Source organism: Salvia miltiorrhiza, chromosome 8 (assembly GCF_028751815.1).
Source record: "Salvia miltiorrhiza cultivar Shanhuang (shh) chromosome 8, IMPLAD_Smil_shh, whole genome shotgun sequence".
In the NCBI taxonomy this organism is placed as follows: Eukaryota; Viridiplantae; Streptophyta; class Magnoliopsida; order Lamiales; family Lamiaceae; genus Salvia; species Salvia miltiorrhiza.
The window spans coordinates 25,831,694-25,903,782 of record NC_080394.1 but is presented as its reverse complement, the minus strand read 5'-3'; the positions used below and the strand labels follow the sequence as shown (position 1 = coordinate 25,903,782).

Here is a 72,089-nt window from a genome sequence, read left to right as displayed (position 1 = left end):
AATTAATTAGAATTTTCTCAATTATAAAATATTTTAGAATTGCAGAGATCTTCTACGTATTATTTATTTGTAGATGTGAAAGTTGTGTCACACTAATTTCCCTAAAAATTTGCAGCAACGTTAGAGGCCTTCAATTTCGTAAGTGGTGCCTATAAGCTAGTCAGACAATATTGGTATTCATCTTATAATTCTTTACAAAATGTCAAATATTTGAATTCAGGGCACAACTTTACGATTTTTGGCAAACTTCTCGATCACTGTTTACTAATTAAGGCTTTATGGGAAAATAGGAGATGAGTTTGTGAACGAATTATCAGTCAGAAGTCAGAACATCATGTTGAGGTCATGTACTAAATTCAATTAATAAGGAGATCATTTAATTAGCGGATTTAGTTCACCACATGTAATTCAGGTAATTAATTTAATTAAGAGTTATTGGTTAGTTCACCACATGTAATTTAGATAATTAATTTAATTAACAGTTATTGGTATCTAAATATAAGAAAAGTGTATTTTAGTTTTTAATAGCAACTTTGAAAGTTATTAATAAATACACCAACTTAAACATAATTGTGATTTTTCCACAATATTAATTTTAGTCCAAATTAAAAGGGTTAGTTACATATTGCAATTTGAACTTAAGTATTTTCTACAATTTTTTTTGCATATTGTTTTTTTTTGTTACACTTGTTACCTTAATAAGCTAAGTTTGGGATTATAATGGGCATAAGGACCGCTAATTTTTAGGGTTTGATTCACAAAAAATCTCTAAAGTATGTTATGGTGAAAGAAAGGTCAAGATTTTTTATTTAATGGTGCAATTACACCAAAGAATTTTATACCCGTTAACATATATTTTTGCACTATCAATTTTTCTGAAACAAAGCATTTTATCGTCTGACATCTCATCATTTGATTGATGGTGTTATTGGAAAGGCTATGACAACATATATTTCCAATAATACATATCCATATTTTCGAATATCAACTAAAAATTGATTGGAAACTTGTATTCGCATGTGAAGTTTTGGATCGATATCAAATCCTTTTTGACAACAATATCAGAAAATATGATCATCTTATGCAAAATCTTGTTTTGGACTCTTCCAATATTACCTTCAATTTAATAACTATATGTCAGTCGACATGGATGCAAAAATTGAAAATGCAAATGTGGCCGTCAAATTTTTTAGTGTGTATCATTTTTCAGAATTTTGACTTTTTTGGGGTCAAAACATACTCTATAAGATATTAATTTATAAATAAGTATAACAACTTATGGGTGTTTATGCATCACATCCCTACTGTTTTTCAAAGATATATTCTCTGGAAGTCACTTATATATGTTCTGATCACACTTGCATTGACTATTATATTTTCTTTCTGCATAATTTTGTCCTATACATTCATTAATTATACATTCATTAATTTGGCTGTGTCGAACATAAAATTTCTTCCCAGTCCCCACTCCGTCACCTTTGACATTTATTTGTATTCATTTGTTTAGAATAATGAGAATACTGTATCGCAATTATTAGAGTAGAGTCCGAGGATTTTTTAGGACAGTAATTTAGGTTGATTTGAAAATTAGGACAATAACGTTCGAACTTGTAAAAATAGGACACTAATTAATAAGTGTTGCACCCGCAGGACATTTCTCGGCCAATTATCGAATTTTCGGACTTTCCCACATGGACCAAGCACATGACATCCTATCTGGAGCCGTAAAAATGACGTGCTTGCCACATAATCAACCCCTCCGTGCGGGTTGTCATGTGCTTGGTCCGTGCCAAAAAGTCCCAAAATTCAATAATTGACCCATATATAAATGTCATGCGGGTGCAACGCTTATTAATTAGTGTCCTATTTTTACAAGTCCGAAAGTTATTGTCCTAATTTCCAAATCAACCTAAGTTATTGTCCTAAAAAACCCTCCGACTCTGTTTGGTAGCCATGTTGGAATAACCTAAGATAGATAAAGAGAAAATTACCGTAAAATACATAAAGTTTGGACGAATTCTGATTTTGCACACAATCTTTGAAATTTGAAATAAAATAGATCAAGTTTTCATTTTTCTGATTTCTCCCCAAATTAAAATTCCCTAAATTTAAAATTCGTAATTCAATATGAAAATAAAGATGTCTCTCGAAATTAAACATTAATCCTCGATAAAATGAAAATAAAGTTTTAATTTTGCTCACAACTTTTTAAATTTGAAATAAAATACACTAAATTATAAACTTTTACAATTTATCATTTTCTTGTGAATTAATGTTTGATTGCGAAAGAAAACTTTATTTTCATATTAATTCAATTGTTGAATTGCAGAGTTCATTATATGTACAAGTTATGAGCTTCTTGTAGTAGCAACTTTTTTTGTTTTTAATTTTAGGGGAAAGTTTAAATCAGGGAAAAAATCAGAAAAAATTAAAACTTGATGCAATTTATTTCAAATTTCAAAGATTGTGTGCAAAACTAGAATTTGTCCAAATTTTGTGTATTTTATGACAATTTTTCCATAGATAAAATTCAAATTATGTATCATATATACATAAAGTAATTTTATTTGTAATACCAAAATGCAATGCGTACCTATTTTCTATAATCAAGTCAAATCCTGACTATCTAACTAATAATTAGACACTGATGAAATCTTCACATTTTCTATCAAAAAATAACAAGGCAATTGAGATGAGATTATTCGTAAGGATATTGAATATAGATATTAAATATTGGCGATCTCCGATATGGATAATAGCTCTTCTCTTCTGCAATCACAAGATGAAACCATATTCGTTATTATAATACTTAAAAGTATAAGAAAACTATGAAAATGACATTAGTTTTGCTTTAGAGAGCTTTCAAGAAATGAATACGTTTGTTTTGTAGCGGCTGCTTTCAAGAAATGAATACGTTTGTTTTGTAGCGGCTGCTAATTTATTATTGGTCCCAGACAAGTACTTCCTCCATCCCACGAATCTTGACACGTTTGGTTTTGACACGAGAATTAAGGAGTTATAGATTAGTGTTTTAAGTGTGTAGTTAATAAAGTATAAAAATGATAAAGTAGGAGAGAGAAGGTAATAAAAGTGATAAAGTAGGAGAGAGAAGGTAATAAAAGTGATAAAGTAGGAAAGAGAAGTTAATAATTATTATCTTATTTGAAAATGTGTCAAGATTCATGGGACGACCCAAAAAAGAATACGTGTCAAGATTCGTGGGACGGAGGGAGTACATTAATAACTAATAATACAGGTGATGGGCCGAATCCCATGATCTAACTGATGATGATAAGATCCGCAAAGATAAAAGCCCAATTAATTAAATTAATTGATCTATTTTCATAATATTAGTTCTTTTCATCCAATCAAATTAGTAGCCTATTCATTTTTGAGATAAAGTTTTCTTTTACTTCAATTACATTACTCACTGTTTGTAGAAATGATGTGTGTAATAGTAAATAAGTGCAAAATAGAAGGAATGCAGATAAATTATATTCTTCTAAGAAATTTTAACGCATTTTCATAAACTAGTACATCCTCCCCATGCGATGCACGGCCCACAATATACATACAATTTTTTTTAAAAAAAAATCAATTAAATGAAAATATCAAAATATCTTTATGTATGAGTTAGATTATTTAGTAACAAAAATATAATTTCCGTTAATATAGATATTGTTTAATTTGGAGTAGTGTATAATAAACTATTATCAAGTGAATGAATATAATATTAAATTTAATGAGTATCGTATAGTAATAATTAAATTTATAGATTGTAAAGTAAATAATTTCAATATCATTTTTGAACAAATAATACTAACCCATCAATATAAAATAAAAGTTTAGTTAATAATCTTAAAATAAAATAATTGGTTTGGGAATATGATACCCATAAATAAATCTATAATAATAAATCAAAAATCCAACTTTCAATTTCACATCAATTAAAAATTGAGTGGCAATTTTGTGATTATAATAAAATTGAAGGTTTATTTGTAACTATATTTTTTTCCTTTTTTATTCTTTATCTTCTTATTTTTATGTTTATTTCTAAAATTGTGAAATTTGACTAATTATAAAATATTTGATATGCATATCAAATTAAAGATTGTGATAAGAACTTTAACTTGATATGCATTATGTAAATTCTAAAAAAAAAAGATATGCATTATGTAAATATTAGATTTAAAATATAAAAGTTATATTTAAATTATATGAATATCTAAATTATTACTAATTATAATTAATACCACACATTATAATTACAGAATATTAGGCATTATATAAAAAAATAAATAAATATTTTCATACACAAATACATATAAAAATAATAATTATAAACCATATTTAAATTTTTATAATTTTAATCAATATCCCACACTTAATTTAATTAATAGTTTTAGATCTTTAATTAAATTAAACAAAATTAATTTTGGGAATTTAAAGATTCGATTTAACTATTGGGCTCAAAGAATCAACTAATGAAATATTAAAAGCCTATCTTCAAACACTCCAAAATTAATTAAAAAAATACAAATGCAAATAAAATGAAAAAAAAAAAAAAGGTAACCCTACTCCATCCATTCCATCATTTTCGATGCAGCGCCGCTGCGTCCTGAGTCATCTTCTTCTTCCTTGCGATTTCTTCTTTCTACAACATCGTCCTTTTCTTTTTCTTCATCTTCTTTTTGCAGCGTAATCTTCTTCTTCTTTCTTTTTCTTTCTTCTTTTGCAAAATAATTTCATCATTTTGTTCTTAATTCTCATAAACAATAGTGGTGAAACTGCAATTTTCAGAATTATGTAAAGTTGAATGTGTCGATAGCTCCAAATCGTTGAAATGCAATAGCATCGGAGATGTAGCACCAGTTCTGCTTCTTCTCTTTTTCTTTCACCGGAGTTATTCAAGTTCTTTTCTCTCAGTAAGAGAAAAAGAAGATGATTACAGAAAAGTTTTTTATGTAAGGCAAATTCGTTCAATTGCTTAAGCAGATTGAAGTTATTTACTATTCAAAATTTTGATCTTTTCTTTAATTAAGAAGAAAAAGAAAAAAGCACATTCAAGATCTTGAATTAAGAAATTTCTTGTGTAAAACAAATTTGTTCAATTTCTTAAGAAATTATCGTCAATCATTTCCCTTTTTATGATAAAAATTTTCAATTAATTTTGTTTTTGTGGTTGCTGGATTATTACTGAAATTCTTGTTTCTGTTATCCTTGTTTTCTGAAATCTGCTTGAAATTTTGATAAAAAAAATTGAATTGTTGCTGAAATCTTGGAAGAAAAATACTGATTCATGAAAAATCTACCCTCGTTCAAATAATCCTAAAATTTTGGGAAGGAAACTGTCAAAAAAATTGCCAGGAATTTCTAGCCATTAGAACTGGTGCTTTATATATAATATAGATTATAGACTTGGAAGACAAGTTTGTTCTACATGGAGATTTGGAAGAAACTATATGTATGCATCGGCCATATGGATTTGGGGACAAGGTTTGTTTACTTAAGAAATCCTTATATGATTTAAAAGAAAGTTCAAGGCAATGATATATCAAATTTGATGAATATATGAATAAAAAGAATATTCTAAGTCAAACTATGATAGTTGTGTTTACATGAAGAAAGTTGGAACCTGATGTTTCCTATCTCCTAATGTATGTTGATGACATGCCAATTGCTAGCAAAAGTGATAGTGAGATTTAAAATCTGAAGTCTAAACTGTAAGGGAGGTTTGAGATGGAGGTTTTGGGGAATAACATGAGGATTTAGGGATGGATATCATTCGGGAAAGACACTAAGAGGGTGTTTGGCTGAGCTTATAAGCTTCTCCAAAGTGTTTGGCAAAATAAGCTCTCAAACAGCTTATAAGCTCTAAAAATAAGCTCCAAGAGCTTATAAGCTCCCCAAAAAATAAGTTCCTCTACCCCCAACTTATTTTTTATAATTTCATATGCAACAATCATTTTACAAATATTTTTCAACTATAATTTATTATTTTCATTATATATCATCAAAGTTCATTTTTCTTCGATTTTCTCTCTCTAAAAAAATATTTTCTCTCTCTAACAAAAAAATTCTCTCTCTAGCTTATAAGCTCAATTATCCAAACACTTTGACAACTTATAAGCTCTTGAAACATCTTATAAGCTCCAAAAGCTTATAAGCTCTTTAAAATAAGCTTAGCCAAACACCCTCTAAGTCTGATTTATAAAGATTACATTTCAAAAGTTCAGAAGAAATTCAAGATTCCTGATTTCTCTGGAACAACAACGGCCTAAGAGCATCAACAACCGTGCACCCATTCCAGCAATGGTATTGCACCCACTTGGGTGCAATGGATTTAATTTTATTTTTGATATAGTTTTATTCTAGTTTCAATTTTAAATTTACAATAATTGATAAATTAAAATTTCATTGCTATTTGTTGAAAATTATTTTTCGCTCGTTGGGAGCGCAGCCTTACTCTGTAACCCTAGCCGCCAGGGTTCGAGAGTCCGCCTTGCTTGTTCTTGCAAGCCAGTTTTGCCCTCCGTTTTGGGGCGTCTCTGTACTCTACCAGCCGATTGTTTGTCCTTGTGGTTCTTTGCGTCCGTTGGCGATGGATCCGGAGGAGATTGCGAAGCGCGTCGCTGAACTGAAGCTTTCGACTGACTCTAAAGTAAGAGCCATAACCCTCACCCGCGAGGAGGAGGAAAGGGGCAGATTGCGGATGAAGAAAATCATTGTGGGTAAAATTTTTGCAGATCGCCAGCCTTCCCGGGACCTTCTGAAAGAGAAACTCCCATCAATCCTTGGAATCCGGGGGTGGTCCGAAGTTGAGTACGTTTCCCACAATATTTTTGCTCTTTCTCTGGATCTTGAGTCTGACAGGGATCGAATTTTGGCTGAGGGGCCATGGCACTTTCTTCATGACCTTATGCTTTTGAAGGAGGCTGAATCCATGGAAACGGTTACATCCATTAAATTTGATGAAATCACAATGTGGGTCCAACTCCATAACCTCCCTATTTCGTGTATGGAAAATAGTATTGTCCGACGGGTTGGCTCCCAGGTTGGAAAGGTGATTGATGTGGATATGGGAGATAATGGCCTATGTTTGGGGAGATTTGCGCGCGTAAAAGTCACGAGACCGATTGATGCTCCCCTTGTTAGGGGAGTTCCGATCTCCACATCAGAGGCTAAGGAGGTGATGGTTGTGCTTCTATATGAGAAACTTCCGGATTTCTTCTGCTATGCTTGTGGAAAGATTGGACATTTTATGAGGAATTGTAGTCTGGGAGAGGAGGCCAAGATTAATCCTCAGTTTGGCGCCTGGCTCAGGGCTGGGAGAGCAGCGGACTTATGGCGACCTGCAAAGGAACCGAGGAACCAAGGGAATCTTAACGGTCGGGGCCGAGCTCTTGTCGCGAGAGCCAATCCTCAAGGGCAACGACCACCTCCAAGAGAAGGGGAGCCAATCACCACCAATCTGGAAAGAGAGTCGGGAGACCAGCAGGATAAGGGGGATGGGGGCGGCAATAAGGATGGGAAAGCTGAGGAGGCTAATATGGCGATGGTGGGGATTGAAGAGAGTGTTGCCCAGTCTGCGGACAATGTTTGCGATCAACCAATGAGAGAGGAGGAGCAGGATACAATCACAACTGGTGGTGGGGGAATGGGAGAGAGGATTGAAGGAGAGGGAAGGAGGGAAGTTAGTAGAGGAAGGAGTGAAATACACACACACCACCCTATCACCATCAATATTATCTCGCCAAAAAAAGCAAAAAAGAGTTCAAAAGGCAAAGGGTGGAAAAGGATGGCAAGGAGCAAGAGTGAAGATGATAGGCAGGCCACGGAGGGGGGAGCTGTGGGATGCGTGAGGAAACAGAGGCCCGATGATGGGGTGATGGAGGGGAACCCGGAGGGGAAAAGGATGAAGAACGACCAGTTTGAGAAGGAGGAAATCTTGATGACACCTTTAACGGCGGAGGCTGCGGTGCAGCCCCGCCGACAACAATGATTTGCCTCGCATGGAATGCACGAGGGCTGGGAAACCCTCGTGCATTCCACGAACTTCGGTGCCTCTTAGCCGAAGCTTCCCCGAGCCTCGTCTTCTTGTGCGAGACAAGGCTCGCGAGTTCTAGATGCACAAATTAGAAAGCTTTACTTGGTTACGATGGATTCTTTACTGTTGACGCGAGAGGTTTGAGTGGGGGACTTGTGATGATGTGGAGGGAACCGGTGGATGTTCGCATCAACTCCTTCTCCCCGGGACATATCGATTGTGTGGTGAACTGTGAGGGTGCTTCGTTCCGATTTACGGGCTTCTATGGCCACCCGGAAACGGATCAGAGGAAGATCTCTTGGACCTTATTGAAGAGACTGAGTAATAATGTTGACATGTCCTCTACACCGTGGATGGTTGCTGGCGACTTTAATGAGATTTGTTCGGACTCAGAAAAATTGGGAGGCCGGGGCAGACCACCTCGCCAAATGCAGTTATTCCGGGAAACTTTGTTGTACTGTGGGCTGCAGGAACTTGATAACCCGAATACGGATTTTACTTGGTGCAACAAAAGGAAGGGCGATATGATCTTCGAGAGGCTTGATCGTGTCGTTGCTAATGGGGCTTGTAAAGAGGTTTTTCCACAGATGGAAGTGAAAGCCATGGACTTCTTCGGCTCTGACCATAGGCCCCTGGTATGCCGGCTCGAGGTGGAGGCTGCAAAGGTTATTTCCAAAGGGAAAGGCCGTTTCCACTGCGAAGACAAATGGTTCATGGAGAGAGAATTTGTTCCTGATTTCCTTTGCGAATGGAGCTCCTTGCGGTTTGAGCAGGACTTGCCTAGGCGACTCCACAGATGCGAGTTGTTCCTTAAGAAGTGGTCGGGAAAGAGGTTTGACAACCTGCCAAAAAAGATCAAGAAGCTGCGAGAGGAAAGAACAACTCTTCTTAGGAGTGTTGGCAACAAATATTCTGAGGATAGGCTGTTGGAGCTCTCAAAGCAGATTGAGCGAGCCGTTGAGGAGGAGGCATGTCATTGGAAGCAACGAGCTCGCGTCAATTGGCTCGCGAATGGCGATAGAAATACCAAGGCTTTCCAAATGCTAGCTACGAAGAGGAAAAAGAAGGATACTATCAGGAAACTTCAAGATACTAAAGGAGATTGGCATGAAGATGAACAGGAAAAAGCCCAGGTTATCAATGACTATTTCAAATCCTTATTCACGTCTTCTAATCCTTCAAAGTCTGTTATTGAGCAGGTGGTTAACTCGATTGAAGAACGTATCTCGTGTGAGGATGCTTTGGATCTGAACAGACCCTTCACTGCTGAAGAGGTTAAGCGAGCCCTCTTTGATATGCACCCCTCGAAAGCACCAGGGCCAGACGGTTTCAACGCGAGGTTCTTTCAAAGATTTTGGCCAGCCATGGGTGATTTTGTTACTTTACAGGTCCTCAATGTTCTCAACAATGACATGGAGTTTGGAGAGTGGAACCAGACCTTGATTGGCTTAATCCCAAAAAAGGACAAACCCGAAGTGGTGGCCGACTTCCGGCCCATTAGTATGTGTAATACAATTTACAAGCTTATTTCTAAAGTTATTGTTAATCGACTGAGAGGGGTTCTTGGCAGGATTGTGGACCAGAATCAAAGCGCTTTCATCAAAGGAAGGCACATTACAGACAACATTTTGATTAGTTTCGAATGCCAACATCTGATTCGGAGCCGGAGGAAAGGAAAAGAAGGAATGGGGGCCCTTAAACTCGATATGAGCAAGGCTTACGACCGTGTGGAGTGGGATTTCTTGGAGGCCGTGTTACGCCGCCTGGGCTTCCCAGATCGAATTTGGCAGCTCATCATGAGGTGTGTGCGATCTGTTACTTTTAGTTTCCTCCTTAATCGCGGTGTTTATGGCGAGCTAAGGCCGACTAGGGGATTGAGACAAGGGGACCCTCTGTCACCCTTTCTCTTTGTTTTGTGCGCGCAAGGCCTGTCATCACTCTTCCATCAAGCGGCTAGAGCACACTCCATTCAGGGGGTCCCAATCATTCCCGGTGTCTTGAGTGTTACGCATCTCTTCTTCGCCGACGACAGTTTGATTTTCTTTCGGGCCCGGCCGGCGGAGGCGAGAGCAATCAAGGATATTCTGCATCTTTATGAGAAAGCATCTGGACAGCGGATTAGTTTTGACAAGTCGTCCGCCTCTTTCAGCCCCAACACTCGACCGGAGGCGACTGCGGAGGTGCTCCAAGTGCTTAATGTTCGAGAGGGGGATGGGATCCAAAAATACTTGGGGTTACCTGCTTTCTCTCTTCGGCAAAAAAGGCTACAGTTTGGATATATCACGGAAAAGGTGCAAAAGAAACTGTCATGCTGGAATCAGCGTGAGTTCTCGGGTGGCGGAAAGGAAGTGTTGCTCAAGGCAGTGATCCAAGCGATTCCAACATATGCCATGCAGTGTTTTCGACTACCGGAATCCATTTGTGATGATATCAACCGCCTTAGTGCAGGGTTTTGGTGGGGTGATAAGGATGATCGGAGACATATGCATTGGCGAAAATGGGAAAGACTGTGTAAACCAAAAGAATGGGGAGGAATGGGCTTTCGTGACCTCAGGAGTTTTAACAAGGCGCTTCTTGCAAAGCAGGTATGGAAAATCATGAAGAGACCAGATTCTTTGGTGGCAAAGGTCTTCAAGGCGCGCTATTTCCGTACTTGTGACATCTTGAGTGCGACGGTCAAGCCGGGGGCCTCCTTCATTTGGAGATCTTTGGCATGGAGTAGAGATATTGTTGACCAGGGGCGCCTTTGGAAAGTAGGGAATGGCAGAAACATCAAGGTGTTTGATGATGTTTGGGTTAAAAAGGCTCATGGGTGCAAACTGAATTGTAAAGATTTGACGACACCGGAGCCGATTCTGGTGGCCGAACTTATTGATGAGGAAGGAGGGTGGAATATCGCCAAACTGAATCAGATCTTCTCGCCACTGGATGTGGCATTGATTCGTAATACCCCGATTGCGGAACATGGGCAGATGGATGAGATATCATGGCGCTTTGATCTTAAAGGGGAATTCACCGTTAAGTCGGCCTACCTGCTTGCGATTGGGTACTTCGACCAGCACCCAAATAGTAGCTGCCGTGAGACGAAATGGTGGAGCCGAATGGTGTGGAATCTGTCTATTCCACCCAAGGCAAAGGTTTTCTGGTGGAGGGCGCTTTCGAATTTGATTCCTACTGAAGTTAACTTACGGGAACACCATGTGCCGGTGGAAGGGATGTGTACGAGCTGCCAAAGTCGATGGGATACTACTGCCCACAGTTTACTGTTTTGCTCTTCTCTCAGAAAGACGTGGCAGAACTCACGTTTCTGGGCAACGTTGTGTAAGGCGCAGCACTTGGAGATGGAGGATGTTGCGGTGGCGATTTGCGAAGAATTCCAAAAGGAAGAGTTTGAGGTCTGGGTGGTTATGATTTGGCAGGTGTGGGTGGCGAAGTGCAAGGCGAAGCATGATGGGAAGACGGAGGACCGATGTGTCACTGAGACCGAATGTGTGGCGCTCTGGGATGCTTTCCAGAATGCTAAACCGGCATTTGCTGTGAGCACGGTGATGGGCCTACAGCTGGGGGAGAAGGGATGGATTCGGCCGAAGCGAGGCACCTTCCGGGTTGACGTTGATGCTCTCTTTGATGAAGCGGGTTCTGCCTTCGGGGTTGGTGTTGTTGTGCGTGACCATGAGGGCAGGATTCGCGCTGCTATGGCTAAGAAAACTCAGCCAACGTCCAACTCCATGGTGGCAGAGGTCATGGCTGTGATTTTTGGGATCATCCTTTGTGTCGAATAGGCCCTTGCCCCCTTTAGCATTTTCACCGATTCAATGCTTGCGGCACGTATCATGGCTGGACCAGAAGAAGATCGAGCATTCCTTCCCCAGGACTTTCAGGACATCCTTACGGTAGCAAGAGATGGGGGCTTATTGGGAGTTTTCCACATGTATCGAACGGCTAATCTTGCCGCACATAGACTTGCGCAGGCTGCGCGTGATGTTGTTGGCAACATGGTTTGGACAAGTAATTACCCTCCTTGGTTGGAGGACATTGTACGTTCCGACGTTGAGTAATATAATTACTTGTCTTTCGCCTCAAAAAAAAAAAAAAAAAAAAACACTCCAAAATTAATTAAAAAAATACAAATGCAAATAAAATGAAAAAAAAAAAAAAAGGTAACCCTACTCCATCCATTCCATCATTTTCGATGCAGCGCCGCTGCGTCCTGAGTCATCTTCTTCTTCCTTGCGATTTCTTCTTTCTACAACATCGTCCTTTTCTTTTTCTTCATCTTCTTTTTGCAGCGTAATCTTCTTCTTCTTTCTTTTTCTTTCTTCTTTTGCAAAATAATTTCATCATTTTGTTCTTAATTCTCATAAACAATAGTGGTGAAACTGCAATTTTCAGAATTATGTAAAGTTGAATGTGTCGATAGCTCCAAATCGTTGAAATGCAATAGCATCGGAGATGTAGCACCAGTTCTGCTTCTTCTCTTTTTCTTTCACCGGAGTTATTCAAGTTCTTTTATCTCAGTAAGAGAAAAAGAAGATGATTACAGAAAAGTTTTTTATGTAAGGCAAATTCGTTCAATTGCTTAAGCAGATTGAAGTTATTTACTATTCAAAATTTTGATCTTTTCTTTAATTAAGAAGAAAAAGAAAAAAGCACATTCAAGATCTTGAATTAAGAAATTTCTTGTGTAAAACAAATTTGTTCAATTTCTTAAGAAATTATCGTCAATCATTTCCCTTTTTATGATAAAAATTTTCAATTAATTTTGTTTTTGTGGTTGCTGGATTATTACTGAAATTCTTGTTTCTGTTATCCTTGTTTTCTGAAATCTGCTTGAAATTTTGATAAAAAAAATTGAATTGTTGCTGAAATCTTGGAAGAAAAATACTGATTCATGAAAAATCTACCCTCGTTCAAATAATCCTAAAATTTTGGGAAGGAAACTGTCAAAAAAATTGCCAGGAATTTCTAGCCGTTAGAACTGGTGCTTTATATATAATATAGATTATAGACTTGGAAGACAAGTTTGTTCTACATGGAGATTTGGAAGAAACTATATGTATGCATCGGCCATATGGATTTGGGGACAAGGTTTGTTTACTTAAGAAATCCTTATATGATTTAAAAGAAAGTTCAAGGCAATGATATATCAAATTTGATGAATATATGAATAAAAAGAATATTCTAAGTCAAACTATGATAGTTGTGTTTACATGAAGAAAGTTGGAACCTGATGTTTCCTATCTCCTAATGTATGTTGATGACATGCCAATTGCTAGCAAAAGTGATAGTGAGATTTAAAATCTGAAGTCTAAACTGTAAGGGAGGTTTGAGATGGAGGTTTTGGGGAATAACATGAGGATTTAGGGATGGATATCATTCGGGAAAGACACTAAGAGGGTGTTTGGCTGAGCTTATAAGCTTCTCCAAAGTGTTTGGCAAAATAAGCTCTCAAACAGCTTATAAGCTCTAAAAATAAGCTCCAAGAGCTTATAAGCTCCCCAAAAAATAAGTTCCTCTACCCCCAACTTATTTTTTATAATTTCATATGCAACAATCATTTTACAAATATTTTTCAACTATAATTTATTATTTTCATTATATATCATCAAAGTTCATTTTTCTTCGATTTTCTCTCTCTAAAAAAATATTTTCTCTCTCTAACAAAAAAATTCTCTCTCTAGCTTATAAGCTCAATTATCCAAACACTTTGACAACTTATAAGCTCTTGAAACATCTTATAAGCTCCAAAAGCTTATAAGCTCTTTAAAATAAGCTTAGCCAAACACCCTCTAAGTCTGATTTATAAAGATTACATTTCAAAAGTTCAGAAGAAATTCAAGATTCCTGATTTCTCTGGAACAACAACGGCCTAAGAGCATCAACAACCGTGCACCCATTCCAGCAATGGTATTGCACCCACTTGGGTGCAATGGATTTAATTTTATTTTTGATATAGTTTTATTCTAGTTTCAATTTTAAATTTACAATAATTGATAAATTAAAATTTCATTGCTATTTGTTGAAATAATATAAGAAGAAGATAAGAAGATGAGGAGAATGATGAACATTTTTGCCTTTGTTGATATATATATATATATATATATATATATATATATATAGGTGCCAAGAATTAAAAAAAAAGGGGGGGGGGGGCAACGGATAGATGCTCAACGGGAAGAAAAAAACGGCTTCTGCCGATTTTTTCAATTTTAAAATTTGTTTTTTCAATTTTGTTTTTTTTTTTTGCTTGAAAAGGGGCGCGTGTTGCCACCGCCCCTCCTTTGCACTCGGTGCGGCCGCTTGCTCCACCTCCATTGCACCCGGGTGCGGCAACGCCGGCGGGTGCGATAGGCCGGGTTCGATCCCTCCATTGCACCTGCCGTTGTTGATGCTCTAAGCATGCTGATGATGCTCTTCTTTGTGAATTCGTAAGATTTTGGATCCATTATTAAATATTCCCATGATTGATATATCTTTTAGAAAAGTAGGATATATCCATGCAAAAATAATATTCCCTCCGTCCCAAACGAAATGTCTCATTTCTTTTCGGCACGGAGATTAAGAAATGTGTATAAAGTAGATAAAGTGAGTTGGTGGAAATTATTTAAATATTAAGTATAGAGAGAAAGTGTATTGCCAAAAAAGGAAACATGACATTTCGTTTGGGACAGCCCAAAAAGGAAAACAGGACATTTCATTTGGGACGGAGGGAGTATATAATAAATTTGTAATTAGATGATCGTTGAGGTTACATGTTCATCAATTATTTGGATACATGCTTCATTCATCTAACATATAGGCTATTCTTTCTTATTCATTTCATAACAATTTTAGATCCCTTTATAACATGCAAGTTACCTTCTACAGATCTAAATTCATGTCTCTTTGACTCAAGTAATCCAAGAGAGACAAGGTTTTTTTCCATACATCAGCCCTTTATTCATAGGCCAATTTCAAGACCTCACATCTTACAAATTTATCACGAAGTTTAATTTAGCTTGATGGATCTTATTCCCTTTTTGTGAGCAAACTTGGTCATTTCCTAGAACCACTGATCCAAGATTATCAACCTGCAAATCAAAAAATCATGAATTAATATAGCATATGTGAAAAGAGCAACCAAAATCTAAGATAGTACTCCAATATCAGCATGCAGTTTCATTTGTGGTGAAACTCTTTTGAAGTTGCTTCTTCTTCCAGCTATAGCAATCCTTCCTGATATGTCCAGGTTTCTTGGATAAGTGACATTTCCTAGTCTCATTTTCAGTATTTCATTTTCTTTCAAGTCACCAATTACCTTGTTGTCCTTCCACAGTTTCTTCTTCTTCCCCTTAGTGAATTTTCTCTTCACATTCAAGCTTTCATTTGTTGTTTCTTGTCTTTAATATGAAACCTTCTGAAGTTCTCGGATCCTATAACATTCACCACTTCATCAAGTGTGATTGTTATCTCTCTGCCATATATAGAGCATGACATCTTTCAAATTATCATTAGATTTTGATAAGGCATTCAAAAGCAAGATGCCATTAATATCTTCATCTTCAAGACTAACTTCAATATCATTATGGTCACCTATGACCTTATTGAGTCATCCAGGTAATCAAGAATGATTTTATCCTCTGTAATCTTATAGGAGTACAGCCTCTTCTTCATGTATAGCCTATTTTGGACCAAATCCCAGCTGCAGATTCTTTTCTTGCCACTTCTCAAAGGACTTTAATTCCAAGACAATGAACAATAGCATAGTGTGCTTTCTGCAACATCTCTGTGTGGTTTTCTTTGTGTTTCAAACTTGGCCTTCAAGAGCAGTTTTCTTCGCCGCAATCTTGGTTCTCCAGAAGGCACCAACTGTTGTGATTAGATCACACGATTGGATCAAACCAATCACCAAACCAAAATCGCAACACCAAGAAAACTAAAACATAATTTGTTAACTTAGAAGAAAACAATAAAAAAAAACTCAAGATTTACGTGGTTCGATTGAGTAATCTACGTCTACGGAAGAGTAGTAGGTGTTTCACTATATCAATAAAAGGTTTACAGATTACATCGGTGAAAACAAGATGAAAAACGCAGCTTCTCAAGCTCTAAACAATAGCTACTGCACAACAATTTCTCTCTCTTTTGTATGCTTAAACTTCTTCTCTTGTTGTGTATATTCTGAGGAATAATGAGTAATTATACAAACTACCTAAGGCTAAATATCCCCAACGGATTGAACTTCATTAACCACGTGAAAAGATAGAACAAAGAGCCGAGTAACAAAATTAGTTTATAACTAATTCTTGAAAATCCTTTCCTATTTTGCAGCTAAGTCCCCCTCTATCTTTCCCTTTGCATCAATAGCCCTTCAGCTGTTTATTATTGCTCATGCAGTCACCACACGGTCCACACACACAACATTTTATATTTATAACAAAAAAAAATACATGCATAAATAAGTGTTATTTTAGCCAGGGACGGAGCCGGGGGGGCTAGAGCCCCCTCCTAATTTTAAAAAAAAAAATTTAAAATATATATAGATATATGTTTATACCTATTATAAAATAATTTTGTTTTATAAAAGAGTATTTGGTTATTATATTCTCTCATGTATATATACTTAATTTAAGGATAATTCTGTTATTTAAAACTATATAATCTATGAAATATTGTTTGTTATTATTACTATTATACTTGTCTTTTAATAAAAAATAAGTATAATAAAAAATGCCTAATGATATTTGTATGGATACACTTTGAGAGCGCGATGACTTCGGCATGCGAGAAACCCTAGCCGTCAACATGCAACATCTGTCGACGGCCGCTGGCTCTTCGCCGGCGATGGCTCAAGATAAGGCGGGGCTGAACCTACCCCCCGTCTCCAACAACTTCTCCCCTTCTCGGCATACTTCCCATGGCTTTCAGGCTACTTCTCCACACTCTAGGGTTTCTGCGAATTTTGAGACGATCATTCATAGCGAGACCTTGGCGACGGCGTCTAACCGGCCAAGGTCTCCAAGGTTTTCGGATGAGGAAGAGACTTTGGCGATGGCATCTAACCGGCAAAAGTCTCCGACGCTCGCTGTTGAGGAAGGGACCTTGGTGACGGCATATAACCGGCCAAGGTCTCCGCGGACGGATATGGAGGGGGACTTGGCGACGGCACATAACCGGCCAAATCCCCGGATGGACTCTATAACTTTGCATGAGAATAACTTGGCGTCTGATACTTCTCGGCCAACAGCTGCTCAGGATAAACCTTGTGAAGCAGGTCGTACTTCTTACGCTAGGGCTACTGTTCCCAATTTTAAAAAGTGGCCGGAGGTTTTTGCGCATCGTTTCACGGCGCTGAGGGCGCAAGTTTCGGAACATGGATTTATTCTTAAGTTGCCTACGGAATTCTGTAAAACCCGGCAAGAGGAGTATAAGTTTTCTATGATCGGACGTCTTCTCCTCAAGAAGGGAGACAAACCTCGATCTACTTCGGATTTGAAACACGAATTACAAGCGTTATGGAAAATAACTACGGATTGGAAACTTATACCTATGAGCAAGGGTTTCTATATACTTAAGTTTCAAAACTTGGAGGACAAGAAGATTGCTCAAGTTAAATTACTTTGGGAATTGTCGCAAGGATCGCTTAGGTTGAGAGAATGGGCGAAAGGATTCAACCCGTATAAAGAAATTTCCTCACTTTGCCAAGTCTGGGTTCGTATTTATTATCTTCCTGTTGAACTTTGGCATCCTGAGGTTTTTACAACTATTGGTAATGTTGTTGGAACCGTCATTAAAATGGATGGAGCTTCTGCCTACGGAGATGTAGGACATTTTGCCAGAATTCTTGTCGAAGTTGACCTTGCGTCACCTCTTCAAGAGAGCATGGTTGTGCAAGGTGATGACGCTTCCTACTACGTGGAATTTTACTACGAGCAGTTACCTTTTTTTGCTCTCAATGTAAGATTACCGGGCATAGTAGAGATAAATGTCGACGAGTTAAGCCGGTGGGGAATAAAAGCGATACTACTGTGGCGCACACTAAAGCTCCGACTTCTGAAGTTACTCGTTCTGAAGTTGTTCCGATTGAAAAGACGGGGAGAGAGCCTCCGGATGATGGGTTTGTTCAGGCCAAGAAGGTGTCTCACTGGAGGCCGAGGGATAGCCTCGACACCTCTCATTCTAATGGATTTAAGGTCCTCGAAGAGAATGAAGGCGCAGCGAAGGAGAAGGAGGTTTATGGACTAGACTTATTGGCAAATGTGTTCTCTCAAAAAGAGGGTTTGGTTGAAGATTATGTGTCTGATAATGATGGTTCATCACCCTCTGGGGGTTCCGGACAGTAAGCAAGATGCGAGTTTTTAACTTGTGATAATGAACAACAAGACAGAGACTCTACGGGGGCTGCTCTTGGTGCTCCGGACAGCAGCAGAGGGGTTCTGACCACGACAGCAAAACAACATAAATCTCAGTCTTTTTCAGAAACGAAGGGAACGTTGGCGACGGCATCTAACCGGCCAATGATTCCTATGAGTTCTGGTGATAAAGAGGCTTTGGCGACGGCGTCTAACCGGCCAAAGTCTTCACAGCTTAAGGAAATGGAACGACCATCGACGAGAGTGGAAGATAAGCTGCAGGATGTTATCATTGCTTCCATTCCTGCGGGGCAGAACGAAGAAATGACGGAGGATCAAATTGATTTGGACAATAGACAGCTTATTACTGAAAAGGAAAATACTGGCAGTCTTGGCTCCGAACGAGGAGCTGGAGCTCATGCAGCTGATCTGGTTCGTCAAAAAAAGGATTTGGCTCTGGAGAATCATATGAAAGTTCAGCAGTTGAGTGAGGTTGCTACTCAGGAACAAGCTAAAAGGCCTCGCGGGCGGCCTCCTAAAGCTAATCTTCTGAAAAAACATTCGGTTGATGATAGCATCAAAACCCGATTGAGGAAGCCGCCGGTAACGCCAAACCCGAGCTCTGTCAGGCTTATTGATAGTAAGCTCAAGGCTGCGTTTGACGCTGGGGGACATCCGAGGGATTTTATGGTGGATCATGGTGATTCTCGCAGTGCTAGATCCATGAGTAACATAGCCTCGCAAAGTTGCGCTGACGAAGTGGAAGCGGCAAATGCCGCCTCCATATAATTTTTTCTTATGAATTTGTTTACCTGGAATGTCCGTGGTTTCACGGATGAGTCCAAACGCATCCTTTGGGAGCATTGTCACACTTTCTCTCCAATGATTGTTGGTATTATTGAGCCAAAATCGGACTTCAAAAGGCAAGTTTCTAGTTTTTGGTCTTCTATCAATCTCATTCCTGGTCATCAAAATATGCGCCAGGACAGGTGTTCTAATATTTGGGTTTTCCACCACCCTGATGTGGATTTCCGCTTGGTTTTCTCATCTGAGCAAGTGATTATCGCGGACTACTCCTGGAATTCGTTGGATTTTCGTGTTGCTGTGGTCCATGGAGCTTCGACTTATGTGGAGAGACGGCTTCTTTGGGCTAATCTTCTTCGGTTTGTTTCGGGTAGTATGGTGATTATGGGCGACTTTAATGCTGTGAAGGGAGCCCATGAAAGAGTCAGCAACCGAATGCCTGACCAAATTTCTTGCCGGGATTTTTGCTCTTTTATTGATGAGACTGGTTTTATCGAATCCTCCATTGTCGGCTTGCGTTTTACTTGGTCGGGTCGTTGTTTCATGCCGCGTCACGTGGAGTCTCTCCTTGATCGTGCTCTTTATTCAGAATCTTTCTCAGACTTTTGGTTCTCTGTTCACACGCAGAACCTGGCTAGGGTTACGTCTGATCATTCTCCGATTGTTTTGCAGTGTTGTTTACCGCCGCAAGTGAGCCGTCGGTTTTTTAGGTTTTTGAATATATGGGTGTCGCATCCCAATTTTTTGAGCATGGTGGAAAATTCTTGGTCTCAGGATATGCAGGTCTTGTGCCCTATTTATCTGGTTATGGCTAAGCTCAAACGTCTTAAGCGGGAGTTGCAAAGCTGGAACAGGAATACTTTTGGGCAGGTTGATCAGAAAGAGTTGACTGATATTCAGTTGAATATTTCTTCCCAGGGATATACTGATGAGCTTTTTGATAAGGAGGTTCAAGCCCAGGCTAAGATTAATGTTGCTCTTTCCCAGAAGAGTTGTTTCTTGCAGCAGAAAAGTCGTGTGTCTTGGTTGAACGATGGTGATAGAAACACGGCTTTTTTTCATTCTTCGCTACGCTACAAGAAAAAACCTAGCAGAATTCAGTCCTTGATGATTGAGGGAAACATGGTTTCTGATCAGGATCGTATTGGGGAGCATATTGTTGAGTATTTCACGAAGCTTTTTACGGATGATTCTAGTTCTGATGTTGACATTACTGCTATTGAGGCGGTCATTGAGCATGTGATTTCTGATGAGCACAATGTCTTTCTTTCGGCGATCCCCATTGATGAGGAGATCTCCGCGGCTGTCTTCGGCATGGATTCTAATAGCTCCCCAGGTCCTGATGGTTTTTTCGGTAAATTCTTTCAGGCTTGCTGGGATATTGTCAAGAACGACATTTGGAAGGCAGTTCGCACTTTTTTTCTTGGGTCTTATCTTCCTACGGGTTGTAATTCGAGTACGATGGTTCTTATTCCTAAGAAGAAAAATGTCACTTCGGTGTCTGACTTGCGACCCATTGTCCTCTCCAACTTTTTCTTCAAGATTATCTCTAAAGTGTTGGCGGCGAGGCTTAGCTTTGTTGCGTCGAATTACGTCTCACAGAATCAGTTTGGTTTTATTCATGGGAGATCTATTCATGACTATATTCTGCTGGGCTCGGAAGGTTACAATTGTTTGCGGCGTACGGGGCGGGGTCAGAATATGGCTTGTAAGATCGACATCAGGAAAGCTTTTGATACCCTTCGTTGGGATTTCTTGCTGAATGTTCTTAGAACTTATGGGTTTGATGGGAGATTTATTAAATGGATTGACATAATTCTTCGTTCGGCTAGGTTGTCGATCCTTTATAATGGTCAGATTCATGGTTACTTCAGCTGTACGAGAGGTGTTCGACAAGGAGATCCTCTCTCCCCTATTTTGTTCGACATTGCTGAAGACGTCTTGAGCTCTTTATTTATCAACTGCGTGGATTCTGGTCATCTTACTCCTATGGCGATGGCTCGCAATCTTTCGTTTCCCACTCACCTTCTATATGCTGATGACATTCTGGTGTTCTGTAAGGCTTCGGTTAGAAATGCCAAGACGATTAAAAAAATTCTGGATTACTATAGTTGGATGTCTGGACAGGATTGCAGCACCGAGAAATCGTTTATTTATTTCTCTTCAAAGACTTATGCTGTCACAAAGCGGGCTGTTTTGCGAGAGCTGGGATTTGTTTGTGGCAGAGCTCGTTTCACTTATCTTGGAGTGCCTATCTTTCATGGTCGTGGCAGAGCCTCTTACTTTCGGCCTATTCATGATCGGATTATTGCGAAATTCTCTAGATGGAGAGGACGTCTTCTGTCTATGGCTGGGCGTATCTGTTTGGTTAAATCGGTTATTCAGAGCTCCGTGACTCACTCTATGCTGGTTTATAAATGGCCGCGTTCCTTGATTTACGACCTTGATGAGAAGTGTCGTAATTTTATTTGGACTGGAGATATCACAAAGTCCCCTTCTTGTTCGGTTAGCTGGAGCCGTGTCTGCGCACTCAAAGAAGAAGGAGGCCTGGGTGTTCGTTCGTTATCTCTGATGAATAAATGTTTCTTGATGAAGATGGCCTGGAAGGTTATTTGTGGTAAGGGCTTTGGTTTTCAAATGCTTAAAGATCGTTACTTGAATTTATATGGCTGTGTTCGGTGTAACTCTGTCTCTTATTCGGTTTGGCTGGGCCTTAGAGAGGAGGTTAGTGAGCTGATTGATAATTCGTACTGCTATGTTGGAGATGGGACTACCACGAATTTCTGGTGTGATGATTGGTTGGGTTACAGAATCAAAGATAAATGTCGAATACCTCACTTTGTGACAGAGCTTCTTGGTCATTCTGTGGCTGATTATTTTTATGACGGTATATGGCATTTTACATAGGAGTTTGTTAATACTTATCCGGAGATTGTGGTTGATATTTTGCTTCTCCCCTTAGGCGACACTAATGATACCAGGTTTTGGAAACCTTCTCTACATGGCGCGATTACTGCTGCTCTTGCTTTTTCTAATAATTGCCACAGGTTTCCTAGGGTTAGTTGGGGGTCTTGGATTTGGAGACCTTATATTCCTGTGCGCCGATCGCTTATCTGCTGGAGAGTTCTTCATAGCCGACTTCCTACTTATGATCGCCCAATCCGTCAAGGCATGATTATGCCCAATTTTTGTACCTTCTGCTTTGCTGCTGAGGAGACCATTGATCATATCTTGTGGTCTTGTAATCAAGTTCAGTCGATCTGGCTGGAATTTCTGAGTTGGTTTCAATTTCCAGAAGCTATAGTGGCCCCTGACATTCATAGCTTCTTAGTTCGCGCTTGGAATCATAAGTGGAGTTCTCAGTTGGATTGTTATTGGAGGGCGGGGATTATTGGCATTTTATGGGCTATTTGGTCTCATCGGAATTCTTGCATTTTTGATAATGCGCGCTTTGAACACAGACAGATCATTCGGATTATAAAAGTGTCCTTCAAAGAAATTGAGAATACCTTTAAACTTGGGCATATGGATAACTCTTGGAAAGAATATACCATTCTTCGTGCGATTTTATATCTGTTCATTGGTGGCCCCCGGTCTCACCCTGGATCAAGGTTAATACGGACGGTTCCGCGATGGGCTCTCCTGGAAATATTGCTGGTGGTGGTGTCTTCCGTGACAATTTTAGTTGGGTCCGTGGCTGCTTCCATTTTAAAGGGGGTGTGGGTTTTGCTTTTGAAGCTGAGCTCCTCGCCGTCATCAAGGCTATCTTCATTGCTCATGATTGGGGTTGGCATCATTTATGGGTCGAGTCGGATTCCACTTATATTGTTCATTTGCTTTCAGAGAGATCAACGGCGGTTCCTTGGCGTTTTGTGGCCTCATGGAACAAAATTCTGAGCATTCTTCCTGATTTCTATCTTCAAGTCACTCACATATATAGAGAAGGCAATAAACCCGCTGACATTATGGCTAACTATGCGAGAGATGAAGGGTGGTGGCCTCATGCCATTGACGATATTAAGATGGCTGTGAATCTTGATATGGCTACCCATAGCCACATCCGGAGAAGGTAATGGTTTGCAGCCTTGGAGTTCTGGTCACTACTAGAAAAATGCACATAGATGACACTAAATAGATGACGTTTTTCTCTAAAAAGCGTCATCTATGAGCGCGTTTTTAGTTTAGATGACGCTTTGTAAAAAAAGCGTCATATATGAAGTGTCAAGATTGAAATAGATGACGCTTGTACAAGAAGCGTCATGCATAAGTGTCATGTATACATAACATAGATGACGCTCTATAAAAGCGTCATCTATGTGCGCGTTTCTGAATTAATATAGATGACGTTTTATGAAAAGTGTCATCTATGTGCGTGTTTTTGAGTTAAAATAGATGACACTTTATGAACAGTGTCATCTATGATAGTGTTCTTCAAAATTTTATTTTAATTTCTTTTTAATTTTATTTTTATATTTTATTTTTTTAACATTTGAATCCTTTATCTACAACACCATTAATTAATTATTATTGATATTAATATTAAAATTTTATATAATTTTTTTAAAGTAGTGTTTCTAATAATTTTATTATTATTGATTAAACTATTTAAATTTTGATATAGTCAATTTTTATTATTGAAATTATGATGAAATATTTTTATAAAATTAAAAGAATAAAATATGTGTATATTAGATACAAAAGGAAAGAAAAAATTATTATTGATATTAATATTTAAAATTTTATATAGTTATTTTTAAGTAGTGTTTCTAATAATTTACTGTATTTCTTGTTAATGTTGGATAATTAATTATGGATATGTTATTGAGGATTTAAATTATGTGTTGAATGTTACAATTTACTGTATTTCAAAATTTAAAACAGGAAATTAAAAAAAAAATTATATTTCAAAAATAATAGATGACGGTGAAAAACTATCATCTAAAACAACAAAACGTCATCTATTGTATGGATACATGACGGTTAAAACGCGTCATGTATAGTTGTTATAGATGACACTTATAAAGAGTCATCTATTAAAACAACAAGCGTCATGTATTTATCATAAATATGACACTTTTGTCATTTGTACGTTCATAGATGACGCTTCTTAAGTGTCATCTATACTATAAAAGCGTCATCTATGAGCGCATAGATGACGCTTCTTAAGTGTCATCTTATTGAGAGGGTATAGATGACATGTCTATTCTTGACACTTGTGGATGTACATAGATGACGCTTTTTAGGCGTCATCTATGAGCATTTTTCTAGTAGTGGGTTGACGTTGTTTTTGTTGCGTTGCCGGAGTCTTTGAACGTCTGTTGTGCTGTCTGGCTTCGACTGGACCTTGAAGGTCTGAACTGGCCTTGCTTTGTTTTGGATCGGAGGTTGGAAAGCTTTGGTTTCGACAGAGCTAAAGCCTGGTTGTTCTGGACTTCGGCAAAACTGAATCGGGAGCTCAGTTCAGTTTCTGCTCTGGCGGCGTCCTCGGCTTCTCTAGTGCGGCTGCTGTGGAGGTCGGTTGAGAGGAGTTTTGCTGTCCTCAGCTCTCGGACCAGCTCTTTTCCTGAGGTGCGAAACAGATCGGGCGAGGTTCTTCTTGGTCTTGGGAGCGTCGGGGTTTGGCGATGGTGGTGCTCGTCTGATGCTTTTGTCGGCAGTGCTAGCTAGTTTCCTTTTTTCTTTTTTCTCTTCTTCTTCTGTTTGAGTTTCTGTATTTTTTGGGAGCCGGGATTATTTAGGGGTGATGGTTCGGCCGGAGCTTCTGAAATTTTCCTAATTCAGCTCACTAAACTTTTTTCTACGAGTACTCTTTTTCCTCGTCTTGAAGTTTTAACAAGGCTCGGCCCTTAGTTTTCTCTCTTGTGCTCTCAAGGGTTCTTTGTTTTGCTTTCCTTTTTTAATAAAATCCTAATTTAATAATAATAAAAAATGCCTAATATGTATGAAATGCTAAAAAAAATTATAATGTATTAAAACTAATTTGTAATATATAGAAAATATATAATCTATGAACATGTTGTTTGTTATTATTATTATTATGCTTGTCTTTTAATAAAAAATGTCTTAAATATACGGAATGTCCATATATTAAAACTATATAATCTATGAAAATATTGTTCGTTATTATTAGTATTATGCTCGTATTTTAATAAAAAAAATACCTTAAATATATAGAATGCCCAAAAAAAATTTCTCGGGGGCTACCGCCCCCGAACCCCCGTACAATTTCAACCCCCCCGAACTTAATTCATGGCTCCGTTCCTGATTTTAGCATCGACTTACATAATAATTAATATGCAACTGTTAGAAGTATAAGTATATTAGATTAAAAACACAGAAAAGTAAAATAATAAGTATGAATTTCGAAAATTGAATCAAAATATATTTTATAAACCTTTGAAAAAAAATCATATATTACCAACTTTTAAAAAAAATAATGAAGTTGGAAAACCAATGACGAGAAAATTTTCGTATAACCAAATAAACACAATGTTTTCGAGACAGTTCTAAAGAATTTGAATTATTTTCAAACCGACCTTAATAGATTATCGGGTTATTCGATTACGGACTTTTTAAACTAAAATTTTATTGGACTGAAATTTTTAACTTTAATCCTCTTAAATTATCTATCAATTCGAATTAGCCCATAAATTTTGGACTGGAATCACATCCTTGCTCATGGATTAAGAGAATGCCGCCTTTGCATAGCTCGACAAAAGGTAAAAATCCAAACAGAGTCGACGTTAATATCCGATTACCAATGTCGAAACAAAAGTTGTTGCTTGATGATTAAATTAATTAAATAAACAAGAGACGTGCATCCATCTCCAACAAAGGAATAAACAAATGACTCGACCCACATAATCACCACTTGCTAGTTCTATATATCTACATAGATTTAAAAAAAAAAAAACCCCAAAAAAGAGCATAACTCCAATAGCTGCCCCATAACTTTCACAAATTCCTAAACCACCCAGACTTTTTGCCGTCAGGTGCGCTTTGGTCCCCCAACTAACGTTTATCATATTCACCAAATTCAAACACGAATAACCGACGACATTTGTGGATAAGGCGACAACGGCGGGACCTCAAATATCCCTTTCCCTTCCCCTCCATCCCAAACGGCCGTCCAACTTGACGGCGTCAGCGGCACCGCCGCCGTCAACTCACTACTCTCCGTTTTCACCTCTTTCCTCTCTCTCTCCTCGCCCTCCCCGTCCCTCCTTCTCTTCCGGCACACCACCGCCTCAATCTGCGGCACCGCAGATTGGTCCATACTGCCGATCTCGAGCGGGAAATTGAGTATCGCCTTGCTCCCTCTGAGCTGGAACGCCGCCCTATCGTAGGCCTTGGCGGCCTCCATCGCGGTGTCGAACGTCCCCAGCCAAACCCTAGTCCCCTTCCGGTTGGGGTCGCGTATCTCCGCCGCGAACTTCCCCCACGGCCGCTGCCGCACGCCTCTGAAGTGTCTCCGGTCGCCGGAATCCTCTACAGCGGCGCCGGCGAGGTGGATTAGAGCAGCCTTGTTGGTCACTTTCGGAATGGCGATGTTGAGCGCCGGCTTGGCCTTCTCTCTCATCGCAATGTGCGGTTTGGTCTCGAATTCGAAACAGTCGGCGGTTGTGAGATCGGAGAGATTGGAGCTGGTTGAGCTGGAGGTTCTAGAGATTTGGGATTGAGATGAGCAGTAAGTTTCTGCGAAAGCAAAATCATCAAGGAGGTGTTGGCGTATGAGATCAAGAGCTGAGGTTTCATCGGGAGAAGCCATGATAAGTGTATTAGACATATTGGGTTTGAATTTGAATTTTTGTTGTGAGTGGAAAATATGGAGTGAGAAATGTGTTTATATAAGGGGTTGAAGGAGGCGGCTTCGCGGCGGGTTCATGGGAGGAGAGAGGAAGGAACGCATGGCTAATCATAAGAGCGGAATTCCAACTAAAGACTTGTACTAGTCTAGTAGTATAATATTGGAAACTTTTTAAAAAATGGTGTGTCGAGTGGTTTGTCGTTTTCCTAAATTGTACAGTGATGTTTGGATATAAGGTCCCGTGGCCATGTCGACTACTATAAGACTAGGCTTATTTCGACGTTGCTTCCTCGCCCATTCGTGCGAACGAACTTATTTTAGTATTTTCGGGATTTATTCAATTCTTTTGACTATTGGGTCTGTTGCGATTTGTTTCATTTTACAAAACTTGTGTCTTTGATAGATATTGAAATTGTCACCAATTTAAACATATAAAATTTCACACAAAATTAAAAAGAAATAAGTACGTACCTGTGTAAATATTGTATCACAAAATATATACTACCAACTCTTATCTATAAACAGTGAGGTCAAGAGTTCAAACCTCACCACTCCCTCTCCCTCTCCCCCAATATATATATACGTTAAGAATAGTTACTAAGTTCGGTGATAAAAATACCACCTATCTTTGGGGAGCCTCGAGCTAATTAAATAATTCATTATCTGAAGTTAAGATATATTCAAAGACTTAGACAATAAGACTCTCTCTTACTATGCCTCTATATCTTCCCAACACCTCACTAGCAGTAGATAATTGGAAACAAGACTACAACTCAAACAATTGTTCAAAACATAATGAAAAAGCGATCGAACAAGATCACACACTCACACACAGTATGATCTAAAGATTCGTGAAATATATATATTTTGGAACACACGTACGAGAATATCAATAAAAGTCGCAAGCAAGAAACGTCATCTTCATTGCTCTTAAATCGACGAACGTTTTCTAGCAAGAGTTCTAGCTTGAATAGGACTCGATCAATGAAGGATGGGTCTATTTGTAATTGCAATCCAATAAAGCTTTAATAAATATGGAGATTCAAAGTTATGCATTTCTAAAAGATTCTCGATAGATAACTCTCCAAATTATTGGTAAAAATATGGGTAAGTGTGAAATTGTTTCAGACACCAACTAGTACATCGACTGACATTTGGAGATTGTCTACATAATGATATATTAAAGTATAACCTATACTCTAACAATCTCTCTCTTTATCATTAATCTAGATAAAATAAGCTGCACAACTCAAGAATAAACTGCAGCAAGAAAAATCACAATTAATACTAGAAAACTCCCCCTCAGTGTAAAATCTAACTCCCCCTGAATGCAAGAACGATCAACAGAAGCGCCACCAAGTATCATCATGAGGAGTACTACACAAAATAGCCGATCGACACAACATGTTTTCAGCTAGCACACAACTAGCATACTACTACACTCTGTTATTTAAAGATTAAAGATTTCTAGCTATGGTAAGATCATTTCTGAAAGATTCTTCACTCGTCTAAACTTGAATTTGGCGTTTAAGCTTCTAGAAGGATTGGAAGGTTCTCCTAAAGTTGAGACAAGTAGAATGAAGCTTTATAAATTGGGCATCTTCTCTTCTTCATTGAACTTCAAGCTTGACTGCACATGACCTTCGCCAATCACCTAATCATGGGCGGAATGGATTTTATCTTTTAAGTTATAGTACATTTCTCTCCTTCATTTTCACATCTGGATGCGAATCTTCAGATATTGCACATAAGCATATATGTGGTTGTACGTATGAAAATGATGCATGTTTTCTCTCTTTGCTCTTTTGCTCCATATACACTCGTGTTGTCTTTTTTGTTTATATCTATAGTAATTCAAACTTCATTTCTGGCGGTTGATTGAGACAACATACATACTCTTTATTCAACGGTAAGTTTCACACTTGTTTGCGTACTTTTATGCATACTACAACTCGTGTCGTTGTGATGTGTTGTCTGTTAATTTTAGTAAGAATGCTATTTTTCATGAGAAATGATAATAATGAATAATTAAGGTAGTATATATTGTTCAATAACGATAATCAGTTAATTAATAAAATTTTCACTCACTTAGAGATTCGAAGTCGGGTAAAATTTCCAAGTAAATAGCAGTCATATGATTTGAAAATCTAACGTTTCAAATTCATTCCCATTTCTCACCATATTTGTCAATTCTCATTGGAATCATTCCCTATATATATATAGGGGATGGCTAGAATAAAAACACTCTTAAGTGTATAAAATATAAATGATTTTCAGCACTTAGATCATCAAGATCTACTGTTGATTCGTAACCCTGTTGGATGAATTCATGGTCCTGGGTTCGAATCCTAAAGGTAGCAAAAAAATATTTTTCACAATTTGTAACCATGTTTGATGAATTCGTAACCCTGTTGGATAAAATTCGTACATTAAAAAACGTTTATATTTATATTTTACGAAGTGTTTTTACCGTAGCCCTCCCCTATATATATATATATATATATATATATATATATATATATATATAGATGATCAAATAAAAATTTCTTACAAAACCAACATGAACAATTACTCCTTGGAATATAAAACTTTATCATAAAAGAGAAGCATTAATATAGTTTATAAATTAAAGAGCATAATACATAAAGCAATATTGATGTAATATACATAAATATTAATATAAAAATAATTAATAATTTTAATATGCATATAAAAAAGCATATTTCATAGTTTCGTCAGAAAAACTTCTAGCCATGCATTTTGAAGAAATTAATTATATGCCTCCTTTTTTGGTGTCGAAATATAAAATAAAAAAAAGTTTATAAACCCCTAGTTCTTTCAAAAGCAACCCTAATTAATTATTACTCCCTCCGTCCTATGAAGCAATATCAAGTTTCCTTTTTAGTCTGTTCCACGAAGCAAGGCCAGTTTCTAAAAGTAGCAAAAAATTTATTTCACTTTTTCACCTACCATACTTAACATACAAAATACCAATTTCTTAATTCTCGTGCCGAAAAGAACTTGATCTTGCTTCATGGGACGGAGAGAATATTAACCAACAAACAAAAATACAAGAAAAACTTATAGAAATATGAAAACATATAAACTTGTAACACAAGAGATGAAGAGAAACACTGGATAAAATAGGATAAACCGAAAGCTTAGCACACGGTCGGTAATTTTGTATTAACGCTTGAGATGTATGTAATGCCTATGTCACGTAAACATATTATAGAATGAATGAACTGGAGCAAATTTTAGAACAAGATAAGGAATGATATACTATAAAATCTGAATATATATATAGATATAACTATATTTAAGAGAGACTGGAATATTCCGTCAAAAAAAAAGAGAGACTGGAATATAATAATCTTAAACGGCTTGACATTTGACTAATCTTGTCCATTTCGATTGTGCTGATCGAGGCACAAATTATTCAAATTACTATTTAATATCGACAACTGTTGTTTAGAGTTTGTCCGAAATACGTATCTCTTGATGGTCGTTGTCCACATTCACCACTAGGGATGTCAAAAAAGCCCGAAATCGACGGATCGACCCGAATAGACCGATAAAAAAGGTGGGTTAGGGCTGAAAATTTTTAGCCCGAAAAAAATTTAGCCCGAATGGCCCGAACCGAAAATAGCCCAAGCCCGATAGAGTTGGCCCGAAAACCGAGTGGATTGGCCCGATTAACCGAACACTTTCTTAATAATTGATTTCTAAACTTTAATACTTTACTTTTTAATTTGATAATAATATTTTGATGCTTGTATAATATGTTTTGGTTTTTTCTAACGATTAATAATAAATATTTATGATATAAAAGTCAAAGAAATATAGTAATTTATGTTATATCTATATTCAATTTTTATCGGAAACAAAGTTAAAATTAGATATTATGTAAATTTACATTAAAATAACACTAATTTTTGTATCTAAAATAAGGCGAAATATTTTGATTTAAAAAGCACGACATATTTTTATTATAATAATATGATTATCAATATAAAAAAATTATACATATAAAAAATCGTAAAATTGTGGGCCCGAACGGGCTAGCCCGAAACCGAGTGGGTTAGGGTTAGGGTCGAAAAATTTTAGCCCGAAAAATAAAAAAACCGACTAGCCCGAACCGAAAATAACCTGAAACCGAATGGGTTGGCCCGAAACCGAGTGAGTTGGCCCGATTGACATCCCTATTCACCACGTCCCATTTATTAAGCCCGAGTGCCTAGTATACTTCAATTGTTCATATCCCTCTAAAATCTATCTACTCATACTCGTCCAATCGTCCCAAACACAATTACAAAATAATTTTATTTATCATTTTCAGTCTCAAACACGTATAACATTACTCATTAATTATCAAAACTTATTTGACTACATAAATATAACTGTTACAATAGTTAGAAATTACAAAAACTAATAAGAAGATTACAAATTAAAGAAAAATTCGCGTATATATACAAGTCAATTAACGTTCAGATCCATTTTAAAAAATGGTTTTAGTACCAATTATCAACTCGTATAGTAATGCCTGGCAATTTCCCAAAGTCAGTTATAATTATAAAATATCTAATTAATTACTAAATATAAATTATTGATATGACTGAAAAATTATATGAGCTCGAGCCTATTATAATCTCCAACCAGATTATGATAATTAAGGGGAATTAAAGTTTACTAATCATAATTACAATTTATTAAGTCTTAATTATGATTTACTAATTCACAGTTTGAAAATATTTTAACACTAAATAAATATTTTATTAGTTTTTCTATGAATATATTTGGAAGATGACTATTTATATATGAATTTTAAGTATGTCTCCAAATAAAAAAATAGTTTAAAAAGTAAACATCATGTATATGGAGCATATGTGTGTTATATTAAAAAAATTGTATATACTATGACAACAAAGGGTCCGTTAGTTTGATATATAACGAAACACAGTTCAATTGGTAAGACGCTTTCCATCCAACCTTGAAGGCGATGGTTCGAGTCATGTGTGCATGTGTTGTGAAATTTAAAAAATCGTATATATACGCAAGGACGGTCTACGATAATGTGGGTCCTGTCCAAGTTCAAAAATTTTGACCCTTTATTTATACTAAATACACACACACACACACACATATATATATATATATATATATATATATATATACATATACATAATTATGAATTAATTATATTTTAGTAAATTATAGTATTAGTTTATTTTCGTCAAATTATATGATTAACATACAAAAAATTAAGACAATTACTTTAAAATTATAAATATATGATTTTACAAAATTTATTAAACAAACGGAACTTTTAGAAGAATTAAGAACAAAGCTTCCCGTTTTTGTTTGAAGGTTTTATCCACATTTCGGGGCCCTTATTAAATTTTGGCTATTTATAGTTAAAAGTTTTTTATGCATTAAGAGTGACCCGAGAAAAATGTCTAAATTACAATATGATATTAAATTATGCGAATGATAATCATTACTCATATATATTAATGAAACTAATTTTGATTGTAACAATTTGACTAAAAGCTAGTGACTTAATTAGTGAAAAACTTAAAAATTACAACAAATGACAACAAGATCATTTCCGTCATTTAATTAAAAACAAAACAAAATAAAATAAAATATATAGACTGAATTCGAATATTGAAGTTTGACTGGATCCAGAATAGTTTGGTGTTTTAATTCTCCTAATAATATACAACATCTTATTAATCATTTAACTTGGTTGGTGTACTTGTATAAAATTCTCTATTACAATTTCTCTCAAATAAAAAAGAAAATTTTTAGTCCAAACAAAGTTTCGAAAGCATTTTGAGTCCAAACAAAGACTGTGTGTGGCATTACATTTATCGTTGTATGTATATATATATGATGAACACCAAAAAAGAATTACGATGTAGTGATCATCATAATGTCAATAATATCATCGAAGAGAAACTCAATTCTCCTCTGATGCGGCTGGGAACTTCTTAATCAGATAACAGTGATCTGATTAATTTTTTAAAATCTTCACCACGAAGTAGCTGATTAATTACTGAAAATTTTCGATAAAGTGTCCATGATATATTTGTTATATACTCCCTCTGTACCACGAAGCAAGACTTAGTAGTAAATGATATTTTTATTGCTATTTTTAAAAAGAGTAGTGATATTTGAACACCAGGTGTACGTTACACCTGGTAAAAAAACCGGTTTTTTACTTGGTTAGAGTGTGGGTCGGTTTTATGGATTTAGTATATTTACTGATTTATCCTTGATTTATTCTATCCATTTTCTTTCTTTTTTTCTACCATTTTATCTACATTTTTTCGGCCATTTGTTTCCATTGTTTTCGGTAATTAGTTTGTTTCCTTACGTGTTTTTTATATAAGCCTTTGTTTATTTATTTTTATGTTTTTATTTTGGGAAATTTTATAATTTATATAATTCGATTTTTTTTTAAATTTTTGTTTGGTTTTTATTTTGATTTATTTGTTTTTAAATTTAATCATTGATTTGTTACCAATAATTTAGTGTTTCTTGTTATAATAATTCTAGGTTTGTTTCTAGCTATTTTTTTTAAATTAATATTATTATTTTTTTCAAAAATTATTTCTCCTAAATTTTGTGTTTATTTGTTTTTTATTAATTTGTTTCAACTAATTTTGTGTTTCTCCTTAAAATAATACTAGATTTGTTTTTGGATATTATTTTTTAATTTTTTCGAAAATTAGATTTTTTTTATAAGATAAAAATAATATTATTTATTCTTATCTAATATAAAATTATGTTATTATTTCGGATATTTATATTGCTAAAATTTTGTTATTTTTATTTGTTTCCACTAATTTGTTTCCTATTATTAATTAATTAATTAAATTTTAGGATTTGTTTTAATTAGTTGAAATTATATAACAATATACTTGAAGACCATATATTATAATATAATATTAAAGTCGAAATGGTTCATATGGTTCATATGAATATATTTCGCTCGCAAGACTATGTAACGAAGTCGATTCAATTCAGTTATTCGTTATAAAATAAATATTTATTAATTATTTTAAATTAAATTAGTGAATTTGAGGATAAATGTAATAAAATGAGGTGAAATGGTTCATATGAATATATTTCGCTCCCAAAACTATGTTTAACAAGTCGATTCAATTATTCGTTATAAAATAAATATTTATTAATTAATTTAAATTAAATTAGTGATTTTGAGGAAAAATATAATAAAATGAGGTGAAATGGTTTATATGAATGTATTTCACTCGCAAAACTATGTATTACAAGTCGATTCAACTATTCGTTATAAAATAAATATTTATTAATTATTTTAAATTAAATTAGTGATTTTGAGGAAAAATATAATAAAATGAGGTGGAATGGTTGATATGAATGTATTTCACTCGCAAAACTATGTATTACAAGTCAATTCAACTATTCGTTATAAAATAAATATTTATTAATTATTTTAAATTAAATTAGTGAATTTGAGGATAAATGTAATAAAATGAGGTGAAATGGTTCATATGAATGTATTTCACTTGCAAGACTATGTATAGCAGGTCGATTCAACTATTCGTTATAAAACTATATAACATATACTTGTAGACAATGTATTATAATATAGTATTGAAGTCGATTTGATAAAAAAAAATGAACTACTATAGTGTAAATAATGAAGTCGAAATAATTATACTCAATGAAATGAAGTTGAATTAATTAATTGAATTAAATTAGTGAAGTTTTAATAAAAAACGAATCATATTATGGGGTTTTTCTCGGAAAGCTATATAACATATACTTTATTAAAAGCGATATAATAGTAAGAAAATGAACTACTATAGTGTGAGCAATGGAAAAAAAAAATTAATTCAAGTGAATCATACAATGGGATTTTGCTCGAAAAAGTATATAACATATACTTTATTTGAATATATTTAATTGAATATAATAAAATGAGGTAAAATTAGTATATTGTTATATAATTTCAACTAATCAATTAAATTTGATTTCATTGAATATAATAATTTTGACTTCGTTACTCAGACAATTGTGGTTCATTTTGATATTACCACATCGATTACAATACTTGTTTATATTATATTCAAATAAAGCATATGCTATATAGGTTTACGATCAAAATCCCTGCATATGATTCATCTAAAATAATTTTTTCTCATTACTCACCCTATAGCATTTCATTTTCTTATTATTATATGGATTTTAATAAAGTATATGTTATATACTTTTTTCGAGCAAAATCCCATCATATGCTGAAATAAGATTTTATTAAAAAGAAAAGAAACAACAATGGAGAACCAAAAACCCTTGAAAGCACAAAGCTGCAAACTAAGGGCCGAGCCTCGTTAAAACCTCATAATAGCTGAGGAAAAAGAGTACTCGTCAAGGACCAAGGTTGACAGAGCTGAGTTAGGAGGTCTCAAGGATTCCGGCCGAACCATTACCCTTAGGCCTCCCGGCTCACAACCGATCCAGAACGAAGAGAGAAAAAAAAAAAAAATCAAGCGAAACGAGAAAAATAGGGAATAGAAACATCCTCCTTGACAAAATCATTTAAACCAGCAATGGCATGAGGCCAAAAACCCTCCTCCGAAGCTTGAGAAGCTAAAAAATCCGCCGATCTGTTGCCCTCACGAAAAATGTGAGAAATGCGCCACGTGAAAGAATGGAGTTTGGAGAGAGCAAGCTGCCACCGAGGCTTGAATCTCCAAGGAACCGTCTCAGATAGCGACTGAAGAAGATGAACCACGTAAGAAGAATCCGACTCAAACCAAACTCTCTCCCATTTGGCGCGATGTGCAGATTCAATCGCAATAATAATAGCTAAAAGCTCTGCTTCGAACGCAACCCCATGGCCGCCTGAAAAATGATAACAACCAAGAACGTCGTTGAAGGCATTCCTAAAGACGCCCCCCGCATGAATCCTCCCTTCACGGACCGAGCCATCAGTATTAACTTTAATCCAAGACGGCGGGGGAAGGTGCCAAGCAACGTAAATAAAGGAGAAAGGCTTCCTGGGTTGACCAGCGATGGAAAGATTCTTAAGAATGAGTAGATCAGTAACCGAGTTGGCCATAGTGCCAAGGACGAAATTGTTGGCAGCTTCACAAAGAAAAACCCGGACCTGCTTGAGAATGAGGTGGCGCGACGGTGCTAAATTGTTGTGTATGACGTTGTTGCGGTGAGACCAGAGACTCCAGAGGAGAGAGACCACCCCAACCTTCCACAAATTGCCAACTTGTTTGCTGTTATTCTGGTGGATAGAGAAGCGAATCATGCTGCCCACGTCCAACGGTAAAGTTTGCTCAATCAAAAACCAACGAAAGACATCCGCCCAAATAGAAGCCGAGAATGAGCAGTTCAACAGAACGTGATCCATCGTCTCTTCTGCTGCCGAGCATAAAGGGCATCGGTTAGGCCCCTGAAAACCAAGGAGGCGATTCATATCAAAGGTAGGGAGCTTGCCAACAATAGTGCGCCAGACAAAGAGAGATCGTCGAGCAGGGATAAAAGGGGCCCAAATCCAGGATCCCCAGTCGACCTTAGGGAACTGAGGTCGTATGTGAGCAAAGGCCGAAGCAGCAGTAATGTTCCCGAAACCCGAGTGTATCCAGGATCTGTCGTCCGTCAATCCAAGAATGGGGGTAGATATGATGTCGAGAGCAATGCGCGGGAAAGACTGTATAAAACTATAAGTGAGGTGCCACTTATTATTAAAGAAGAAGTCTGAAATCTTCTGAGAGAAATAGGGTGTCATGAACTCCGGAATATGAAGTTTGTCGATCAGCCGATACCCGAGCCAATTATCTCTCCAAAAATAAATCGTATCTCCATTGCCAATCGTGCAGAAGGTATCCGAAACAATCTCCCGAATCGTCCTTCTAACACCAGTCCAAATCGACGAACTCGCCCATTGGGAAGCCCAATCCATGGTCTGAGTGAGATATTTCTGACGAAGCAGCCGATAGCCGAAGCTGTTCATGTTCAGAATATACCAACCTAGCCGAAACATGAAACTATTATTGATGTCAGAGAAAGATTTGACTCCAATGCCGCCATGTTCCTTCAGAGCACGAGCTCTGATCCAACTCACAGAAAAAGAAGGTTTCTTCATAGTACTCCCAGTCCAGATGAACGATCTACAAGCTCTGTCAAGATCATGCAGAAGTTTCACCGGCCATTTATAAACCAGCATACTATGTACCGCAGCACTGTTGATAACAGAAGAAACTAAGCAGAGCCTGCCCGCCATAGAGAGTTGACTACCTTGCCACCTAGGGAAATGTGCAAGAATCCGATCAAAGATAGGTCGAAGTTTAGCGCAAGAAGGTCGACCCGAGAAAATAGGCACTCCCAAGTATGTGAAAGGCATGGAGCCAATGTTGAAGTCCAAAATCCGTTGGAGCGTAGAACGTCGCCCGGGCGACACCCCTTTCCCGAAGTAAAGAGTAGACTTATTCTTGTTACAATATTGACCAGAGACCGTGGCATAGAGCTGAATAATCGAGTCAATCATAATGCAATTACGCTTGGAGGCCTGACAGAACAGGAGCACATCGTCAGCGTAAAGCAGATGAGAAGGGAAACTCAAAGATCTCGAGAAACGCATGCCGGCAATTAAACCCCGATTACCAGCATCCAGAAAAATACGGCTAAGAACATCTTCCGCCAAGGCAAAAAGAATGGGAGACAAAGGATCTCCTTGTCTTACTCCCCGACCGCATTCGAAATAGCCATAGAGAGCACCATTGAACCGAATAGAGATGCGAGCCGAGCTGAGAATAGTTTTGATCCAAGAGCAGAAAATATTGGGGAAGCCAAACTGTTGAAGCACGAACAGAAGAAAATCCCATCTAAGCGTATCAAAGGCCTTATGAATGTCGACTTTAAGAACCATGTTTTTGCCGTGTAAAGATCTCTCCATGCAGTTCGCCCCTTCTGAGGCAAGAGTGATGCACTCATGAATAGAACGTCCCAAAATAAAGCCAAATTGGTTGTTGGAGACTATGGTTGCAGCAGCAGCATTCAGTCGGATCGCCAGAATCTTGGAAATAACTTTGAAAAAGAAATTGCCAAGAACGATGGGCCGATAGTCAGAGATAACCTTGGCATTAACTTTCTTGGGAAGAAGGCTCAGAGTATTGGAATTGAGACCCGAAGGGAGATAATGATGAGTGAAGAATCTTCTGATGGCGGAAGTGAAATCATGCTTAATAATTTCCCAAGCGGAACGATAGAAAGTACCTCCAAAGCCATCCGGGCCGGGAGCGCTATCTTTGTCCATAGCAAAGACCACCGCTTTGATCTCCGTCGCAGTCGGACAAGTAACCAAAGCCGATTTATGTTCCAAAGTGAGGCTACTGGGGATATAATTAGCAATCCACGAAAGATCGGCCCCAGGATTGATATCCGCCGCAAAAAGAGATTTATAAAAGTTTTCCACATGAGACGCCAAAGTGTTATGATCTTCAACCAGGACGTCGTTAATCTCAAGATGCTTGATAGTATGGCTAGCGCGCTTCATTCTCAACATGTTATGATAAAACTTTGTATTTCGATCGCCATCCTGGAGCCATCGAATTCTACTTTTCTGGCGAAGTAGGTTCTCTTGCTGAGAGAGCATGACCGAGATAGAGGCTTCAAGCTCAACTTCTTGATCAAAGAGCGTCTCAGAATAGCCAACATTATCGATATGTGCCTGAAGAGAAGAGAGCTTATTATAGAGTTCCTCAAGCGAAGTGTTGAAGTTCCCAAAAGTGGATTTATTCCACATTTTGAGCTCTTTCCTCAAACGTTTCAACTTGTGCATCATACGCACCATGGGGCAGTTCGTGTCAACAACAGGAGCCCAAGAACGCTGAACCATTGGAATAAAATCAGAGTGAGAACTCCACATGTTCAGGAAACAAAATCCCATCATATGATTCATTCTTTTTTATTACAAATTCACTAATTAATTTCAACTATCAATTAAACTTGTTTGCATTGAGTTTAGTTATTTTGACTTCCTTACTCACACAATCATGGTTCATTTTTTTTTTTACGATTAAGCAAGACATATAAGCTCATTTTTTTCATGACTCATGATTGATTTTATTTAATTTTTAATTTTCAAATTAACTAATTTATTTCAATTAATTAATTCAACTTTATTGCGCTATCCATAATTATTTATTATTATTATATCGCGTTTCATACTAAATTATTATTCAAGTATATGATTTTTTTAGATTAACTATTTGAATTTTGCTATTCACACTATGGTAGTCAATTTTTTTGTTATTGTATCAATTATAATACTATAACATACTACTTTGTCTTCAAGTGTATGTTATAAAGTTTACCGCGCAACCTCCTCACGTATTGCTTTTTTTTTCTTTTCTTTCAAAATCACTAATTCTTATCGATTAAATTTTTTATAATAATTATATTATTTTTTATTCCAACTTAAATAATATTTCAATTATATAATTAAATTTGATGAATGTTGAGTTTAATTATTTCGACTTTAATATTATATTATAATATATGGTCTTCAAGTATATTGTTATATAATTTCAACTAATTAAAACAAATCCTAACAAATCCTAAAATTTAATTAATTAATTAATAATAGGAAACAAATTAGTGGAAACAAATAAAAATAACAAAATTTTAGCAATATAAATATCCGAAATAATAACATAATTTTATATTAGATAAGAATAAATAATATTATTTTTATCTTATAAAAAAAATCTAATTTTCGAAAAAATTAAAAAATAATATCCAAAAACAAATCTAGTATTATTTTAAGGAGAAACACAAAATTAGTTGAAACAAATTAATAAAAAACAAATAAACACAAAATTTAGGAGAAATAATTTTTGAAAAAAATAATAATATTAATTTAAAAAAAATAGCTAGAAACAAACCTAGAATTATTATAACAAGAAACACTAAATTATTGGTAACAAATCAATGATTAAATTTAAAAACAAATAAATCAAAATAAAAACCAAACAAAAATAAAAAAAAAATCGAATTATATAAATTATAAAATTTCCCAAAATAAAAACATAAAAATAAATAAACAAAGGCTTATATAAAAAACACGTAAGGAAACAAACTAATTACCGAAAACAATGGAAACAAATGGCCGAAAAAATGTAGATAAAATGGTAGAAAAAAAGAAAGAAAATGGATAGAATAAATCAAGGATAAATCAGTAAATATACTAAATCCATAAAATCGGCCCACACTCTAACCAAGTAAAAAACCGATTTTTTACCAGGTGTAACGTACACCTGGTGTTCAAATATCATTATTGTTTTAAAAACTGGTCTTGTTTCGTAGGACAGACCAAAAAGAAAACTTGGTCTTGCTTCATAGGACGGAGGGAGTATCATTTATTGTTGTTGTTTTCATTAAATAAAGATCATAAATTATTATACGTACATTGACCATACACACACTCATGCTTGTTCACACTTTTGTATACGCGCGCGTGGTAAAATTGCGTGGATGTTGCATTAAATATAAATGTTCATCGCGGTCCACATAAAATATGACTCAATCATCTAAATACAATGAATTGTAATATTATTTTATTTTTAAATTATAGTATATGGTTATCATACAGGAGATCATGGGCCACTTACTCGATATTATTAATATCCAGTCCATTAGGTGCAATGTTTTTATACTATTTCTGCAATTTTATTTAAAATGTAATACTATAGTATATTTTAATAAAGTTCGTGAAATTCTGATACTTTATTAGATACTCTATAGTTTTCATAATTGGAAGCTATAGTCGTGCAGGTCAATATTATGTTTTTATAAATGCCATTAACAATAGTAAAATATAACATTCTTTTTTAAAATTAAAATAAAATATTATTAGAAAGAAGTTGTCACAAGATTACAACATTCATTTTTTAATAACTCAAGAGGATGTTTATGATTAATGATATGTATGATTAAATCGTTTTATCTTTATTACTAAAATAAATTAATCCTATATTTTTAATGGGATATAAATCAAATCAATAGTTTTGGAATATTCAAAATTTAGTTTTCATTCATACTAATAAATATTGACTATACTCTATAGTAGTATATGTTATCTATTTGAGATAATACTCACCTCTCCTAATATATTCACTATTAATTTATTTTGGGCTCGTTTGGTAAGAGTGATTAGGATCTATAATATACATATAACACCCTTATATCTATAATTTTGTACGTAAAAATGCATATATATGCTTAAATACAAATATGCATAACATTGCACACAAAAATACATACATTTTATGCATGGTTCAGACGGGATGGGGGATTAGCGATGAGAGGTACCTAATTGTTCGCACATTACAATGCATTTTTGTGTACAATGTAATAGTTTTTTTGTGTGAAATGCTATGCATTTTATGTGAAAAATTATGCAAAAAAATATGTTTAGCTTAAAAAAAAAGTCGATCGGGAGAGGGTTGGGGATCAGTAGCGAGAAACACCTTAGCGGTTGCAAAATGCAATGCATTTTTGTGTACAATGTTATGCATTTTTCTGTGCAATAATATGCATTTTTATATGCGAACTTATGCATGAAAAACATGTTGTTAGCTTAAAAAAAACATATAATTTTTTTTTTAATAAAAATTTATTCTAATTTTACCCTCGCGTGTATTTTTCTTTGGAATGCCTTGGAATGTTCTTGGTGCGTCATATGGACAAAATATGTGATCTAGAATTGGTACTACGTACTACCTAATGCTTGGATACTATACAATCTCATTCATATATACATATATTTATGAGAGTGTTCCAATGAGATCCCATATATGCTTGATTTATTGTATCTTATGACTGATATTTATCTGAAAGGGGAAATTTTTTATCTGGGTTCGAATTCTAAAGGGAGCCAAAATTTTACTAAATTTTTGTTACTATTCTAACATTTTTCAATTTGTTATCAGATTTTACGAGTTAGGGGATTTTTTAGGACAATAACTTATGTTGATTTGGAAATTAGGACAAAAACTTTCGAACTTGTAAAAATAGGACACTAATTTTTTTAAGAGTAAAATAGGACACTAATTTTTTTAAGAGTAAAATAGGACACTAATTAATAAGCATCGTAAAATAAGACATTTCTCGGCCGATAATTGGCCGAAAAATGTCCTGCGGATGCAACACTTATTAATTAGTGTCCTATTTTACTCTAAAAAAAAATTAGTGTCCTATTTTTACAAGTCCAAAAATTATTATCCTAATTTCCAAATCAATCTAAGTTACTGTCCTAAAAAACCCTCAAACTCAGATTTTACTGTTGAACTTATAGTAGTTGTCTCCCCTACTAAAAATGAGGTCTATCTAGTAGAAACTATACAGTGAGAATTCGTTAATTTAGCTACTAGGATCTTCTAAAAAAATTGGTCTACCTCTTCGAATATATTGCTACAAATTAGGTTTATCCACTAGTATTACGCTAAGAATTATGTCTACCAACATGACATTATCGCTGAGAATTAGGTCCACTTAATGTAAGTAATTAATTACAACTGCATATAATTGTGCCAGCCATAATAGTATTAGAATCGGTTAATTTATTTTTAATAATTAAAGAGTCACACTCTTGTACGAAATGAGACTTGATGTAAACTAAGGGGGGTGTATTCGTTGTGGAGTTTAATAGATTTCTATGGATTTTAAAAGTCTGGGTGTATTCGTTCCAGACTTTTAAAAGTCTGCAGAAATCTAGGTGTATTCGTTCAAGACTTTTAAAAGTCCATATAAATCTGGGTGTATTCGTTTCAAACTTTTTAAAATCCATACAAATCTAGGTGTATTCGTTATTCTATTGACTTAAAATCCGGAATGACTTTCATGGATTTCATCCAAAAAATACACACGATGAAATCCGACCAAGAACCACGAGAATTGAAATCCATGAAGTTTTAAGCGAGCGCTGAGTTCCAGCGCCCGCGGCCAAGAAGCCAGCGGCCGCTGCACCCCAACGCCCGCTCATATATATATATATATATATATATATATATATATCATAAGGCCAGCGCTGGCTGGAACCCAGCGCTCGCTGGGTGTCCAGCGCTGGCCGAATGCTTCATGTTGATAACAAATAATCACAGTTTATGCTCCAAGTAAACATTACTCGTAGATGAGAAACAAATTATCAATAAATAGAGACATGCACCTGAGATCCACCATGACCATCATAAACCGCAAAAAAATGAGAAGTCAGTTGATTCAAAGTTTGACTTATTCCATAGTAATCCTCATGCCTTGGCTTTCAGTTTCGGCAGAGAGGAGGCAATCAATAATCCTCATGCTTCAACTTCAAACAATGTTGCTTATTCCCAGCGCTCGCTGGGAATAACATTATATAATTTATTCCCAGCGCTCGCTGGAACCCAGCGGTCGCTGGGTTTCCAGCGCTCGCTGGATTCCCAGCGGTCGCTGGGTTTCCAGCGGTGCTGGGACTCAGCGGGCGTTGGTTTTCATGGAATTCAATTCCAGAATTATCCCGTAAAGTCTTCGAAAATCAGTGAAAATCGGGGTGAAATCCAACCACGAATTCTTTGAAAGTCGTCTGGAATCTATGTGAATTCTATGGAATTTAAATTCCATGGACTTTTTAAAGTCTGTGGAAATCCACAACGAATACACCCCCCTAAGATGATATCATTTTAATCCACTCATACACGAATATACTTAACAGATTCGATGAAGTAATATTTTGTATTTCTGAAGCTTACCTGTTTTTACTCATGTGTCCAAAATAGATTCCAATTTTTGCCTCTACAAAATATAAAATGATATTTTCAACAAGAAATATAACAAAATTGAACAATATTATGATCTAAGACCGACTTTGCTTTCAAGGAGGCACGTGAGTAGACCATTGGACCAGTTTATTGACTTTTAGAGAGAGTACTTTTCAACAAATAATTAAAATTCAAATTACGTAGCAAGTTGGATTTGAAATGGGGTCGCCTTGTTCTCATCAAGTTGGGCTAGTTGGCTACGTCCAGGTTGTTGCCTTGTGGCCCACCAAACGATTCAGTTTTTGTGCCTAGGGGATGTAACTTCGTAGAGATGTCAATCGGGTCAACTCATCGAGAGTTTCAGCTTATTTCTATTGGAATTATGGATTATTCGAGTGTAGGTCAATTGGGTTGAAATTTTTTTCGAATTAGAAATTTCTAATCTTAATCTTAAATGTTCGAGTTTCGAGCTAGCCCATCGAGCTAATTGAACTCCAAAATTTATTTTTTTAAAAATAACTAATATATTTATCTTGATAATATTATATTTGTAATAAATAAATACACACATATGTAAGTAATATTTCAACATCGACTAACATAATTACTAATATGCAAGTTTTAGAGATAAAAGATGCAACATTTTTATTAAATAAGTATCATTTTTTAATATTTCACATCTAGATATTTTATGTTAAGTATTGTATTAAAAATATAGAAATGATAAGTATAGTTTTCTAATATTGAATCAAAATATATTTCATAAACTAATTTTGGAAAAAATATCTTATAATACTAATTTTCATAAGCAAAGCAATGAAGTTGAAAATCAAATAATAAGAAAATTTCCATATAATCAAGTGAACATATTATTTTAGGGTCAACCTTATAGGATTTCAGATTAATTTCGGGTCAACCCTATCGAGTGTCGGGCTATTTGAGTTGGAATTTTCATCGGGTTGAAAATTTTCAGTCCTAGCCCTCTTGGATTGGCAGATTTGATATATCTTGCTGCAACCATTTCCCCTTTAAAATAATATATATATATATATATATATATATATATATATATATATACTCACAAAAAGGTGGTTTTTTTTTAATCAATTTAGTACACCGATAATAATATTTCCTCCATTCATGAAAGAACTTTATAAAAGGAAGTGACATGCATTTTAGAAAAAAATATTATTCAGTGTATTGAGAGTGGAGAAAAAGTTATTAAGTGTATCAGAAATATGTTGTAATTAGTATTGAGAGTGGTGAAAAATGTGATAAAACTAAGAGTAAATTGGGTATCATCATCCGTCCTTGAAACATCTTTCTAAGTGGAGGCGGTACGAGTTTTAATAAAAGTTAGTTGTGTATTTAATGAGTGGAGAAGAGGTCTCACCAATTAAAAAAAAAATGATGATAGTGACTAATCATCCAATTAAAATAAAAAATGTTGGTCTATTTGAATCAATTAGTGTAAATGTGTGAGAGTAATAGTTAGTGGAATTGTTTCCAAAAATGGACTAGCAAGATATTTTGGGGGACGACGAAAAAAGTAAATCTTTTTATATTTATAATCTTATGTACACATGTTATTTATTAAATATCTAATATTTAAAATATTGAAAACTTTTTGTGAGACCCTAACATAATTTTTTTTAAGTGTTTGGTTTGATGAATGAGACAGATGAAATTGATAAGTTTCGAGGATGATTAAAATTATATATGCATGTAAATTTGAGATGATAAATAATTATTCAATTGAATTATTAGAATATTGGTCGAGTTATTCGTCGTCGAATCATGCCAATTAAATATTTAATTAAATTAAATTATTTTATTAATTACTATGAATTTTTACTCAAACCAAATACTCCTGTTAAAATTGAGTACATATATTGCCAGGCACTTTATTTACTCAAAATATATCTTTCAATATTATGTTAAAATTGGTGTTCCTTCAAACTACAGCACACAACACTTTTTTACGAATGGAGGGGATATGTAGTTTTCAAGTAACTAAATGTGTAAGGATGCTAGGATATACTATTGATTATTGACCAATGTGATGTGATAGTAGCGTTCGAAAACAATCAATCAAAATTTCTAAACTAAGGTCAGAGACTTTTGATTTTGAACAACCAATTAATGAACTATGAATTTATATAATTAAATATAAAGTGTAGTATCATTTTTCATATTTAATCAAATTGTACGTTTTTTTGGAAACGTAAATTAACAAAACATCAATCTTTTATAAATTTTCACACGCTTAAGATAGAGAATTTAGGTACGAACAACTATTCTTCTTAAATTTTATTATTCATCATCTTTTCTTGTTTAATAGTACATTAGTATTATTAATTTATAGATAATAGTGTTGATACTTATGTAATTAATACATGCAATATTGAATTAACATATTTTATGTACGTATTCATACAATCTTTGACATAGATCCATATTATGTCGACGAGTGTAAAATTTATTTTAAATTACTTGACAATTTTCGAAGAAACATGCATAGTATTATTCATTAACAAATCATGGGTACCGATATTTAAATTTGAAAGTATGTAATTTGTATATATTTTTTGTTCGGTAAATAAGGGACATATGAAGCAATATATATGTTACCCAAAGATAATAGATTCTTGTATGTATTATTTGGGCCATGGTTATGTGTTGTGAACTCTATTAAAATTTCTTGAACAATGGTAGTATGGTACAAATGAATTTATTTAGGACAATGATGAACTGCATCTTCAAAAAATATGAATTCATACAATATTAACTACGAATTCACAGACTATTACGGACTTTTAAAATTTTATAAATTATATGACAGTTCTCGAAGAAATATGTAAATAATTTGACTGTGTCAAATCATGTTTACCGCTTTATAATTTTAAAATTAGTTAATTTTTGAACCTTTTGTATTTTTGGAATCATGGAAGAAATACATAGCTAATTTGTTTTTGCATCTTTTGCATAATCACGAATGTTTGTACGAATGCATATATTCAGGATTAGGAACGACATCATCAAATAATGCAATGACTCATATAAATATTGTATTTTATGCCACATCATACAAATATTGTATTTTTTTTGGTGGCTTAAATTGGAGGCTATAGAATTGTAACAATATATTTCTTGAATTTTACGATATACGCTATGAATTGTACAAATCTTATGAGGTATCCATATCACACATTCTATTTTCCAAAAATAATTGTACGCACTGAATATGAATCCATATGGATTATACAGAATAGATTTATATTTAAATTATTGATGTTACAGAAAAAAATCAACATCTACTATTCAACTCCATTGAAAACAACCATTCAAAAAAGAATCTAAAATTCCACTAAAAAAAATCTAAAATTCATAATATCTAATAACTTAAATTAAACAAAGTAGCATTTATTATTTTTACTCATTGACACTATCTATAACCATCATCCCAGTAACGTAGTGTCAATGTTGATATTTGGATCCGCGAACACTTCACATCCTAGTACCATATATATATATATGGTCGTATTTAATGAAGACCACTCCCTTAAATAAAAAATAAAAATCAAATCAAGGTCATTCATCTCACTTCAATCAATAGTTCATATAATTTTCTGATTTGATTTTTCAAGTAATTAAATATTGATTAATTACATTTATTTAATCCGAAAAGGGCAAATATGTCCACTCAATTCCACTGAAATCTGGGATCACGTTGAACAAATCTCGGAAATTCCTCTCTTCCCATTTTGGGACCTGATCCGTCAATGAACATAATAGATGAACATTAGTATGTTCATTTGTTTTCCTACGAACATATCGACGAACATTAGTATGTTCATTTGTTTTTCTACTAACATTAGTATGTTCATTAGTATTTTCTACGGACACTACATTGTCGATATGCAGATCTGCAGATCCAACGGCGGCGCGGCGATCGCCACCACGAGCGTCCACGTGACCGCCGTCTTCACCATCGCCGTCTTCGTCGGCCGCTCCTTGGCGACGCCGGGGCAGCACAGCTGATAAACATTCATTTTGCATAGTTTTTATGGCTTATATCTTGTGATTTATGTCAAACTTATGGACATTGTGTGATCGTTTAGAGTTTATTTCTTATCATTTCGTGATTTCACGTTTGGGTATAGTTTTGGCTATTTTGATGCAGGACTTAGTGTTTCTTGGAGCATGTTGAATGGGGAATATGTCTAATGAAATATATGAGGGAGAATCGAGCCCGAAAATCGAGAACAGACGAAGAAATTGAGCTAAAATCGAGAAGAAGAGAAATTCAGCGATCAGAGGTGTTGACCGCCAATTTTGCAATGTTTGAAGAGCAAATTCGGCGACCGCCGAGTTGGCCGCCGATAACCCTGGAGGACTTTTGTGCTTTGAGGAAGGAATTCAGCGAGCGCCGAATTTGGTGGTTTTTGTGAAGGAATTTGGCGACCTGATCGGTGGTCGCCGATTAGGGCGCCGTTTCCTCCGCATTTTTTTGAGTCTGTTGCGTTTTTCTATTTTTTAGAGTTCTTCTGGGTTTCAAACTCTATGTTTTACCCTGGTACTATATATAGGTCTTCTTTTGACCTATTGAGGGTTCCCAGCTTTAGTTTTTCAGTTTCATAGCTTTAGATTATTATTGCTTTCTAGTTTTTAGAGCTTGGATTGGATTTCTGCGAAGATTGAAGATTCAAGATTTTTCATTCAGTTTTATTTAATTCAATTTTTACAATTGCATTATTTTTAATTATGTTTCTGTTTTATTTCAATATGTCTTGCTAGTTTTCTTATCTGATTCTAAGGTTTGTAAATAGTTAATTGAATTCATGTGATTTATTTGTTAATACTTATTTACCTTCTAGTTTATGATTCATAATTCCTGGTGCTTGAATTCGTGTGAATTGTCTGATCAATAGTTTGCATGTGTAGCTATTCGGTTTGAGACCTGACGGAGATAACTATTTAGCGGATTCAGGAATGTATGATATGATTTTATCCTTGAGACCTGACGGAGATAGGTGGATCATCGAGAGCTATTCTTAGGAGCTATTGGGAGTTAGTAGATTATCTTGAGACCTGACGGAGATAGATAATTTATTAAACTACAATCTTCGCTTCTCTAGCGAGAATAATTGATTAATTAAGTGGTCTCTCATTACTGGATTAAACTGATTAATAGGATTAATAGATTTATTATGTGAATTTAGTTAATGAATTTACTACCCTAGGATCAGTCGTTGTCATAATTTGATTTTTCCTGTTGAATTTTACTTGCTGCCATTTGAATTTTGCTTTAGTTAAATCTTCTTCTTTTTATGTTTGCCTGTCTACAATGGTAGTTTGTTAGGGAATATCTAGGGTTATTGCGGTTTTCAGTCCCTGTGGAGACGATACTTGGCTTACTATTTGTTACTACAATTGCGCTGTGTGAGTTGCGGTTTTATTGCTAATAAAAATAGTGATCAACTTTTTTGGCGCCATTGTCGGGGACTGATTAGAAATTTCTTTAATATTTCTTATAGAACTGAGCAGTATTTCAGGCGTTTATTGTTTTTCTTTTTATTTCTTTTTATTTTTCCTCTTTACTTGTGGATCTAATTTGAAGTTGGTGATTGTTTAGGTTGCGCATGAACACAAGATCTCAGGGTCTTCCACTCGTAGAGTTTGATCCTGAAATTGAAGCTACTTGTCGCCATCTCAAGAGTTAGAAGAAGCAAGCTGAGTTGGATAAGATGGCTACTGCGGAAAAAGTTCAAGCCCTGCAAGAACAACTGAAAAAGCTGTTGGACGCATAAATTCTCAAAGTATTAAATATAATTTGAAACAAAAGTACATCCAATTCGTGCATAGACTGAAAATTTTCCTTGTTATTGAAAATATAATTCGTAATAAAAATACTTCTAATTCGTAAAATAGAATGAAAATTTTCCATATTACATGAAAATATAATTCGTAACAAAAATACTTCCAATTCGTAACGATGCCCGAAATATACGATTCCTAGGGCACGATTCAAAAAAAAATGTTGTTTTAGAGGATAAAATAATATTTCTTTGTATGCGAATTCATTTTTCTGAAAATACCAAAAAAATCTAGTATTTTAATTTTATGAATCAATCACGGAAAATCTAAATTTTCTAATTAATGGGCGCAAATCTTGAAACCGAATGGTTGGAGACGAAAAGGTCAAACTTTCAATTCCTATTTTATCCTTCATAAAAAAACATATGAGTAGTAAGTATAAGTGTTACGAATTTCGTCAAGTGAGCAAAATCTAATCTTGACCATCAATTCACTCTAGATCTATGATCAATTATTGTTCTTATTTTATATATATATATATATATATATATATATTAGGGGAGGCCTAAAATAAAAACACTTATTAAAATATAAAATATAAACAACTTTCAGCCCTTAGATCATCAAGATCTACGGTTGATTCGTAACTCTATTGGATGAATTCGTGGTCCTGAGTTCGAATCCAAAAGGTAGCAAAAATTTATTTTTCACTATTCGTAATCCTGTTGGATGAATTCATACGTGTTCTACATAAAATTTGTACATTGAAAAACATTTTTATTTTTATTTTAAGAAGTGTTTTCATCAATGTTGGATAGAGGTGTTTTTATCATATAAAATAAGAACTATTTTCACTCCTGAGGCAAATCGTGATGATATGCAATGAATTCATGAATTTATTGAATAAATTGATGGTATTCGTTTAGAATTTTGTAGGTGAAAAATAATTCATTTTTTTTTAATTCATATTTTTTTACAGTGAACTTATAATGTTTCATGGTGAACTTATTTTATACAGTGTAGCTTGTATAATTACTATTTAACTTATCATATAAAATGAGTCCATTATAATTTTTTTGAAATTTTTTTACTATGAATTAAAGAAATAGATTTTTGTCGCATATTGAATTTAGACCTTAGACTAGATTCATTCAATAAAGTTATGAATTCATCGTAGATCTTTACGACTAAAAATAGTTCTTATTTTCTCGAATGTACGCATAGTGTTGGGAAAATGATGTTTTGATTAAGATGTCAAAACCCCAGAAATTGATGATGATATGCTAAAGATTTATCTTGTAGACTACAACTCAAATGTTAGGGAGCGTGCTTCTTATGTTTACAGGAAATCAATTTGGTGAGTGAGCTGAAGGATCAGCAGGACGGTTTATAAGGTCACTGAAGAACCAATGAATTCTTCAAGTACTAGGAGATCAATCGATGACATCCGATTTAAAGGCTTGGCTCGACGTAAATCTTAAACTCCGAAGAAGGAAAAATGGAAGTCAGCCTACGAGGCGTAAATCACTAATTTATTAGCAACAAAAATACTGCAATTAACATAGTGTAATTGAAGCATGAACAGTAACCGAGTATTGTATCCACATGGAGTGATAAGCGAAAACACAATGAGTAATCCTAATAAATACTACTGCAATATCCAAGCAAACAAAAATATGAAGAAGAACTAACTACACCAAACAAAAGAAATAAATAAAATAGATAAAAATTAAGTAAATAGAAGACCGATCCTAGAGAATGCAATTTTGTTAATTAAATCTACATGATTAAGCTATTAATCCAAACTACTAGTTTAATCGAGTCCTGATGAAAGATCGCAAAACTCATCATATATTCTCGCCAAAGCAATCTATGACAGTAGATTAATATACTACTATCTATCACTTGTAAGTATCAAGTAAAAGTATACTAGCTCCCAAATTCACATAAGAATAACTTCCTATGATCCACCTATCTCCGCTAGATCTCAAAGTTAAAATCATATCACACATTCTTGAATCTGCTAAACAATTATCACATTTAAATCTCAAACTGAACAGCTAGACATGCAAACTATTGACCATATAATTCATAAGAAAACAGGCACCAGGAATCATAAATCACAACCTGGAGGGTAAATTGATATCAATAAATTAAATACACATATTCAATCAACTATGTTGATAAAGTTCACACTCACCAATATTGAAATCATAGTAAGGAACAAGAAGGAAAACCTGAAGTATCGATCCACCAGAGGTATCTTAATTTCTTGGAGCACAATTATAATAGATATGAAGTATTTGTTATATTCCAGTGAAAAGAGAGATAGGAAAAAGATCCCTTGTTACAATGGCGGACAAAATATTTATAGGCAATATAAAGGAAGGGCATAATAGTATTTTTCTCTTCCGCACGCACTCTTCATGCACGGACATCCTCCGGTGTCACTATCATTCTTGATTGTCCTTTCTCTAACGAACTTGCAGCTTTGTTCACCTTTATCAGGAGGTAGTTAATGGACTACTGGACTGCGCAGGTATCTTCATGAAGGGTTGCGCATGCTCTTGTTCTGTGTAAACTCTCTTTCATGGTCTGGTGCAGGTGTAACTTCATACGGCTGCAATGATAGAGCTCCGCGGGGTTACGCAGGTAGATCCTTATAGTGCTGCACAGTTCTGTTCTTGGTTTAGGTTCTAAATTTGCGCTGTCTTGGGGTGAGCTCTCCTTCATTCCTGTTATATTCATTTTCTACCTGCGCCGTTAGTTTCACTCTACGTATATAACAATAAATATCACGTAAAAATAACTGTTGAATATAGTGTCTTGCGTTGATGAGGATCTTACCCATCATCATATGTACAAACCTTAAAATCAGTTGCAAAACTAGCCATATATAAATAAATAAATAAAAGCCATAATAGAAAATAAAGTAGTTGAAATAAATAAAATTGATAAAACTCGAAAATAATTCAGGATGAGCAATTGGAATCTTCAATCTTGCAGAAAATAAATCTAATCTAATCTATGAAAACTATAAAGTTCTAAGTCTAAAAACTAAAGAAAATATGAAAAATGAGTGAAGACAGGTGAAGAGAGGTCAAGAAAATGACCTATATAACAAGGGATATGTTGGGGCATTAATTGAAATATCCTATCCTTGGTTTTGATGATCCCAAAATACTTAGTTTTGTCTTTCTTTAGTCTAGAGCTTTTCTGAACTCATGCGTTTGAGTTCATTTCCTAGTTAGACTGAAAATTGAAGAGGCAAAGACTGAAGTACCGAAGACTGAAGATCGGAAGACTGAAAACTGAAGTACCGAAGACTGAAGACCAACTGAATCAAGACACTGACTTAACTGAAGGACTCTTACTTAAGTATCAGTGTTAGGCATACATTGATACACGCCATGTCAGATAAAGCACTGACTGATCCTGAAGTAGAATATCAGAAGAAACCTCGGACTGATTCCTGATCCGGACTGATTTTATAGTTTAAGGATGTTTCACTCAGTTCAAATATAGCCACATGGAAAGTAAGCTGCTAACTACTATTACAAGTTGCATTTAATATAGATATATGTTGAATCGTCCTTCAGAGTGCAGAGTTTCCCATTTCGTGTTGCTTTATTCTGCAACACCATCTCCTATGAAAGCAAGGACGGTACCTACTTTCAGTTCAAGGAGACCGAAGACTGAGAACCTGAATCAGATTCAAATCTGAGTCACAACAGCAGAAAATGAAGAAGGACCTCCTCCAACGGATCTATTCTCTAGACGCTGCCTATAAATAGAGCTCAAGGATCAACCTCATTCTTCACCGATTCAACGCATAAAGCTGAAACTCTGTCGAACTAAAGAGCCAGCCATTTTCACTACATTCAAGCTTGAATTGAAGAAGAGAATAACCATTGCTGTAACTATTAGTTCACCTGATAAACATACATTCTCTTAGCGTTTCTAGGCATATACTTTCTGAATCCTTAGCCTAGAATCTGATTGTTGAGAGCATGTTCTCAGTAATCCTTGTTGGAAATTTGAACCCTTTTCAAAGAGAGAGAAAAGAGAGTTTGAGAGAGTATATGAGACAGTTGTCTGAATACTAGGTCGTTTAGTACCCGCAAGCTAAACAGTTGGTTACTTAGCACCCGCAAGCTAAGACAGAGAAGTCCAACCCAGTGTGTTGGCACTAAAATGATTGTTTCAGTTGTAAGGTTTGTTGTGCACCCGTAAGCACGAGTTAGATTTGTTGTGCACCCGTAAGCACAAGCAAGGTTTGTTGTGCACTAGTAAGCACGAGTTGAATCGATTGTCAGTGTGATCTACTGACCGTGGACGTAGGAATCGTTATTCCAAACCACGTAAAAATCATTGTGTTATTTACTACTTTCAGTATTTCAGTTACTATCTGTGCACAAACCCTACTTACTCTAAAAACTGATATTCCGAAGGACAAACCCTAAAACTGATAATCTAATTCACTAAAGGCTATTTCTTAAAATTGCTTCCGCTCAAGTGTTATCAGTCCAACTGATCAGTCTAAGGATAATCAGTAGAATTTCTAACACGTCTCTGATTTCGAAAATGTATAAGACTGAAACTCTATCTGAACTTCAATTTGTGGACTAGTTCTTCATACTGAAGTTAACATACTGAGTCATTATCAGTATCAGTCTTAACCCATTCTCAAAGTGATCTTACACGCGCTGATCACTTCAATTTCAGTTTTCAATTTAAAAAATAGCCTACTGGTGTATTCCCCCATACACCAGCAGTACCCCTCTGGGACCCAACAAGATAAATACAGTAAAGAACTCAAAAATACTGATAAAATTTCAAAAATTTGCAAAATCTCGACGGCCACTATTCACTACTTCGCACGACTTTCTTGTTTCGGTCATATCTCTCTCGTTCAAACACCGATTTGCAATTCATTTGCACCCACGAACTCGTATCGAGATGATATACAACTTTAATTAAGATCATATTTCCAAATTCAGCTTCTATATTTATATAGATTTCATCAAAATACGAGCAACTATCATATTTCTCAAGATAAAATAATTTAAGCAAAAAACAATCATCAAACACTTAATCTATACAAAATTGACATCATGAGAACACTAAAAATCATAGAAAAATTTGTGTTATCAACTCTTCCAAACTTAAGACATTGTTCGTCCTTGAATAATGTGAAGAATACAATCAATAACACGAATTGGTAGATTTCTAATCATCGATGCCTCCAAAAAATAGAATGAAAGAATCCTCAAATCCTCAACAATTAGGCACAAAAATCATCAATAAGCACAATCTAAATCAACCTTGACATTTCAAACAATTGAATCTCACAAGTATGTGTATCACTCAACTCGCAATTGATGGAATGGGACATGTATACTTTCGTTGAAATTTAATGCAATGTGGATCACTTACCATGGGCTAGCTAATTGTCTATGATCTCCATCGCTAATAGTGTGTCAAGACTCAAAACTAAGATCAAAAAGGTCTTTTCTTTGAGTAATAATGTAGGGACATTGGTTAAGGTAGGAAAATTTTAGGCTAAGTGACTCAAAAATAAATTAAGAACAACCCCTTATAACTTCACAAATCAATGGAATAAATTCCATCATGATCCCAACTATGTCACGATTAACACATCAAATCAAGGGATTTATCATCAGTATTACAGAACTAAACGCTCTTTTATGCTCTCAGCTTATATCCAAATAAAGTCGATTTTAAACCAATTTTCAAGGTAAATTCGACTTTCACAATTATTTTTTTCAACAATTTTTCTTACATTTTTTTCTTTTCTTTCCGCAAAACTTCTAGAGCTTATAAGAGTGAATAGTAACACTTTTCATCTCTACTTTTTTTTCAACCCCCAACATTATTTAACACGCCAAGATTTTCATAAACTTCATCACCCCCTATCATCCGGCAAAAGAATAAAAACTAATTAGGCTCAAAGTAGATAACAAAAGATAATATTTCTCATTAAGGACAATGTTTGGGTCTAAATATGACTAATAAATCATGACCTAAAATCATCTTCTAATCCTAGGCACAACAACAACAACATTGACACAGAAATCATGGCAAGTTCTTGAAGTTCACCCACTTGCATGACAACAATGTAAACAAAGATTAATAAATTGTGCATATTATGACTCAAAATCTCACAGGTTTATTCAACGTCTAAAAGTCAAGGCTAAAATCACAATAAAGCTGTGCAAATCAGCTCAATTCATGCTCAAATTATCAAGAAAAATAGAACTCAATTTTTTATTTTTTTTAACAGAAATCCTCACAAGCATCTTACTAGAAATCTAATGGTGAGAACAACACCAACCAGTTCCAACTAAGCCAAACAAAATAAGACAATAAAAAACAACAAAAGGATAAAAGTTATAAACATATCTAATCTACCCCCTCCCTCAAACTTATTACAGAACATCATGTTCAAAAATAAGTTTGGAAGGAAGAATAAATAAAAGATAGGGTTAATAGTGTTTTTTTGTCTCGAACTTTCAGCGTTTTCCATAAAATGTCCCAAACTTTTATTTTCTTCTAAAAATCCTGAACTTTCAGTTTTTCCATAAAATGTCCCACTATACAAAATTTGGTGACGGAAATATAATAAAAAATCCTGAACTTTCAGCGTTTTTCAACAATGGTGGTTCCCAATATGATTTTCTAACAATGGTGGTCCCTAAAATATTTCTTTCGGCGAGATAATTCATCTTTGTGTCACCGAATTTTGTATAGTGGGACATTTTATGGAAAAAGGGGTTTTTTAGGCAAAATAAAAGTTCAAGACATTTTGTGGAAAACGCTGAAAGTTCAGGACATAAAACACTATTAACCCTTGACAAACATGGTTTTCGTACCTCAATATCGCATGAATTGTTGTCATTTTCCCCATGAATTGATTGCTAATATGTGTTTGTATCCCAATTTTGAGTTTTGTTGAGTTTTGATTCCTTGGTGTAGTTTTGGAGTGATTTCAGGGAAAATCAGGGATTAATTGGAGGATTTTGAAGACATGAGATCGAAGTACGTCTCGATAGGAATTCGTGAGCGCAAACGACGACCAAATCCGAGTCCGGACGAGGGAGAACGGAGCCGAACAAGCGGACATCGCATAAAGCCCAGGAACCCGCGGTCCGAGCCGCGGCCACGGGCCCGACCGCGGGCCTCTGCTCCAAAATTGCCCAGTAACCCGCGGTCCGGGCCGCGGCCACGGGCCCGACCGCGGGCCTCTGCTCCAGAGCAGCCCAGAACGTTTTTGACAGTCACCCGCGGTCCGAGCCGCGGCAGCGGCCCATGACCGCGGCCTCCCCTGCTTCCAGCCGCGTTTTCAACCGCGGTTCATGCCGTGACCGCGGGGAAGAGGCGGGGATCCGCCTTTTGCGTGATTTTTAGCCCAAAACTCCATATTCCCCCTCTTTTCTCATATCAAACATCACACACATCCATCATCTTCCCCAACTCTCCAATTCCAAACCCTAGCCTCCATTCTCTACCATTTTTCTCTCTTCCACACACAAGAACAACACCAAAATCAAAGAAAGAAGGGGAAGACTTGGAAAGGAGCTCATCAAGACTACATGATTGAAGATCAAGATTATAGGATTTGTCTATGAATCTCTATCTCTCTATATCTTTATTTATGTTTTCTTATGACTTGGGATTTGTTTTTATTATGAATATGCTTGGCTAAAATCCCTTATCTTAGGGATTAGATTAGATGGATTTGTAATGGATTGATTTCTTTGTTTAATATTTATATCTTGATTGTGCTTATTGTTATCTTTTCAAGCCCTAGATTTATCTCTTGTATGATTGGTTGGCCACCTTTTGTGCATTTCTAATTTGTGATTTGAATCGGGAGAGGATAATTACAATAGATTAGGAGCTTGAAACATATCATCTCAATAAACCGGGAGGTTGAGAGTTGGGTGAGGGCTTGTTGATCTTTTGTGCTCTTGGGAGTTATAGGTTAGAAATTGACCAGGGACGTCAATTATGACCCGTAATCTACTGTTTTAGTCGTCCGGGAGGGGGCTAAAACTAGTGGGGAGATCGCCCTAGATAAGTAGGCCATATCAAGATTAATATTGCTTTAGATTGAAGTTCATTACGATCCATCGAAATCTAGCCCCTAGGATAACTTTCCTTCGAGTCATTCCCCAATTTATTAACTAAGTTTATCTTGTTGTTATTTTATTTACTTGCTTTATTTAGCTTTGTTTTAGTTCTCAACACCTATTCATCTTTGGTTGTCTAAATAGATTGAAAACAACTCATTAATAATATTTAGAAGTTTAAATTCACCAATCCTTGTGGGATACGACCTTGCTTCCCTATATTGCAACTACACCGTATACTTGCGGCGTGGTGAAAATAATAGCGAACAAGTTTTTGGCGCCGTTGCCGGGGATTGGTTGAGTTTTTACTTTTTGATATTATGAATAGTTATTTTGATCTAATTTAGATATTGTTTTTATGTTTGTTTATTTATATGTTTATTTACTTTTGCTAGAGAAAATTGCCGCACAACCGAAGAAGTGGCACCAAAAAGAAATTAAATGGATGATGGAAGGAATGAGTTGGTTGAGGAACTCCAACTACAATTGGCGATGATGCAACTTAAGTTGCGTGTTTTAGAAGCCAAAAGAAATTGTAGGCAACCAATGATCCAAAAAGCCTCCCAACCAACACCTTCCTATGGTGAGTATTATGACATGGGGTGCAATGCCATGGAGTGGCAATCACCATTGGAGTATGAGGACCATTTCAATAGTTGTAATTATGAAAATTCTTATTCAACTCAAGAAGGCTTCCAAGGGAGAAATCGATACTATCAAGAGGAGAAATCGAATTCGAAAGACGATCTCCTACAATGCTTCATAGCTACGCAAGCTTGGATAGAAAAAAGTCTAGCAAAATCGGAGGTTATGCTAGATGAGCAAAGGAGGTCTTTAGCTACCACTATGGAAAATCAAAAACGAATTGATGATTTGTGCATGGTGATTAGCCTACGGAATGAAACCTTGTATGAGGAACCAATGCCTATGCCAAGTGAAGAGCCTCAAGAAGTTGAAGAAGATGAGGATCAATTCTCCAAACCCCTTGAAGTCGAGAGCCCAACTTTTCCAACACAACCTCTACAATTCCAAAAAGATGAAGATTTCACAAGCTTTAAAGAATGCAAAGTCAAAAATTTTGTCGATCCTTACCTCGACATGGGCGATTCTATGAAGGCTTGCTTCTTTCACTTTTATTTATCTTCATCTTTTGATTTTCACTTTAATTTGTCTAATAAGGAATTGTTTGAGTGTGGTGGTACTCTAGATGGTGAACGAGATTACCATGACGCTCGGGATGTCAAAAGAATTGCAAAGCCACCCTATTTTTGGGTCGCGGCAGATGGAGCATGCAAATTTGATGAGAAATGGCCACCGCCTAAGCCTCCACCTCGTTTGTGAGTACGAGACAGGTAACCATTTTCTCCTTCATCCAAACTTATTTCTCCTTTGTGTGAAATAATTTTGGGGGGAGGGTGAAGATGGGTTACTTATCTCGTTTATCCGTTGTTTATTTATTTAGTTAGTTTAGTTTTCGAATAATGAGATTTTGTCTCTGTTTTTGAGCTTTTTCTTGTCTTTTGTTTTTGAGCTTGATTGTTGAAAAACATGAGTTGGATGAAATGTGTGTTGGGCTTATGATATGAATGTTGCTTTTGAAAATAAATTGTTGTGTTTCACTTGTTGATTTTGCATGTAGAGTTTGAACTTGTGACAAATGAGCTAAATATTTTACCTCAAAGAACTTGCAAATAAAATGAGCTTGTGAGAATTGAGCCATTGATTGTCATCCAATTACAATCTCACTTTATTCTTGAGTGTAAATCGATTGAGCATGTATGTTGGTCTCTAGAACTTGCCATGAGTCCTCTCTTGAAAATAAAAGTAGATGTGTTGTTAATATTGAAGTGATTTAAGGACATCCTTGTTAGCCACTTGACTTAAATTGTGTCCAAATTCTCATGCGATCCTAGTTTACCCTCTTTGTGCCTTATAGCCTTTCTTTGAATTAACCAATGATGGGTAGAACTTAGATTGTTAGTGGTTACTTTGATGAAAAAGTTTGGGAAATGATTGAAATTGCTTATCAAGCTTTGATTGAGTGAAAATCACTAGTCCCCTATGAGCTTAAAAAAGAAAAAGAAAGAAAAAGAAATGAAAATGAATGTTGAATAAAATAGTACAAAGGGGAGTGATTTGCCTTTTGAATCATGGTCTTGATAAGTATTCATTGGGTGAAAAAGAAGAAAAGTGGGGATATTGGTTTTTGATTTATTAGAAAAGAGAAATGGTGAATTTGACTTGTTCATTGTGATTGATAGATTGTGGGATGAGTCATTTGCCTAAAAACACCTCACCTCACCAAAGAGCCCTCATTACAACCTTATGAAAGCCATTGTTGATCATTATTTATAACACATTGAAGTATAGAGAGTTAGGATAAATGGCAAGCTTATGGTAGATTGCATTCATTGTTTCAATTTCAGTGCAAACACGTCCAATCTAAACACTTAAGAGTTGAGTGCATCATTGAAACATCCACCTTTGTGAGGATTCAAGCTTGGAAGGCTCTAATGTTGAACTCATTGACACTTGTGATTTCTTGAAATGCACATCTACTTGTGATACTCATTTGAAAAAATTTGAAGCCCTTGAAATGACATCAATTCATTCTCACATGTTTGTTACCTTTTATTTCTCTTCTCTTTGTTGTTTGGGGACAAACAACTCTTTAAGTTTGGGGGGGTTGACAAACATGGTTTTCGTACCTCAATATCGCATGAATTGTTGTCATTTTCCCCCATGAATAGATTGCTAATATGTGTTTGTATCCCAATTTTGAGTTTTGTTGAGTTTTGATTCCTTGGTGTAGTTTTGGAGTGATTTCAGGGAAAATCAGGGATTAATTGGAGGATTTTAAAGACATGAGATCGAAGTACGTCTCGATAGGAATTCGTGAGCGCAAACGGCGACCAAATCCGAGTCCGGACGAGGGAGAACGGAGCCGAACAAGCGGACAGCGCATAAAGCCCAGGAACCCGCGGTCCGGGCCGCGGCCACGGGCCCGACCGCGGGCCTCTGCTCCAAAATTGCCCAGTAACCCGCGGTCCGGGCTGCGGCCACGGGCCCGACCGCGGGCCTCTGCTCCAGAGCAGTCCAGAACGTTTTTGACAGTCACCCGCGGTCCGAGCCGCGGCCGTGGCCCATGACCACAGCCTCCCCTGCTTCCAGCCGCGTTTTCAACCGCGGTTCATGCCGTGACCGCGGGGATCCGCCTTTTGCGTGATTTTTAGCCCAAAACTCCATATTTCCCCTCTTTTCTCATATCAAACATCACACACATCCATCATCTTCCCCAACTCTCCAATTCCAAACCCTAGCCTCCATTCTCTACCATTTTTCTTTCTTCCACACACAAGAACAACACCAAAATCAAAGAAAGAAGGGGAAGACTTGGAAATGAGCTCATCAAGACTACATGATTGAAGATCAAGATTATAGGAGTTGTCTATGAATCTCTATATCTCTATATCTTTATTTATGTTTTCTTATGACTTGGGATTTGTTTTTATTATGAATATGCTTGGCTAAAATCTCTTATCTTAGGGATTAGATTAGATGGATTTGTAATGGATTGATTTCTTTGTTTAATATTTATTTCTTGATTGTGCTTATTGTTATCTTTTCAAGCCCTAGATTTATCTCTTGTATGATTGGTTGGCCACCTTTTGTGCATTTCTAATTTGTGATTTGAATCGGGAGAGGATAATTACAATAGATTAGGAGCTTGAAACATATCATTTCAATAAACCGGGAGGTTGAGAGTTGGGTGAGGGCTTGTTGATCTTTTGTGCTCTTGGGAGTTATAGGTTAGAAATTGACCGGGGACGTCAATTATGACCCATAATCTACTGTTTTAGTCGTCCGGGAGAGGGCTAAAACTAGTGGGGAGATCGCCCTAGATAAGTAGGCCATATCAAGATTAATATTGCTTTAGATTGAAGTTCATTACGATCCATCGAAATCTAGTCCCTAGGATAACTTTCCTTCGAGTCATTCCCCAATTTATTAACTAAGTTTATCTTGTTGTTATTTTATTTACTTGCTTTATTTAGCTTTGTTTTAGTTCTCAACACCTCTTCATCTTTGGTTGTCTAAATAGATTGAAAACAACTCATTAATAATATTTAGAAGTTTAAATTCACCAATCCTTGTGGGATACGACCTTGCTTCCCTATATTGCAACTACACCGTATACTTGCGGCGTGGTGAAAATAATAGCGAACAACCCTAAAAAATATAAGTGTCACTACTCACAAAATACCATGCTCGAGGGTGGTGGTGTGGACGAGACTCAATATCTGCATCTTCTACAGAAAACAAAATAAAAATAAAAAGAAACAAAGAGAAAAGGAAAAAGAAAATAAAACCAAGAAAAATGTTGGGTTACCTCCCAACAAGTGCTTAATTTAACATCTAAAGCTCGATGATACCTCATGGTCTCAATGAACATCAAACACAACAGACACAACATAACGACCCACTCGAGCACTGGACGAAGAAGCATGCTTACCTTTGGGAAACTTGAGCCTTTATTCAGAGTCATAAGGCGGCATGGTCAAGTGCTCATCCTTCACCCAAAGGTGATTCCTCCGTTCTGCACATCAAAGCTCGCCCTGTAGCTAAAAATGATCGTCCAAGAATCACGGAGGATTCTCATCTTCCACTGTCAAGAATAAAGAAATCTGTAGGAAAGACAAACTTGTCAACCTTCACCAAGACGTCTTTAACTATGCTTTTAGGATGTGTCATTGATCTATCCACTATTTGAAGCACCATGGGGGTCGACTTGAGGTCTCCAATTCCCAATCGGTTAAAAATAGTAAGGGGCATCAAATTGACACCAGCCCCTAAGTCACATGATATTTTGGAAAGAGATTTTCTCCAATCTCACACTTAATTGTGAAGCTACCTGGATCCTCCTTCTTCGGTAGTAGCTTCGTAGGCATAAGTGCACCAGTACCACACTCTTTTGCCAATGGAATTGTCTCATCTTTATCAAACTTTCTCTTTGGAGAGACAACTTTCTTCTCATCTTTTCCATGCAATGCCTCAAGTGGGGGTTCCTCGGCATTCACCTTCTCAAACTTCTCCATAATAACACATTGCTTTTCAACCACCTCCCTCTTCAACAATATTCGAGGAAACGGAGCCTTGGGGGTTCTGATATGCTCGGTTGTCCAGATGATGATTGGTCCGTGGGTGATAACTTCCCACATTCGGCAATGTTGTGCAGAGAGATAGTTCTTCACTCGAAACTTCCATACAGAATAATTCTCGACGGAGAATATCGAAAGTGATGACATGCTGCCAGGGTTAGTAGCCATGATAAAGAATGAAAAATAACAGATAAAGCGCACTTAGGCAAGTTGGAGGAAGATAAACAAAAACAATTTTTGAAAACCCTTTTAAAATGATCTAGTTCAGTAGAATTGGATCAAAACAAATTGTTCTTTCGAACAACCTGCTCTGATACCAATTGTTGGGTACCCTGAGGGTTGAAAGGACAGGTGTATGGGGGGGGATACACCTGTAGGCTATTTTTCAATCAATGTTACTTGAAACAAACACATTTGTACTGAAAGACAGTTTTACTGATTTGAGAGTGCGAACTTCAGTTGACAAGAGGTGGTGATTGATACTGAAGCAGAGGTTCAGTAGGTGACTTCGGTTAATCGAGCTGGTCAATTAACTTCCGTCCAATTAAGGCTTCAGTCGTAAGTAAAAAATAGTAGAGTTACTTATTTAATTGACTATCGAAAGATTGATCAGTTAAACCTATAACTCTAGCAGCGGAATATTAAACTTTAGTGAAATAGCCTTGAAAGATTTTCTTGACAGAGAATCCCTTAGTTACTCTTTTCAGTTAGTCAGTATTATAGAAACAAAGATATGCACAAATACTGAATATAAAAGCAAGTAAGAACATAAGAGATTTTTACGTGGTTCGAAAAACAACGTTCTTACATTCACGGCCAGAGAATGATCTGACAATCACTCTCTTGTGCTTACAGCAAACCTGACTGCAATGCTTACGGGTGCAAAGCAAACCTGAACAACTGAAACAATCGTTCCAGCACCAACACACTAGGTTGGATTTCTCTTTCTCCTCTTAATGCGATAACACACACTAAGAACTCTGAGTCAAAACACTGGTCTGAACTCACTCTAACTTCAAACGCTTAACTCTAAACAAAGAGGGGTTTGAACTTATCTTCCAACTAGGATTACTTGAGAACAAGCTCTCGTGTAATCAAATTCTAGGCTTAGGATATGTATGAGATATATGCCTAGAAATCTAAGAAAGTTTTGGTGATCGGAAGTTCTGATGACTTAAGCTTTGATGACTCTCTTTTTCGATTCAATCTTTTGTGAAGGTTGAGCTTGAGTAGCAATTTCTGCAGAGCTTCGCTATGTAATTGAATCGGTGAAGATTTGTTGTTGATCCTCGGCGCTATTTATAGGTGGAGTTCCGAATAGTTCCGTTGGAGAGAAGATCTTCGAAATTTCTGCCGTTGTGAGATGTTGTCACTTCATGGGCTTAGGTGGCAATCTTTGCAAGCTCATTCAACTTGAATTTGAATCGGAGTAGTCTTGGAGCTTGTTACTTCTGCAGCTTTACACGAAAAGAGGAAATTTGGTCCTTGCAAGGACGATCGTCAAATCCTCTGCATTTAATGCTCCGTACATGACATTTAATGCTACGTGTCTGATACTCCTTGGTTCAGTCGAGAGTAGAAAGATTGTAAGTACTTTCATTTTGCTTCAGTTCTACGATGACATGAATCCTTTGAGTAGCTTCTAACTGGTACTCGTATTCAGTCTTCAGTCAGGGAATGTCTCATGATGCTTCAGTCAGAATGACTTCAGTTGCGCTGTCTTTGTCTATCAATCAGCAAGCCAGAAACCTATTCTAAGCATTTTGAACTCTAACACTTGAGTTCAACGAAAAATACAAAAGCTATAGAAATGATCTAAGGGATTTTGGTATCATCAAAATAAGGGCAAGGATATTTCATTCATTTCCCTACACACTATAAACCAACTGCATACTTACATTCTGTATTTACTTTTAGGGTGTGTTCTCTTTGATTGCAAGATTATCATGAGAAAATAAGGTAAAATAATAGATGGGAAAATTTTATCACATTGAAGTAGTCCCACTCTTTTTATCTCATGTTCTCTTTGGTGAAAAATATAGTATGAAAATATTATGAAGAAAGAGAAAAGAGAGAGAGAGGGGGGGGGGATGAGAGTAGACAGAGAGAAATGGAAGGGAGAGAATGAGAAATATAGAGAGATGAGTTAAATTGTACTCCCTCCGTCTCGCGAAACTTGATCACTTTCTTTTCGGCACAACTTTTAAGGGGCTAGAATTTAGTGTGTTAAGTATGGTAGATGAAAAAGTGAAAAGGTGAATAATGGTAAAAACTTTTGTCATATAAGGAAAGTAATCAAGTTACATGGGACAGCCCGAAAAGAAATACTGATCAAACTTCGTGGGATTGAGGGAGTATAAATTTTGATGTAAAATTGAAAGATCATAAAACTATACAAAATGGAAAAATATTATCACATCTATAATTTTTTATAATATAATCATGAATTGGAGTGAAAAAGGTGGAAAAATGGGGTGCCCGGGAAAATTTTTCCTCATGCCCGACGAAAATTTTCCAACAATGAGAACATGTGAAAAGTGTGAAAAATGGGAGAAAGTATATGTATTCCATATTTTTCCATAAAAAAGAACGCACCCTAAATATTATACTCCCTCTGTTCCAACGAAGATGCTACATATTTCTTTTTGGCTTGTCTCAATGAAGATGTTACATTTCTTAATATGGAAAAAATAAGGGATTTTAATTGCAGAATTACAACTAATCTATGTTGCACAGGTGCGAGGGGGCGGGTGCGGAAGCGATACGATTCGAATGCGGGGATACGGATTTTCAAAAATTATAGGGTGCGATTCGTGAATGATACGTCTGTTATATTTATATATTTTTTATTATATGTGACCAATCAAATTGAAAAAAGAAAAGAACACTCACAAATTAAATATTGCATTGCAAATATAAGTTAAAGTAAAAGTTTCAATAATGAAGTTCTTCAAAAATTGCAAAAGAGCCCAAAAATAATGAAAAAAAATCGCATTGCAAATATAAGTAAAGTAAAAAGTTCAATAAATTGCATGTAAAAGTTTCAAATTGCATGTAAATATAACTCAAAAATTACAAAAAAGCCCAAAAAATAATTGAAAAAATTGCAAAAAAATCCATAAATAATTGAAAAAATTGCAAAATAGCCCAAAACGCACCCTATTTGTGGGTGCGCGAATCGGATTCGCGAATCCCTTTTTTTTTCTTTGAGGGGATTCGCCAGGTGGCGAATCCCACGCGAATCGTACCTGCACCCGCACCCTGCGCATATCCGATACTGCACTGTGCTATTTATTGAAGAATCCGTGCATCATAGCAACTAATTAATCACTCTCTTATTACCTTCTATCTTCTACTTTATCACTTTATTACATTCTCTCTCATATTTTATCACTTTTATACTATATACGTAAAACACTAATCTATAACTCCTTAAATCTCGTGCCGAAAAGAAATGTATCATCTTGGCTGGGACGGAAGGAGTATATATATTTGTTTATCTGCATACTGACAAGTCATGCACTGCATCAACATAAACATAAAAAATTACTTTTGGCTTTTGATTTTAAACTGAATACTGACTAAACTGAAAAGCTGATATGGAAAGATTTTGTAAAACGAGTAACCAACCACAATATTCTGCACAAGTCAATTATTTGTTCAACTGACTAACTTTCGAGCAGTCAATAAGAACGCTAGCTCTACTCACAACACAGTTAGAACAATCTGATCTGGATATATTAGCCAATTTAATATTGGTTAAATTGATCTGCACCAAATCAGCTGATCAGCTAAATCTATTTAGAATACAATACTCTAAAAACAAATGAAAAGTTTATAACTGATATTTTCCTCCTCATACACTAATACGCATTCGCTAAGGATCAACACATAGTTGTATTCATTTGTACTTCAATAACCAAGACGAAATTATACATACCAACAAAACAACGCATATTTAATTAGAATAAATTCTTACAAATGCCTGACTTTTTCTATTAAAACCTTTTCAGCGATCATAATTTACAAGAGGATTCACATTCAATTTTAGTTTAATCAAAGTACAGCCATTGAATCTTGAAACAGCATAGATTTGCCCTCTTTTCAAATTAACAAGAGGATTCGGGTCAAAATTTACTTAATCTTCAGTTTGCTTACCTACTACATACTTTTTCCAACTAAATTATTCAATCCTGGTTATTTTAAAAATATATTTGAATTTTGGCTTTAATATCATTAATTAATGATGCCGCTTTATTGAGATTACAGTATATATAAAACGACAAGAAACAGCGATGGAGTTGCTTCTAAGTCTCAATAGGTTGGATTCCTTTTCAAACAGCTGTATTCTTAATTAGGATTAATTGTCAATAAAATTAGGAAGTATATTCAAATTTTAGTTCTTGATTAAATATACTTTTTTGTTAAAATATACATAAATTTTTATTTTCTTTTAAAATTTAATTTGAATCCTAAGTTCACTAGCTAATAACTTAATTGTCTGAAGCGCAATTTGAAGGTACCGTTTCTTGACTTTGATATTTATATTGTTGAATTTTTGTCATTGAAAGTGATAAGAATGATATGAAAGTTGACCAAAACCCAACAATACGAGTATCATTAGAGAGTTATTATGTCAAGATATTTTCAACAGTATCTCCCATCTGACTCCAGACAATCACGTTAGGTCAATGAACTTTTGCAGTTCCCAATTCCAAAAAAATAAAAATTTATGTATCTTTTGACCAAAAAATAGATTTAGTTAAAAATCAATACTTTGTGTACTTATAAGCAATTAACCATTTTAATTAAGACAAAACGTTCAATTCCTATGTGTTTTCATTTCGGTGATTACATTCACATTTCTACTTTATATATGTAGTTAACTCAAACTATAGTACTATATTATTTGACTTTTGTGCAGGCCGCGAACCTCATGCACAGTAACGTGTATTATAAAAAACATGTTCAAAAAAATTCCTATGTAAATATATACGACTTTAATCTATCTATGCCTGCACAGAGAAATTCCATATGGTTTCAAAAATTACTAGCAGAGAAGTACTATGTTTCAAGAATAGGGATGGCAACGGGCCGGATCTGGACCGGGTCTGACCAATATCAGATCCAGATCCATTTTCATATACTAGATTCAGATCTAGATCCAGATCCGTGGATCTGAAAATTTTGGATCCAGATCCAAATCCGTCATATCCGCGGGTCCAGATCCATGGATCTGCTATTTTTAAATTAAATTAAAAAAATTTCACAAAATCAACAACATCTAATTTCCATCATGAAAAATATAACACAAAATGCTTTTATCTAATTACTTTTAGTTTTTATTCTTTTGAATATAATTTATTTATTATTTTTAATTTAGTTAATATTATTAGTAAACTAAATATAAAATATAAAATATACTCCCTCCGTCCCGGCCAAGACGCTACATTTGTTTTTCGGCACAGGATTTAAGGAGTTGTAGATTAATGTTTTAAGTGTGTGATAATAAAGTGATAAAGTAGGAAAGAGAAAGTAATAAAGTGATAAAGTAAGAAAGAGAAGGTAATAAAGTGATAAAGTAGGAGAGAGAATGTAATAAAGAAATACTTAACTAGTGTTAATTAAGTGTTTAAAATTTCTTATTTTTGCCAAATATAGAAATGTAGCATCTTCGTTGGGACGGCCCAAAAAGGAATATGTAGCATCTTGGGCGGGACGGAGGGATTATATATAAAAAATAAAACGGATCCACGGGTCGGATCTGGGCCGGATCCGGATCTAAAATTTTAAGATCCAGATCCAGATCCGTCGGGTCCAAAAAATTGAGATCCAGATCCATTTTTACGGATCTGGACTGGGTCCAAGATCCACTGCCATCCCAATTCAAGAAACAATGTTGAGAGGAAAAGTTGAGAAAGTATGTGAAGATTATTTCAATGTTCTTTCGGTGGATCTACGAAAGTCTGAAGTGTCAGTCAATTTTAAAGTAGTGACATATAAATTAAAGGGCTAATTGCCTGTAAATTTCTAACGTTTACACAGAATTGATTTTTGCACCTATTTTTATTTTTCTACTTTTAAATACCTAACCTTTTGTTTTTGTCTCAAATTTATCCGGTGACTGGTTTTTTCTTACGCCGGCGCCGAAAATGCCACTGTGGCAGCTGGAATTGATGAGGTGGCAGCCAGAATTGACACCTAAACATATTTTTTACATGTGACAAAAAAATAGAAAACAACAAAAAAAAAATCCAAATCATCATTGTTAGGTCCGGAGGGTCTCGAATAGGTGTATGAGAGAGAGGGGGGAATACACCTATGGGCTATTTTTCTCCTCTAAAACAGAGGGATCTCAAGATAGAGATGAAAACGAAACTTTACAAGCAAACTGTGACACCTGTTAACAAAAAGGAGTTTTGACCAAATAGGATTGACGACTGATACTGAAAAACTCTTCAGTAAGGAGTTATCAGTTAAGTTACTGGAACTTAATTGATGCACGTAAAGGCTTCAGTCGAGTTTGCTAAAACAGAGATGATATCACTTTTCCTGACTATCAGATGATAGATCAGTCAGACTGATATCATACGCAGCGGAAATAACTTTGTTTCGTAATAGCCTTGGTTGAGCACGTTGCTAGTCTTAGGTTTCTCTTTGCAGTTATTCAGCATTCAGTTTATCAAATGAAAGAGCACAAGTAAGAATGTAAAACTGAAAGTTGTAAATAACACATAGACTTTTACGTGGTTCGGAAAACACTTCCTACATCCACGGTCGGTTGATCAGACCAACAATCCACTCCGTAAGTGCTTAACTGGTGCACTGCAAACCGAACCGTGTGCTTGCCGGGTGCACACAACCGTACCACTGAAGATTCCACTCTTCAGTACCAACACTTCACTCGCATTGGATTTCTCACTCCTAGCACAACCCGCGCTAGGATCTCACGGAGTTAGAGTACCTTCCTGAACTCCTTATCACTCAAACACTCGATTCGAGGTTTGAAAACTTGCCAACTATACTTCAAAGAACGAGTTCTTTGGAGCAAGTTTGACCTAGGCTTCTGGGTAAACAGAGGTTTGCCTAAGGTCTAAGAGAATATGTGTAATCAGCAGTGACTGATTTTTGGCTTTGGAATTCTCTTCTTCGATTCAAGCTTTGGTAAGGTTAAGCTTTTGGCTGAGAAACTATTTTGGCAGAGTTTCAGCTTATGTCGTTGAATCGGTGAAGATTGAAGTGATCCTCGAACTCTATTTATAGGAGAGGTCTTGAATAGATCTGTTGGCGGAGAACGTCTTCAAGATTTCTTCCGTTGGAGAGCATTTCGAATTTGGGCTGAGGCTTCAATCTTCGAGGTTCCTTGTTTGGTGGGAACGGCTATGTTGAAGAGCAGGAGATGCGACGTCTCTGATAAAGTAGCCACCAAATAGGAATGACCTCTGCAAAGAGGGATGATCCTGAGATCTCTGTATTTAATGCGGCTGTACTATGTGAGTACGTGGCTTCCTTTTGAACGTTGGAAGTTTAGTCCGAGGAAGAATGTTTAACTGATACTTGACTTTAGTATCAGTCCGCTGAGTGCACGCGGCACGCATTAAGTAATCAGTTCCGAACTGATTCTTCAACTGATACTTCAGTTGGTATCTTCAGTCTTCTGTCTTCAATCCTTCGTCCTTCAGTCTTCAGTCTTCAGAACCGCAAGCTAAACTAGAAACGAACTCTAACACTTGAGTTCAAACAGTTCTAGTCTATTACAATTAAGACCTATGGATTTTGGTATTATCAAAACAAAGATTAGGATATTCCACAAGGTTCCCAACAATCATTATCTTTCTCAAACCCTTATCCCCCCTCCACCAACCTGCCGCCGCCTCCCCCTGCCAGCACCACCGGCGCCGCCCCCTTCCCTCCCCCAATCCGCCACCGCCTCCCCCCTGCAACCACCATCACCGTTCGTAGAATTCTGCCATGGAAGAGATGGATTTCAAAGTAGAAGAAGCCACCATCAAATCAATCCAACAACCACTGCCGTGCCCAGATCGAACGCCTCAATCCCGTCCTCATTCGCCTCCACCAAGATCCTCAACAACCACCGTCGCGCCCCTCGGTCTCCATTCTCCTTCACTTCCTTCAAGATCCTCAACAACCAACTGCTACCGCCGAATTCGAACAGAACAACCAAATCGAACGTAACAACCAAATCGAATTCCCCACCCCGGCGCCTGCCTCCCCCTCCCCACCTCTGGCAGTAGTGTTCTTAGAACAAGTCGACGGCGCGGCGGTTGAGAGATGGAGACGACCTCGCCGAAGGTCGAACCAGGGTGGTTTGCGGAGCCAAGCAAACACGCGGCGGCGGCGAACTTATTCGCAAAATTTCGAACGAGGGAGAGGAGCTTCGTTCTAGGTTTTACTCGGAGGAGCTCGCCGATTGACTATTGTCGTGAGCTGGCGACACCGCGTCGGCGGTGGTGGAGGTGGCAGGGGGCGGCGCCGGGTGGGGGGAGGAGGAGTTAGGGTTTGGGATGGGGGATGGGGGAAAAGACGATTGGAGGGGGGGAGATTTCCTTTTTTTTTTTTTTTTCCATATGTTTTTTTTTTTTTAATTTTTTTAGATATTTTTTCCACATGTCACAAAAGTGCCACCATGTTAATTTTCGGCTGCCACCTCATCAATTCCGGCTGCTACAGTGGCATTTCCGACGCCGTCGAAAGAAAAAAACGGTCACCGAATAAATTTGAGACAAAAACGAAAGATTAGGTATTTAAAAGTAGAAAAATAAAAATAGGTGTAAAAACCAATTCTGTGTAAATATTAGGGATTTAAAGGCAATTAGCCCTAAATAAAATTTGCTCAAATAAGTATTAGAAATTTTCTAAACCCATAAAAACAGATATTTAAATGTACTAATTTAAATTTTAATTAAGGAACTTCACAAATATTTTATGATAATGGAGTATTATATACGCACGTACATCTGCATATTGGCATTTGGTTATTATACTTTATGAAAATATATGTTTCACGAGAAGCACAAGCTTGGTTTTATGTGATGATATGATTGATGCTTTTTGCGCATGCTAAGGAACATAATATTTTAGATTTTCGTCGTATGCGTAGGAAGGTTAGAGCCTCTCATTGTCTAGCGAATTTTCGTTATTTCAATTGTTG

General features: G+C 35.9%; 2 protein-coding genes across 2 annotated transcripts; both read right to left on the bottom strand.

Annotated features, from left to right (window-relative positions):
• Positions 1–25,945: 25,945 nt before the first annotated feature.
• Positions 25,946–27,335, bottom strand: LOC130997281 (ethylene-responsive transcription factor 5-like). The gene has a single exon (XM_057922548.1). The coding sequence runs from the start codon at positions 26,966–26,968 to the stop codon at positions 26,219–26,221; it is 750 nt and encodes a 249-aa protein (XP_057778531.1). The 5' UTR covers positions 26,969–27,335; the 3' UTR covers positions 25,946–26,218.
• Positions 27,336–35,137: 7,802 nt separating this feature from the next.
• LOC130998243 (uncharacterized) lies at positions 35,138–63,085 on the bottom strand. Its single transcript, XM_057923674.1, has 4 exons — positions 62,671–63,085; positions 62,016–62,068; positions 35,739–38,879; positions 35,138–35,146 (listed from the first exon to the last, which is right to left on the bottom strand). The coding sequence occupies exons 1-4, from the start codon at positions 63,083–63,085 to the stop codon at positions 35,138–35,140; spliced, it is 3,618 nt and encodes a 1,205-aa protein (XP_057779657.1).
• Between the last annotated feature and the right edge of the window lie 9,004 nt (positions 63,086–72,089).

Bases quoted from the DNA above. Each gene is read 5' to 3' on its own strand.
- LOC130998243 (XM_057923674.1), bottom strand. From the start codon at position 63,085: ATGGCTACTAACCCTGGCAGCATGTCATCACTTTCGATATTCTCCGTC. The intron at 62,069-62,670 runs GTAGCTTCACAA...TGTTTTCTGTAG, and splicing joins ACCGAAGAAGGAGGATCCAG to AAGATGCAGATATTGAGTCT. The intron at 38,880-62,015 runs GTGAGTAGTGAC...CCAATGGTTCAG, and splicing joins ACCCTCGAGCATGGTATTTT to CGTTCTTGGGCTCCTGTTGT.
- LOC130997281 (XM_057922548.1), bottom strand. From the start codon at position 26,968: ATGTCTAATACACTTATCATGGCTTCTCCCGATGAAACCTCAGCTCTT.